Source organism: Rattus rattus, chromosome 1 (genome assembly GCF_011064425.1).
Source record: "Rattus rattus isolate New Zealand chromosome 1, Rrattus_CSIRO_v1, whole genome shotgun sequence".
NCBI classification, from domain to species: Eukaryota; Metazoa; Chordata; class Mammalia; order Rodentia; family Muridae; genus Rattus; species Rattus rattus.
Window position 1 is genome coordinate 157,565,662 of NC_046154.1, and position 65,624 is coordinate 157,631,285.

At 41.4% G+C, this 65,624-nt stretch overlaps 2 protein-coding genes and 1 pseudogene across 2 annotated transcripts; 1 reads left to right on the plus strand and 2 right to left on the minus strand.

The window, feature by feature from the left end:
- Positions 1-2,663: 2,663 nt before the first annotated feature.
- Positions 2,664-7,511, minus strand: LOC116907739 (zinc finger protein 14-like). Its single transcript, XM_032910911.1, has 2 exons — positions 7,426-7,511; positions 2,664-4,970 (listed from the first exon to the last, which is right to left on the minus strand). The coding sequence occupies exons 1-2, from the start codon at positions 7,509-7,511 to the stop codon at positions 3,383-3,385; spliced, it is 1,674 nt and encodes a 557-aa protein (XP_032766802.1). The 3' UTR covers positions 2,664-3,382.
- A 22,868-nt stretch (positions 7,512-30,379) lies between these two features.
- On the minus strand, positions 30,380-33,859 carry LOC116906676 (histone lysine demethylase PHF8-like). Its single transcript, XM_032909466.1, has one exon. The coding sequence runs from the start codon at positions 33,636-33,638 to the stop codon at positions 30,921-30,923; it is 2,718 nt and encodes a 905-aa protein (XP_032765357.1). The 5' UTR covers positions 33,639-33,859; the 3' UTR covers positions 30,380-30,920.
- Positions 33,860-47,326: 13,467 nt separating this feature from the next.
- LOC116890377 lies at positions 47,327-47,421 on the plus strand (annotated as a pseudogene).
- Positions 47,422-65,624: the final 18,203 nt, after the last annotated feature.

Below are 65,624 nucleotides of genomic sequence, written 5' to 3' on the forward strand. Positions count from 1 at the left end.
CACATCTTGTGTCTGCAATTGGTGGAATGTTTGTCTTTATTGTTACATCTATACTTACAGCTGTATGAATATTACTATCCCCCCATATTATTCTTCTAACCTGGGTGTATAGTTTTAGAGTAGACTATTCTGCATTGAATAACTAATTACAGAACTCATGCCTGGAAGGTGGTACTTCTCCCTCTCTAATTAGTAACCTATAATTCTTCATCTAGGAGGGGTTCCCCCTTCCCTGTCTGTCGTTATTGGCAATATTCTTGATTGCCTGCTATGCTGTTGAGGTATTCTAGGTGTAACTTCGCTGTCATTTCTAAGAGATAATCTCACGCAAAGCATCATGGTAGCCTGGCTCTTAACAACTTGCCACTCCTTTGAAAATGGTCCCTGAGCCTCAGGTGCAGTAGCTGCAGAGTAGTGGGCCTGGGAGTCCGACGATCACATTATAAACTATTGTGGTTTTCCATTTGCTTTATAAAGAGTTGACTTAAGAAACGTATGAGCCACCCTCTGTGAGTATAAGGATATGTCTTAAAACTTAGGGATTTTGTTAGCTTAGCAAAGTGGCAGAAGAAGGTTCTCTAAAATGCATTCCCTTGCTATCCTGGTTGGTTGACTAGGTTTCTCGTATGAGGCGTCGTTTCCTTCCTGTTGAGCAGGCCATTGTACAGTAGCTGGTTACCAACACCATACAGACACCACAGCTCCACCTCTATTGGTATCTTGCCAGACTGATCACTGTTTCGGTTCATTTGGTTCTTAATTTCCTATTGCAGTGAAGAGACATCACAGCCAAAACAACTTATGAAAAAGATTTATTGGCACTCATGGTTCCAGAGGTTAGAGCCCATGATTATCATGGCGGGCAAGAATAGCAATGAGCAGTAGCCAAGAATTTACATAGTGGTATGAAAGTTAGAGTGAGAAAGAGCTAACCTGGAACAGGGTGAACTTTGAAACCTGTGACACACCCTCTCCAACTAGGTCACATCTTCTACTCCTCCCCAACAGTTCCACTAACTGGTAACCAAGCATTCAATAGAGGAGTCTACAGGGGCTACTCTCATTCAAACCAAACGAAATCATAGCGGCCAGAGATACTGACTGCTTCCCTCCCTGGGCAGCTTGCACTGTATCTATCTCTTACTGTGAAAGTTAGATTAAATGAAGGTGACGCTGGTGTGAGATTCAGCTCAACCCTTCCAAGTCCTGCATCCAAAGTCTGCAGTGGTTCTGGCAAACAGGCCTTACCTTCAACCTCTACGGATGATCAAAGGGAAGAGTAATAGCTTGGATTACTCTGTGACTTGGATTACTTGGACTATCTGCAACAATTCAGGGATTTCCCATGCCTGATACTGGGGTTTTTATTAGTGTAGAGTTCTTGGGACAGGCACTGTCAAGCCAAGGGTCATAACATCATTTAATATACATACATACATGTGTGTGTATCTCTGTGTGGGAACATACATCATGTATCTATACATTTATATATTGTATATAATTTTAGGTATGTACAGGATAACAACTTCTTGAGGAATATCAAACATCTGTATTTTTTTTTCTTTTTTTCGGAGCTGGGGACCGAACCCAGGTCCTTGCGCTTGCTAGGCAAGCGCTCTGCCACTGAGCTAAATCCCCAACCCCAAAAATCTGTATTTTTTTTCTTCCTCTCTCTCTTTATTGATTTTTCTCATGCCCAATTAAAAATCTTCCCCTCCACACTTTGGCCATTTTACCCTTGAGCCATTCACCTTCAGCAATTCCCCTCGCTAGGAAATTATTCTTTCCCCAATTATCAATGAAGTACTATTCAGAAAGAAAGAAATCTTGAATCAGAAAATGCCTTGGCAGATGGAATCAACTAGAAAACAAGTATGTTAACCCAGACTCAGAAAGACAAACCTCTTCTTCTCGGCCGTCCCAGCCTCAACTCTTCAGATGTGAAAAGGTCAGCTGGAGTCACCACAGAAATCTCATATTGCCTTCCTAATAAACAATCCATGAAACTCCTGGGTAGGACTGGGCCAAAGATAAAAATGCTCCAATTTGAGTGCACTTCTTTCACCTGATCATTTTCCAAACATTCTAGACTAACTTCTGCAACATATTTATTTCTTATATGAGCTTTAAGTACACGAAAAAGTTTCACGACTTTTATCTCATTTAAAATGACACCCAGCAGTTTCATAGTTCTGCAATAAAAATTTCATTTGGTTCTTTGTACCAAAAGCACCAAGCTTTTTTTTTCTTTTTTTTTTTAAATAGCTGTGACAAGTCACGAATACTGAAGTAACTTTTAAATGGAAGGATTATATTGGGCTGACAGTGACAGAGGGTTAGAGGCTGTAATGATGGAGCAAACTATGGTGGCAGAACAGCCAAGAACTCACGTGAGCAGAGAGAGAGCACAGGACAGGGTAACCTAAATGATCACGTTTTGCACAAGAACCGTTATTAGCTGCCAGAGCTCATGGTCCAAACACATTCTTCCTTCAAACTCACAACAGGGGCAAGTTGTCAAATGCAGTGTCACACAATTTACTACTGGTACAAGTTCTCCCTGCTGCATTTCTTTGCACTGTGAGATAGTATAGGTTCTTGAAGGGACAAGAAACACAGACATGCTTGCATGGACGGTGCTTCTAAACACTGAATTATTTTCCACATTTGTTCCAAGGATCAAGTTCCCCACCACTGTGAAATTACTTTATGAGTGCAATAGGAACTATGGCTGCTCAAGGCTTTTCCCCACAGTTACGCCTTCAAGGCTTGCCTTCAGGCTGAATTTCTTTCATGACTTTTACAGCAGCTGCAACTGCTGAGAGCTTTTGCACGGTGCTTACATGCACAAGGCTTCTATCTAGTGTGAGTTGTTCCATGAATGTCACAGACACTTGAAGTCGTGAAGGTTTTTCCCGCAGTGGTAACATTCCTCTCCAATGTGAGATGTTATACTTGGTTGAATGATGAGAACAACGAAACAGTTTCCCACATGGTAATCGACAGTTTCTCGACAGTGTGAATCCTTTCCTGATTCCTGTGGCCATGGAACTTGCGAGGGCCTTCCCACATGTTTGCATTCATTAGCCTACTGTCTCGTATGAAGTCTTTCATGAGTGTCACGCCAACTGGAAGTGGCAAAAGTTTTCCCACAATGCTTACATGTGTAGTAAGGCTTCTCTCCAGTGTGACACCTTTCATGAATGTCATGGTAACTGGCTGAGGTGAAGGCTTTCCCACAATGCTTACACGCATACGGCTTCTTTTCAGAGTGAGTTTTTTCATGCCTATTAAGACGAAAAGAACTACTGAAGGCTTTTCCACAGTGCTGACATGTGCTAGGTTTCTTTCCAGAGTGAATTCTTTCATGAATGTTAGCATACTAAGAAGTAGAGAAGGTTTTTGCACAATGCTCACACGCATAAGGCTTCTCTCCGGTGTGAATTTTTTCGTGCCTGTTACGATAAAGGGAGCGGGTGAAGGCTTTGCCACAGTGCTTACACGAGTAAGGCTTCTCTCCGGTGTGGATTCTTTGATGAATATTACGATAATAAGAACTGGTGAAGGTTTTCTCACAATGCATACATGCATAAACCTTCTCTCTAGTGTGTGTGTTTTCATGAATTTTACAGCGCTTGGAAGTGTTGAAAGACTTCCCACAATGCTTACAGGCATAAGACTTCTTTACCTTGTGAATTATTTCATGAATGTTACGCAGACTAGGTACGGTAAAAGTTTTCCCGCAGTGCCTACATGCAAGGGGCTTCTTCATATTGTGTGCCCTTTCATGAGTGTTACGCCAACTGCAACTTGTGAAGGCTTTCCCACAATGCTCACAAGCATAAGGCTTCTCTCCAGTGTGAGTTCTTTCATGCATGATAAGATGGTGTGCGAGAAGGAACGTTTTCCCACATGTTTTACAAGCAAAGGGTTTCACTCCAGAGTGACTTCTTTCATGAGAGTTGCAAGAACCAGAGCTGAAGAAGGTTTTTTCACAGTGCTTGCATGCATAAGGCTTCTGTCCCGTGTGACCCTTCTCATGAGCGTTACGCCAGCTGGCACTGGAGAAGGTTCTTTCACAGTGCTTACACGAGTACGGCTTCTCTCCAGTGTGAGTTCGTTCATGAGTGTTACGAGAGCTCGGAACGGCAAAGGTTTTGCCACAATACCTACACACATACGGCTTCTCTCCAGTGTGAATTCTTTCATGAATGGTACAAGAACTGGAAGTGGTGAAGGTTTTCCCACAATGATTACATGCATAGGACTTGTCTGCAGAGTGGCTGCTCTCATGAACGTTACGATTACCGGAGCGGGTGAAGGCTTTCCCACAATGCTTACATGCATAAGGCTTCATTTCTGCGTGAGTTACTTTATGTTTCTCAAAACTCTTTGCATACTTGAAGGTTTTTCCACACTGCTTACAAATGTAAGTCTTCTCTCCGATATGACATTTTCCATGGTTGATGAGGCTACTGGAGTCGAGGAAGGCTTCTTCACAGTGCTTATGCTCATATGGTTTCAATTCTGTATGGAGTCCATCATCTTTCTGGCCATATGTGCATCTCCTTAGCATGGTCCAGTTGAGTTCCTCTCTGCCTCCTGTGCTCTCATGAGACTGACAGGAAGCAAGACTGCTACCTGCTCCCTCATACTGTTGCCACTTATAAGGTTTCTCCCTAGACGTTTGAAGTACCTGAAGTGGTTCAGGACTATTTTCCAGATCTTTCTGATGTATACAAGACTTTGCCACAGTTTCCTGACACTGAGAGTCTTTCCCTCTAGCTTTGTCTCTGACATACACTTGTGAGGGCGAATGTCCAATTAGGTTGCCTACATGCGATCTGCTGTCATTTGCTGTTTTTGCAGGAGTCGTGTCTTTATTAACCATATTCTCTGGAACAGGTTCCCGGTTTCCATGACACTGATTACCACATTCATATTCATGGCCTTTCTCAACCACTTGGCTTCTGCAAAAAATGAGAAAGCATTACTGTAGAGAAAAGTCTAAGGCTGGCTTGGGTGGATTACTGTAACTATACTATCCCAGGGCACCAGCAGAATGTCTCCCATGTTAGGAACAACATACACCACACGTAAAGACCCTATCATGTGTAAAGAAGTAGGGTGTTAACTTTACTTTTTCAAGAACTATAAAGGAGCTGTAACACAGGCTTGGAGGTGACAAACATTTCTTGCTCTTCAAGCTGACCATAGTTTGATGACCAGCATCTATGTGGAGGGTTCACAAATTCCTGTTACTCTTGAGCTGAAGTATTTCTGGCAACCACAAATACTTTTCACACACGTGGTGCACACAAGCAAACATAAGCACACACATAAATAATTAAAGGACATAAAAGAAGTGAACATTTAGGCAAAAGGCATGGTGTTGGTGGACAATAACAACAATCACACAAAATTGAATAACACTGTGACATTTTAACATTTGTAACACTCAGCCTGTGTTGGCTAGGTTTGTTTGTTTGTTTTCCCAACTCCAAACGACCGATGCTCCTCTGAGAATATGAACCCTTAATTGAGAAAATGGCTCAATCAGATTGGCTTGTCCAGGTCTCAGGCTGGCTGAGATTATGATAATTTAGAAGATTTTTTTCCCCCAGGCAATACTGATTTTGGCATTCTGACAGCTGCTGGATTGAAGGAGTCCTGGGTCTAAACTAAGGCCTAACACCAGAAAAGGCCAGGAGAGGCCATTATTGAAGCTGCAGGTTGAGTTGGGAACACCAGGATAGAAAAGGTTTTGAAGAAGCTGATGATGGGTTGGGGATTTAGCTCAGTGGTAGAGCGCTTGCCTAGGAAGCGCAAGGCCCTGGGTTCGGTCCCCAGCTCCGCAAAAAAAAAAAAAAGAAGCTGATGAGTGGTCCCAAGTGGGAGGGCTGGAGTTCCTAAAAAGATGCCATTGGTGAAGGTACAATGTGGGGAGCCTCTGGCACATTAGACAGTCCCAGGGGAGGATTGCCAAAGCCTGCAGCAGGTGTGCAGTGGAGCGGCTGTGAGACTATCAGTCACGTTATGTGTTTGGGCATGGAAGAAGCAAAAGGGTGCAAGGGGGGGGAAGAAGAAGAAGAAGAAGGAGGAGAGGAGAGTCGAGTCGAGTTGGGGAAAATCTATTTATTATATATGAGTACATTGTAGCTGTACTTCAGACACACCAGAAGAGAATATCAGATCTCATTACAGATGGTTGTGAGCCACCATGTGGTTGCTGGGATTTGAACTCAGGACCTCTGGAAGAGCAGTCAGTGCTCTTAACCACTGAGCCATCTCTCCAGCCCTGGTTCTTCTTTGAAAGGAGAAGCACAAACTTGGTTAAGATTTTTCAGGAGCTCACAGTGGAGACCTTTAGGGCTTTTAAATGGACACTGAGATTTTACAGAGACTGATCGTTTAAATTGTCAGAGCTCTTTAACAACAAGGGGATTTCTAATGTCATCTTATGCTTTATATTGTGATACTATGGGTATTTGGGGACAAAAAAAGACATGAAAAGCTATGGGTTAATAGTGATATATTTGTGTGCCACATTGCAAATGGAGAGTGGCATTTCATAAAACAAAGACACACACTTAAGAGGGAAGGAACATCAATAGGGAAAATGGCTCTGCCAGACTGACTTGTAGGTATATCTGAGGAGTCATTTTCATATTAATGACTGATGGAGGGACCCCAGCCCACTGTGGGCAGCATGCCACTAGAGGTGACCTGGGTTGCATAAGGCAGGTAGCTAAGTAAGGGACGAGGAGCGGCACACCAGAGAAAAGCGTTTCTTCATCATCTCTGCTCTACCTTCCTGTTAGGCTGGAGTTTCTGCCCTGGCTTCCATTTATGGTGGGACTGTGACAAATGGGAATAATCCAAAGTGAGCTGCACACAAGGGTTGTTTATGTCACAGCAAACACAACAGGACGATTATATTCAAAGCCTTAGAAGAATTTGTAGAGATATATTAAGTACTTGTAGGTATGAAGGGAAGTCTTCATGTATAACGCACTGGAAAAGCTTAATCAGGGCTTAGTGTGCACCGCAGGTTGGTGACATCCACAGATGACACAGATGAGATATTCAAATATCTATTGACACAATTCAGTGCTGTTTGCAGAAATTCGTATAGAATCAATTTGCAGGGAGAGATATTTGGATATTTGGTAGGTTTGAGGCTGGCCTCAAACTAAGCCTACCACTCTTAAATGTTTGATGTAAATTGCTTTCTCTTTTTGTCTGTTTGTTTTTCTTTTTTGAGACAGAGTTTCTCTGTATAGGTCTGGCTGTCCCGGAACTCAGTCTGTAGACCAAACTGGCCTCAAACTCAGAAATCTGCCTGCCTCTGCCTCTTTAGTGCTGGAATTAAATGTAGGAGCCACCACCACCTGGCTATAAATTGCCTTCTACTGAATACATTACCCTGGATTTCTGCTGAGTTCGATGTGGTCATCATCTTCACTACTTTCTTCTAGTGTATTTTCTAGAAATAAACCCAAAGAATCCATTATGACATATTCAACAATAAAAAAAAAAATTGGAATCTAGCTCTTATGACATGGACATACACACTAATTCAGCATATGGTTCCTTCAGGACTTCAAATCACACCACTACACACATAAGCAGGAAACAGTTGTACTCTGACTGAGTGTGCAACGGAGGCATGGCATCGTGTTGGTTTTTTGTTTTTGCTCTTTACCTACAGAGATCAGGTTCAGAAATGTTTCCTTCATCACATTTCTGTAGAGCTTCTTCTGACTGGTATCCAACATAGTCCACTCTCCTGAGGTGAAGTTCACAGTCACATCCTCAAAGGTCACTGGCTCCTAAAACAGGAAGATGGTTGGTTTTAACTGCCAGGTTGATGGGATACATCTAGGACAGAAGCTACTGAAGCCACCTCTAAGCAGTTAGGGAGCTAAGGGTAAACCCCAGCCATCAAGTCTTTTCACAGTAGCAGAATAGTAACTAAGAGTGTGCATCTGCTTTTCTTATAAATAAAAGCTAATGCTGGCATCCCACAAGTATTCTTGGGTTACAATTTTTTTCTTCAAAATAACTGGACTGCATATGTTTAAAATCAGATGACTGTGGGGAATGTTCTGTGCAGTTAGCAAGGCGTATCAAATGTAGTCATGTCAGTCAAAACACAGATCCTCTGTGTATGTTGTGTCTCTTAGCAATGAATCAGTTTCTTTCAAACTTCCCCAAGGTAACTGATACCCGTAAGTGCCCACACTCATGTGACCTGCTGACACCTTTCACTGTTGTGTTTCTGTCTTGCACTATGCCTTTGCTTTGAATAAAGTTACCCTTCTCTAAACTGAAATAACCTGCCCAGATGCCAACAACCATTTGAGTTCCTGGCAAAGGGAACTAGATAGAGGAAAGTAAACCAATTCTCTCATTACTTAAAAAAAAAAAAAAAAAAAAAAAATCAGCATTTTATACACCTTTTTTCATTGTGCTATCTATGGCTAATCTAACTAAATCAGTTTTGCAAAAGAGAATTGTAAACCGAGGCTTCCATGTCCTACCACACAGGTGAGAGAAGGATGTCGTTCACCAGGCATGGACGAGAAATTGTACTGGTTGGTATTATGTCAACCTAACACAAGCTAGAGTCATCAGAAAGGAAGAATTCTCAAATGAAAAAAAAATGCCTCTACAAGAGTTAGGTATTAGGCATTTTCTTAATTAGTGATCAATGAGAAAGACCCAGTCTATTGTGGGTGGTGCCATTTCTGGGCTAGTGGTCCTGGGTTCTAGGAGAAAGCAAGATGAGTAAGTCGTGTAGCTCAAACCAGCAAATGGCATTCCTCCATGGCCTCTGCATTCACTCCTGCCTGCAGGTTCTTTCCCTATGTGAGTTTCCTGTCCTGACTTCCTTTGCTGATGAACTACAATGTGGAAGTGTAAGCTGAATAAACCCTTTCAACAACTTTCAAAACTTTCGTTTTGTTTGGGTGACAGGGTCTCTCTGCGTGGCCCCGAAACTTGCCATGTTACCGAGGCTAGCCTTGGACTCCTAACTCGACCCTCTTCTGCCATGTGTGTTCTGGCATGAAAGGCTTGCACTATCGCTTGTGTACCAGCAGGCTGGCCTGGAAATCCCTGGGCAGCTCAGGATAAACCTGAACCTTGACACTCCAGACTCCTCTCTTGGCTTTTACATCCTTGTCTTGTCCTTTTTAGTCCTAGTGTATTCACCGCTTATATTAGTCACAGTTCTCTAGAGTCACAGAACTTATAAACGCACAGCGTATTGAAGTAAAAAAGAAAAGTTTGCTCCAGTAGGTAGAAAGTACACTTGTTTTTCTTTCATATCAACTTTCTGAAGCATTTCCAATGGTCAGAAATTAAACAATCTACAAAAACCACCTATCTAAAGGCTAAAGGAAGGAGTTCCCAAAGGCTGTAATCTTGAAAATCCACACTCCCAATCCTCTGTTTAAGTCAGCGTACAGAGAAACAAGGAACAGCAACAGAATTCATTCTACTTCCATGAAGCTCTTCACCCAACTGTCAGCCTTTTTCATATTTATCCAAGCTTGGAAATCTTCAAAAAATTTCTAATTTTAATATCAAAAAAGATCACTGCAGGCCATTCCTCCCAGGGCAACAAGTAGGAGGTGGGCTGACCCACACATCTCTTGCCCTTCCAACCTAATCCCGAGTCTCACACCCAGACCTGCAGCAGAAAACCTTCCCTCCCAGACCTCATCCCAGCAGACCACAAATACCTTCTCCCCGGCCATTCTTTCCAAAACTCATCTCATTATCCTAGCTGCCAACACCAGCAGACCTTGCCTGCGAACATGTCAGCTGAGCAGGCCAGGAAAACAGGCAACCTAACTGAATTCTTCACTACTCTGTCCTCAACTCCAGATCCAATTCCCTGGTCTCATCCCTATCTCTGCAATAGAACGCTTGCTGCAGCCTTCCTTCCCTTCTGACAAATACCCTGGGGTTCCCATAGCCATTCCTCTCCTAACTTCCCGCTTGCTGCTTTATTCCAACCCCAACTCCAGCAGACATTCTCTGCTAACCCAAAGAACACTCCTGTTTGGAAAGCAAACAGGATCTTCCCCTCTTCTTCAGTTCCTCTAGATCTAACCCTCAAGTCTCCCTCTGCTAAGGCAGAGCCTCTGGGGTGACTTTTCTTCACTGTCCCCCTCATTCTAAGGAGGTTAAACAAGATCCTGTTTGAATACTCTGCTCTCCTCCTTCCTGTAAACACCTTTAACGCCCTAGCTTATCTTCACCTAAGTATCAGTTACCAATACCCAGAAACACATTTTACCTGGAATCCACAGTGGCCACAACTATCAGGCCCAAAGAAAACTTCCTACCAGGCAACACACACACACACACACACACACACACACACACACACACACACACACACACACGCCCCAGACTCTGAAAATCTGGAACCAGAAACTAAGAGAAAAACACCCATCCAACCAAGAGAAATCCAGAAATGAGCACTTAGATGTATAATTCATCCCAAATCAGATGCTTACACTTTATCATAAAAGCACAATCAATAACAGTGTGGGTAATATATCTCCACTAAAATCCAACTATCCTAATCATAGGATATTTATGATTTTTTATTTATTTATTTATTTTTTATTTATGAACATTTAATCCAACATAGCTAGAGCACAAGGAAAAGACCATAAAACTAACTATATGAAGATGATAGATGTTCTTTTTTTTTTTTTTTTTTCTTTTTTGGAGCTGGTGACTGAACCCAGGGCCTTGCGCTTCCTAGGTAAGCACTCTACCACTGAGCTAAATCCCCAACCCCGATGATAGATGTTCTTAAGATGAAAATAAATTCTCTAAAGATGGCCAAGAAAACATACAGAAACAGTGGAAATTAATAAATAAAACTGTTCAAGACCTGGAAGTGAAAATAAAAGCAATAAAGAAAACACAGACGGAATTCTAGAAATAAAAATTAAGGAATTCAAACAGGAACTATAGAGGCAAACATCATCAACAGAATACAAGAGAATGCCAGGTATTAAAGATACAATAGACGAAATGAATACCTTGGTCAAAGAAAATATTAAATCTAAAAAAGACCTGACACAAAACATCCAGGAAACCTGGGATACTTTGAAAAGTTCCAACCTAAGAATAATAAAGATAGAGGAAGAAAAAGGATCTCACCTCACAGACCCAGAAAATATTTTCAACAAAATCATCAAAGAAAAATTTTCCTAATATAAAGAAGGACATGCCTATAGACATAGAGAACACCAAATAGATTAGACCAGAAAGCAAAGTCCCCTCACCACATAATAATCAAAACACTAAACGTAGAGAACAACAACAACAACAACAACAACAACAACAACAACAACAAGAATATTGAAAGCTGCAAGGGAAAATGACCAATTATAATATAAAGGTAGACCTATTAGAATTATACCTGACTTCTCGGTGGAGATTCCAAAAGCCAAAAGAGCCTGGATAGAAGGAAAACTCCAACTTACAAAGATTAATTTACCTATGAAAACACAGGGAATAATTAATTTCAGACCAGCAAAATCAAAAGAAGGGAAACACACACTGTCTCTCCTTCTTACTACCACAACCAAAATAACAAGCATCAACAATAATTGGTCATCGATATCTCTAAATAGCAATCATTTCGATCCCCCAATAAAAAGAGACAGACTAACAAAATGAATGCAAAAGCAGGATCCACCATCTGCTGGTATGTATGGTGTAGCCATTTTAATTTCTAACAAAATAGACTTCAAACCTAAAGTAATCTGAAGAGATAGAGAAGGACAATTCAAAGTCCTCGAAGGAAAAATCCACGAAGATGACATTTTGATTCTTAAAATCTATGTACTAAACACAAGGATACCAAAGTTTATAAAAGAAATACTAGTTCAGCTTAACACACATATTGACCTTTACACACTGATAATGGAAGACTTCAACTCCCACTCTCACCAACAGACAAGTCATCCAGGCAAAGAGTAAATAGAAAAATAAATACTGGATCTAACAGACTTTATAAACCAAATGGACCTAACAGATATTTACAGAACTTTTCATCTAAACACAGAAGAATGAATCTTCTCTGCACCTCATACAACTTTTTCCAAAACTAAATACTTGGACACAAAGCAAGTCTCTACAGATACAAGAAACCTGAGACAACTTTCTGCACTCTTCAGACCACCATGGATTAAAGATGGATATCAACAACAACAGACTCATGGAAACTACAACTCATGGGAATTGAACAACTCGAACAGAAAATGGGTCAAGACAAAAATTAAGAAAAGAAATTAAAATGGGTTGGGGTTGGCTCAGTGGTAGAGCGCTTGCCTAGGGAAGGCAAGGCCCTGGGTTTGGTCCCCAACTCCGGAAAAAAAAAAAAAAAAAAAAAAAAAAGAAATGAAAGATTTTCTAGAATTCAATGAAAATGAAAGAACAGTATACCCAAACTTATGGGACACAATGAAAACACTTATAAGAGGCAAGTTCATAGCACTGAGTGCCCACATTTAAACATAATAACTGGAGAGATCTCCTACTACCAACTTACCAGCCCACATGAAATCTCTAGAACAAAAAGAATTAATCACACCAAGAGTAGAAGGCAAGAAATAATCAACTCAGGGCTATGATCAATAAAATAGAAACAAAAAGAACAATAATGATTTAATGAAACAAAGAGTTGGTTCTTTGAGAAAATCAGCAAGATAGACAAACCCATAGGCAGACTTATTAACAGGCAGAGATAGAATATATAAATCAGGGAAATAAGAAATGACAAGGGGTACATACCAACAGACACCAAGGAAATCCAGACTTATAAGAGCATACTTTAAAAACCTGTACTCCACAAAATTGTAAAATCTAAAAGAAATGGGTAATTTTTTTTATTCATTTATTATATATAAGTACACTGTAGCTGTCTTCAGATACACCAGAAGAGGGCATCGGATCTCTTTACAGATGGTTGTGAGCCACCATGTGGTTGCTGGGAATTGAACTCAGGACCTCTGGAAGAGTAGTCGGGTGCTCTTAACCGCTGAGCCATCTCACCAGCCCGGGTAATTTTTTAATAGGTAGCACTCACCAAAGTTAAACCAAGACCAGACAAACAATTTAAATAGACGTATAAGTCCTAATGAAATAGACGTAGTCATTAAAAGTCTTGCAACCAAAAGAGGCCCTGGGCCAAATAGTTTTTGTATAGAATTCTACTTGACTTTCAAAGAAGAGTTAATGCCAATACTCCAAAACTATTCCACAAAATGGAAACAGAAATGTTGGGGTTAGTCTTGTGTGTGTATTCAGAGGCTGAGTTCCTTACCCATGTCCAAACTGAACCTGTCTTGGGGCATTGTATTAACCAATGTATTGTAAAAAACGTTCCTCAAGGATCCTTGATGGGATCCTTGGCTGGACCCTATGACTGGGCAAAGAGGATAGGAAGGCAGAATTTAGGATCAAGTGAGGGGCCTCAGTAGAGGCCACAAAGGAGAAGAAGGAAGAAGAGAGAGGTAGAAGGAAGTCACCATTAGATGGGATGGACCAGGATCAAGAGGTCACCATTCAACAGGATGGACCAGGGGGGGGGGGGTGGTGGTGGAGGAGGAGGATGGGGGGATGGGCAACGACAAGAGAAATGTGCCCTGAGGACACACATAGAGCAGAGCAAAAGAACAAGTATTATGGGGCTCATGGCTGGGATGTACATTAGAATAGCTCAGAACCTGCCCAGTACAGTGCCAATAGCTCGTAAATAATACACCAAATTTCTCTGTCTTTTATTTGGGAGCTATATGGGGTAGAGTGGGGTGTAATCCCCTCATAAAATAACTCTAACACAGAAGGACCATTGGCCAATTCATTTTCCACACCACACAAAGACTCAACAAAGAAAGAAATTACAGACTAGTTTCACTTATGAACGTAAATGCAAAAATACTTAATAAAATACTTGCAAACTGAATCCAAGACCACATCACAAAGATCGTCCATCATATCAAGTAGGCTTCATCTCAGAGATGCAGGGATAGTTCAATGTACAAAATAAATGTATCCAACCATTTGAACAAAATGAAGGTAGAAAAATAACAGGGTCATCTCATTAGATGCAGACAATCCCGTTAGCAAAATCCAACACCCCTTCATGGTAAAAGTTCAGTAATGATTAGGATAAAAGGGCCATACTAAAACATAATAAAGGCATTTTACAGCAAGCCTATACCCAACAGAAAATTAAATGAAAAGAAACTCAAAGCAATTCCACTCAAGTTAGGGTCGGGAACAAGTCACCCCCTATCCAATATAGGACTTGAAGTCTTAGAGCAATAAGAGAGCTGTCTTACTGAAGGAGATTAAGGGAATACAAACGGGAAAGAAAGAAGTGAAAGTATCATAATTTGCAGATGACGGAATGGTATACATAAGTTACCGTCAGCACTCCGCTGGAGAATTCCTACAGCTGATAGACACTTTCAGCACAGTGGCTGGATACAAGATTAAATAAATAAATAAATAAATAAATAAATAAATAAATAAATAAGTAGGGCTGGAGAGATGGCTCAGCGGTTAGGAGCACTGACTGCTCTTCCAGAGGTCCTGAGTTCAAATCCCAGTAACCACATGGTGGCTCACAACCATCTGTAATGGGATCCGATGCCCTCTTCTGGTGTGTCTGAAGACAGCTACAGTGTGCTCACATTAAAATAAATAAATCTTAAATAAAATAAAATATATAAATAAATGAACAAATAAATACCTCTCTCATATACAAATGATAAATGGACTGAGAAAAAAAATCAGGGAAGCAACATCTTTGACAATATACTCAAATAAAATTAAAAAAAAAAAATAGCCCTTGCTTCGGGTGACTAACCAAGCAAGTAAAAGACTTGTATGATAAAAACTTCCAGCCTTTGAAGAAAGAAATTGAAGAAGACCTCAGAAGACAGAAAGATCTTCCAAGTCCATGGATCAGTAAGATTAACACAGTAAAAACGGCCATCCTACCAACTACCAACAGCAATCTACAGATTCAATGCAATCTCCATCAAGATGTCAACACATTTCTGCAGGAACTTTGAAAGGACAAATTCTCAACTTCATATGGAATAACAAAACAGAACAGAACAGAACAAAACAAAAACCCTAGGATAGCTAAAACAAGACTGAGCATTAAAATCCCTGCTGCTGGTCTCAGTATTCCTGATTTCAAGTTATACTACGAGGGTATAGTAGTACAAACGCCATGGAATGAACATAAAATCAGACACACCGATCAACGGAATCAAATTGTACACCAAAACATAAATCTATACACATAACTGATAATCTACACACTGGAAAAAAGAGCAGCATCTTCAATAAATGGTGCCGGTCAGACTGGAGGTCAGTGTGTAGAAGAACGCAAACAGAACCATACTCATCACCCCGCACAAAACGCTAGCCCAGGTGGATCGAAGAGCTCAACACAAAACAAGATACACTGGCCCCGATAGAAGAGAAGGCGAGGAACAGCCTTGAACACGTTGGCACAGGAGACAACTTCCTGAACAGAACACCAACAGCACAGGCACTAAGACCAACAGTTAATAAACGGGACCCTATCTATAAACGTTAAAAACTTCTGTAAGGCGAAGTACACGGTCATTCACACAAATCAGCAGCCTACAGAATGGGAAATGACTTTTCCCAACTCCACATCCCATAGAGGACCATTATCCAAATAAACAAAGAACTCAAGAAACTAGATATCAACAAACACACAAACAAAACAATCAAATAATTCTATGTAAAAATGGGATACAGATCTAAAGGGAATTGTCAACAGAGGAAAATCAAACGGCCAAGACACAATTTTCAAAATGTTCAACATCCTTAGTCATCAGGGAAATGCAAATCAAAACTACTTTGAGATTCTGTAGACCTAGAGAGGTTAGGTAAAGAGGAGGGGTGGGGGTGGGGCTCACGGATCTCCCTGGGAGGGGTTAATGTAATAGATTTTACAGGCAGACTGGGAATGGGTGGGGACAGGAAGGAGGAGGAAGAGGAGGGGAGATAGGGTTGAAGGAGGAAATTCAGAGACCTATTTGAGGAATGTATGGAAACCCAGTGCCGCGGAAAGTTCCCAAGTGAAAGTAATCCTACTGAGGTCTTCTAATTACCGGGAACTGAGCAGCGCTCAAATGAGTTGTTGGCTGAGGGAAATCCCCAGACCACCCAGGGTGTTGCTAAGACAATGGATTTCTCCCTCAAAACTGACAGCAGGGTTCCACTGCCAAGGACAACCCCCACACAATTCACTGAACACGGGTTCTCTTCAGGCTACCAAAAGAGAAGTAAACAGCAACCAAGCCACAAAAACTTCGACTTTCAGTACGTCCTGCCTGCTAGAGAGGCTAGGGCCATGGCCGCACAGAACTTATGGGTGGGTCCAACTGATGCTGATTTGACTTAAGACCCACTCAATGAGCTGGACCCCACACCTAACACTGCTTGGGTAACCACGAACCAAGATAGCTCAGAGACATAGGGTAAAACTAAACATTACTGGTCGTAAAAAAGTATCAATAAGACGACTGCTAACGATATTCTGCTCTGCTCATAGGTGAGCGTCGTATTCAGCCATCACCAGGGAAGCTTCCTCCTGCAACATTGGGAACAGATGCAGAGACCCTACAGCCAGACATTACCCGGAGAGAAGGTAGAGATGGGAAGGCCCTCTTAATCAACTAAGCAAAGGTTACTGTGAACTCGGAGTGAAGCAGCAGGTACACGGCCTCCGTGGGTTTGGATCAGTACGCTGTGTATTTAGAGCTCTCAGCTTAGTACTTTTATGGGACTCCGGACTGTGGGAACTAGTGGGTCTCTAATCATTATGCCTGCTTTTGGGGCTGTTTTGGGACTGCCTTGTCCAGTCTTGATGTGATTTTTTTTTTATTTATGTTGTTATATTTTATTTTGTCATGTTTGGTTGCTATCTCTTTGAAGTTTGTTCTTTTCTGATGAGATACAGAAAGGATTTGGACCGGGAGGGGAGGGCAGGTGGGAAGAAACTGGGAGGATGAGAGGGAGGGGAAACTATAATCAGGATATGGTCTAGGAAGACAGAAACTATTTTCCAAAAAAGGAGAAACTGAAGAAAAAAAGTAAACCGCTGAAAACAAAGAAAACGCGAAGCAAACTGAATTGTCTCTTCTGACTGATAACTTTGGCAAACAGCGGTCATTCAGGAGAACAAGAAAACATTCTTGCACATATCACTTTGTAAACCAAACCAAACCAAACCCAAAACCCGAAAGCTAAAGGGAAAATGCAAAACGGATGAGGTGTTAAGAGGAAACCCCAGGAACCCCAAGGTGTTAAGAGGAAAGCCGGAAGCCTGGGGAACAATTCTGAGGGACAGCAGATGGGGAGGGGAGGGAAGGAGACAGAAACAAAAGCAAGGCGGGGGGTGGGGGTGGGGATACCTACATCAGCCCAAACAGAAGTAGAAGAGAAGGGAAACTGCACAGAACACTCATGTCTGGATTGCGCAGCACCAACCCGACAGTGCTGCAAGATCTGGGTAGGCGCAGGTTCATGGCAAGGGCTCCCCAAAAGTTCTGGGGACTGCAATGAAGCAGCTATTCCATGATAGAAAAGGGGGAGGAGGGATGCGGGTCTTAAGGCTGCCTTTGGTGTGCACGCTTCAAACATAGGTGGGTAAAAGCATTTCGGGGCCCGACTCCACCTCCACTGGACTGAAGAAAGCCAGGGAAGACTTCAAGTGATGCCGGGCGAACTCCAGAAAAGCTAGTCTCCCAAATCCTGCCACCCCAAATTCCAGGAGCCCAAGACACACTCACCATTCCTTGCTTCTGGTGTGTTTAGGTGTCCTCCCTCAGGGGTGTGCAGCCAGCAGAACACACAGTCGCCCAAACCAGGTCCTTACAGAGATGCGCTCTACTAAAAACAATTTAAAAACCACCTTCCTGACGCGCACTCTGACTCTCTCTGCTCCCCATTGGACAGTTCGGTCCTTAGTAATATTGGCCCTGATTGGTGAACTGTTATCACTCCGCCCCCTCAGCGAAAAGTCTCACAGCATTTTAGGCAAGTTCAGATACAAGCTCCAGACCTCAAGAGGAAGGCAGTCTTCTGTGTATTCACAGCCGTCCAGGGCTACGGGGTGAGACCCTGACTCAAAACAAAACACAGAGACCCAGCTTAGTAGCAGGCATTTTTTGAAAGTCCTTATATATTTTTTTATTCACTTTACATCCCGATCACTACCCCCCACCCCCACTGCTTCTGCCCCACCCCCTCACAATCCTTTCGGACCGTCCGTCCCCCTCACCTTTCTCCTCTGAGAGGGTGGCGGAGGCCCCACCCCCATCCCCGTATCCTCACCTCTTGGCAGGTCAAGTCTCTGCAGAACTAGGCACATCCTCTCTCAATGAGGCCAGACACGGTAACCCAGTTAGGAGAACGTATTTTACAGACAGGTAACAGCTTTAGGGATAGCCACCTCTCCAGTTGTTGGAGGACCGACATGAAGACTGAGCTGTACACCTGCTACATATATATGGGGGCCTAGGTCCAACCGGTGTATATGCTCTTTGGTTGGTTCAGTCTCTGAGAGCCTCCAAGAGTTCAGGTTAGTTGACTCTGTTGTCTCCTGTGGAGTTCTTAGCAACTTTGGGGCTTTAAGTTTTTCCCTCAACTCTTCCAATAAGAGTCCCCGAGCTCCATCCCATGTTTGGCTGTGGGTCTCTGCATCTGTTTTAGTTTGCAGCTGGGTGGAGCCTCTCAGAGGACAATTATGCTAGGCTCTTGTATCATTAATAGTGTCAGGGACTAAGTTACCTCATGAAGGGTGGTTTTCTCAAGTTCCAACCATTTGTCTGCAAAATGTATGATGTCTTTATTTTCAATAGCTGAATAGTATTCCATTGTGTAAATGAACATTCTCAGCATTCATTCTTTAGTTGAGGAACATCTGGGTTGTTTCCAGCTTCTGGCTATTACAAACAAAGCTGCTATGATCATGTGTCCTTGTGCTATGGTGGAGCATCTTTTGGGTATCCAGGAGCAACATAGCTGGGTATAGCAGTATAGCAGTATAGCCAGGCAAAACTATTTCCAATTTTCTGAGCAACCACCAGATTGATTTCCAGAGTGGTTAAACAAATTTGCAATCCTTCCAGCAATGGAGGAATGTTCCCCCTTTTCCATGTCCTTGTCAGAATGTGCTGTCACTTGAGGTTTTGATCTTAGCCATTTTGACTGGTTTAAGGTAGAATCTCAGGGTCATTTTGATTTTCAGGTCCCTGATAACTAGGGATGTCAAATGCTTCTCTAAGTGCTTAACGGTCACCCCATTTTTAAATTGGACTATTTGGTTTGTTGTTGTCTAACTTCTTGAGTTTGTTATATATTTTGGATATTAGCCTTCTGTCAGATGTAGGAATGGGGAAAATCTGAAGGGTGTCGTTTTATCTGATTAACAGTGTCCTTTGCCTTACAGAAGCTTTTCCCTTTCATGAGGTCTCATTTATCAATAGTTGATCTTAGAGCCTGAGCCATTGGTGATCTGTTCAGGGAGTTGTCTCCTGCCCCAATGAATTCAAGGCTATTCCCCACTTTCTGTTGTATTAGATTTACTGTATCCAGTTTTGCATTGTGGTCTTTGATCCGCTAGGACTTGAGTTTTGTGGAGGGTGATAGATATGGATCTATTTGCATTCTTCTAAATGCAGACATCTAGTTAGACCAGCGCCACTTGTTGAAGATGCTTGCTTTTTTCCATTATATGATTTTCCTGTCCTTAGGTAGGTGGGTTTATTTCAGGGACTTTGATTCAATTCCACTGGTCAACATGTCTGTTCCTATACCAAAACCATGCAGTGTTTGTTACCATTACTCTATAGTAGAGTTTGAAGTCAGGGATGATGATACCTGCAGAAGTTCAGAATCGTTTTGGCTATCCTGTTTTGTTGTTGTTGTTGTTGTTGTTGTTGTTGTTGTTTTGGGATTTTTGTTGTTGTTGTTGTTTTCCATACGAAATTGAGAATTGATCTTTCAAGGTTTGTAAAATAACATGTTGAAATTTTGATGGGAATTGCATTGAATTTGTTGATTGTTTTTGGTATGATGGACATTTTCAATCATACTTATCTATGGACTGTCAATCATACTTATCTATGAACATGGGAGATCTTTCCATCTCCTAGTGTCTTCCTCATTTTCTTTCTTCATAGATTTGAAGTTATTGCCATTAGGTCTTTAACTTCCTTAGTTAGAGTTATACCAAGATATTTTTATATTATTTGTAGTTTTTATAAAGGGTGTTGTTAGCCTAATTTCTTTCTTGGCTTATTTACCATTTGTATAAAGGAGGTCTACTGAGTTGTTTTTAGTTAATTTTGTATCTAGCAACTTTGTTGAAGTTGTTTATTGGCTGTAGGAGTTCTCTGGTAGAACTTTTTAGATCACTTTTATATACTATCATATTGCCCCCACACACAATCACTTTGCCTTCTTCCTTTCTAATTTGTATTCACCTTGATCTCCTTTAATTCTCTTATTGATCTGGCTAGAACTTCAAGTACTATATTGAATAGATAGGGAGAGAGTGGGCAGCCTTGTCTTGTTCCTGATCTTTTTAGTAGAAATGCTTTAAGTTTCTTTCCATTTAATTTGATGTTGGCTATGCTGTATATTGCTTTGATTATGTTTAGGTATCTGCCCTGTATCCCTAATTTCTCTAGTACATTTAACATAAAGGGGTTTGTAATTTTATCAAAGGATTTTTTAGTGTCTAATGAGAAGTATTGATATTAACTCTTCTGTGAAAGTCTGGTAGAATTCTGTGCTAAAACCAGCTAGCCCTGGGTTTTTTGGTTGGGGGGACTTTTAATGTCTGTTTCTATTTTCTTAGGGTTTTTTTGGGGGGGCTTTTTGAATAGCTTTATCTGATTTGATTTAACTTTGGTAAGTGCTATCTATCTATCTAGAAAATCAACTATTTCATTTTGATTTTCAATTTTGTGGAGTAGAGGCTTTTGAAGTAAGACCCAGTGATTCCTTGCATTTCCTTATTGTCTGTTTTTATGTTTCCCTTTTATTTCTGATTTTGTTTGTTAGGATACTGTCTCTCTGTCTTATTCGGTTTGGCTAAAGGTTTATCTATCTTGTTGATTTTGTCAAAGAACAAAGTTTTAGTTTCCTTGATTCATTGTATTGTTTTCTTTATTTCTAATTGATTGACTTCAGCCTGATTTTGATTATTTCCTGACTTTTATCCCTCTTTTGTATATTTTCCTCTTCTTGTCCTAGAACGTTCAGATGTAGTTTAAATTGTTGTAATGAGAACTTTCTCAGTGCTATGAACTTTCCTCTTATTACTGTTCTCATTGTGCTCCATTAATGTTGGTATGTTCTACCTTCATCTTCATTGAGTCCTAGAAAAATTTTAATTCCTTCTCTAACCTAGAAATCATTTTATAAAGAGTTGTTCACTTTTCATGAGTGTGTAGGTTTTCCGTTGTTGAAGTCCAACTTTAATCCATGGTGATCTGATAAGATACAAGGTGTTATTTCAGTTTTCTTGTATCTGGTGAGGATTGCTTTGTGACATTATATGGTCATTTTCAGAGAAAGATCCATGAGGTGCTGAGAAAAAGGTATATTCTTTTGTGTTTGGGTGAAATATTTTATAGATGTCTGTTGAGAAATCTATATCTTGATTTGTAAGCTGCTAGGAGAAGATGGTCTCTAGTTAGCTATGAGGGTCTCAAAACTCACACTTGCACTGACACACTTTCTCCAACAAGACCACACCTCCTCCAACAAGGCCATGCCTACCAAGAGTCCACTCCCTGGGTCAAGCACATTCAACCCATCAGACTAAGATTGCTCAAAGCAGTTTGAACATATAAAAAGACCAGATGTTTGGGGGAGAAAAGACCTTCCAACCTTTATTAATACACATGTGGACAAGTAAAGAAACTTAACCTTAATCCTAACCCTAGCCTTAGCCCTACCACCACTGGAAAGATTAGGACAAACTGTTACATAAATGCAAATTCGGTACATTTAGGCCAGAGGGATGCTGCTTTGCCAACTGTACTACACGTGTAGAGTGCACAAATACCGATCTCTTACTGAAACAAAGATGTTCCATTGCCGAGATTATTAAATGTAGCTGGAAAATGTAAAAACACAGGATATATGGGAATAAAGACCTTGCCTTTAATCTTTAAAACACATACATGGAAGTAAAGAAAAATGGCACAACCCTATCCCTAACCCCAACCTTAGCCCTAATCCTAACCTTAGCCCCAACCCTAATGCCTAACCCTAACCCTAACCCTAACCCTAACCCTAACCCTAACCCTAACCCCTAACCCTAACCCTAACCCTAAACCCTAACCCTATCCCTAACCCTAACCCTAACCCTAACCCTAACCCTAACCCTAACCCTAACCCTATCCCTAACCCTAACCCTAACCCTATCCCTAACCCTATCCCTAACCCTAACCCGCTGAAGACATTAGAACTAACAGTTATACATATGTAAGTTCAGTGCAGTTGGGCTGGAGGAAACTTGTATTACCTTCTGTGTAACCCAAATGTAAAAGTACACGGAGATAACAAAGAACAGCATTCCTTTATCTGAACAAACAACATGCTGAGATTATGAAATGCAGTTTGAACATGTATAAACACAGGATATTTTGGGAGAAAAGACCTTGCCTTTCTCCTTTAAAACATATGTAGGCAAGTAAAGAAAACTAATTCTCGCCCTAAGCCGAAAACTAACCCTAACCACAGCCCTAACACAAACACTAACACTAACACCGTTGGAGAGAGTAGCACAAATACTTACACATAGGCAAGTTCAGCAATTTTAGGACAGAGGGAATTTGCATTGTCTTCTGTGAAACACACATGTAAAAGTACATGGAAGTGACAAAGAACATCGTTCTCTTACTAAAACCAACAACATTCATTGCAGAGATTATTAAATGTAGTAGCTCAGTGCATTAGGACAGAGGGAACTTGCATTGCCTTCAGTGAATCACACACATAAAAGTGCATGGAATTAAAAAAAAGAACAGTGTTCTCTTACTAAATCACACACCATCAGTTGCCAAATGTCTTAGTTTGGGTTGTTAGGGAAAACAAAAAACACAGGACGCCCAAAACAATTCTGAACAATAAAAGAACTTCTAGAGGAATCACCATCCCTGATCTCAGGCTGTTGTACAGAGCAATAGTGATAAAAACTGTAGGCACTGGTAAAGAAACAGACAGACTGACCAAAGGGATAGGATGGAAGACCCAGAATAAACCCACATGTCTATGGACGCTTGATTTTGACAAAGAAGCCAACACTAAACAATGGAAATGAGAGATGATCATCAACAAATGGTGCTGGTCTCACTGGGTGTCTGCACCTACGAGATGCAAATAGATCCATGTCTATCACCCTGCACAGAATTCAAGTCCAAGCGTTATCAAAGATCTCAATTCAAAACTGGACACAGTAAATCTAATAGAGCAGAGAGTGGGGAATAGCCTTGAATTCACTGGGACAGGAGACAACTTCCTGAATAGACCACCAATGGCTCAGGCTCTAAAATCAACTATTGATAAGTGGGACCTCATGAAACAGAAAAGCTTTTTAGAAGGCAAGGGACACTGTCAATAGGACAATATGGCTGCTCACAGATTGGGAAAAAAATCTTCACTAACGCCACATCCAAGAGATGGTTAATATTTAAAATATCTGATGAACTCTAGAAGTTAGACACCAACAACACACATAACCCAACTAAAAATGGGGTGCAGAGCTAAAGAGAATTCTTAACAGAGGACTCTAGAATGGCTGCAAAGCACTTAAAGAAATGTTCAGCAACCTTGGAAATCAGGGAACTGCAAATCAAAGCGACCCTGAGATTCTACTTTACACCAATCAGAATGGTGAGGATCAAAAACTCAGGAGACAGCAGATGCTGGTGAGGATGTGGAGGAAGAGGAACACTCCTCCATTGCTGGTGGGATTGCAGACTGGTACAACCACTCTGGAAATCAATTTCTCAGAAAATTAAAAACAGTCCTGCCTAAAGACTCAGTGATACTGCTCCTGGATATATACCCATAGATGCTCCACCACAGACAGTGACACACGCTCCACTATGTTTGTAGCAGCCTTATCCATAATGGCCAGATATTGGAAACAACCCTCAAGTGAAGAATGGATACAGAAGATGGGATTCATTCACATAATGGAATACTATTCAGCCATTTAAAAAGAAGAACATCATGTATTTTGCAGGCAAATGGATGGAACTACAAAATATCATCCTGACTGAGGTAACTGAGACCCCAAAGGACATGCATGATATATACTCACTGATAAGTGGATTTTAGCCATAAAGTACAGGATACACATGATCTACCCCACAGACCCAAAGACGTTAAAGGAGGAGGAAGAGCCAAGTGAGGATGCTGAAATCCCACTTAGAAGGCAGGACAAAATAGTCATGGGAGGTAGAGAGAGGGAGGGACCTAGGTGGGAAAGGGGAGAGTGGGGGAGCAGGGAGGCAGGATTAGGTGTGGGAAGAGACAGGAGAGAGGTCCAGAGGGCCAGGAGAACAATGGAAATCTGCAGCTGCTGAGGAGGAAGGGTGTGAATCTCTAGGCAGTGCAGGAGACCTGGGATAGGGAGGCTCCTTGGAGTCAATGCAGGTAACTTTAGTGAAGAGGGCTAGCAGTGGGGACGTGGAACTTGAAGAGGCCACCTTCTATAGCCAGGCAGGGCCCCCAGTATAGGGATAAGGACACCAACCCACTCACAAAACTTTCATTCCAAAATTAGTCCTGTTTAAAAGAAATGCAGGCATAAAGACAGAGCAGAGACTGAAGGAGTGGCCAACCACTTACCCACCCAACATGAGCCCCACCCCATGGGCAAGCACCCATCCCTGACACTATTAATGATATTGTTATGCTTGCACACAGGACCCTAGCGTAACTGTCCTGTGAGAAGCTTTACCTAGCAGCAGATTGAAACAGATGCAGATACCCATAGCCAGGCATCGGACAGAGGTGGGGGACTCTTATGGAAAACCTGAAGGATTGAAGACCCTGAAGGTGATAGGAATCCCATAAGATCAACAGTGTCAACTAACCTGGACTCCTGGGAGCTCTCAGAGACTGAGACACCACACTAAGAGCCTAGACAGACTGGACCGGGGCCACTGGCCCGTATGTAGCAGAGGACTGCCTTTTCTGGCCTCAGTTGGAGAAGATGCACCTAACCCTACAGAGACTTGATGTGTCAGAGTGTGATGATAGCCAGGGGGACCCACAATCTCAGAGGGGGAGGGACTCTGTTAGGAACGAACAAGGAGGGGGCCAGCATTTGGGATGTAAATAAATAGATTAGTTAATTAAAAGTTATAGCAACGTTGTAGAATATTTGGTTAATATATCAGACCCCACCATTTTGCTTTGTATAACAATGTCACCAATCCTGCTTGAAATTAAAACATTTAGTAGGATGAAGAGAGGGAGAAAGAAAGGGAGAGGGACTCACACACACACAGAAAGACAGAGACAGAAAATTCAGTTTTAAATATTTAATTAATGTATTTATTAACTTTACTTCCCGATATCAGTTCCCCTCACCCCAGTACCCCTTCATTCAGATCCTCCTCCCACTCCACCCTCCTCATCCCTACACCACTCCCCACCTCCCCACCCCAACTTCCCACCCTCACCTCCTCCAGCCTACCCTACCCACCCACACCCACTGGGAGCACATGAGGTTACTGTAGTGCGAGGCACCCAGTTAGGGGACCATGATCCATGGCAGACAGGTAGGTAACAGATTCAGTGACAGTTTCTGCTCCAATTATTGGGGGATGTGCGTGAAGACCAAGCTGCACATCTGCTACATATGTGCCGAGGGACCTAAGTCCAGTTTATGATCATTCATTGGTTGGTGGTTCAGTCTTTGGGATTCCCAAGGGTCTAGGTTAGTTGACTCTGTTGGCCTTTGTGTGGAGTCCCTGTCCTCTCTGGGTTCCTCAATCCTTTCCCCAACTCTTCCACAAGACTCTCTAAGCTCCATCTAATGTTTGGGTGTGGGCTTCTGCATCTCTTTCCATTGGCTGCTGGGTGGGGCCTCTCAGAGGATAGTTTTGCTAGGCTCCTGTCTGTAAGCATCACAGAGCATCATTAATAATGTCAGGGGTTGGCTCTCTCCCATGGGTTCAGTTTCAATTTGGGGCAGTCATTAGTTGGCCATTCCCTCTCTTCTATCTTTGTCCCTTCATGTCTTGTAGACGGGACACATTTTGGGTTGAAGGTTTAGTGGGTGGGTGGCTGTCCTTATTCCTCCCCTCAGAGTCTTTTCTGGCTACAGGAAGCGGCCAATTCAGGATCCATCTCTCCCGGAGCCCCAGGAGTTTCAGCTACAGTTACTCCCATAGGCCCTCAGGGTCCTCCCTCCTTGCCAGGTCTCTCAAATGTCCTGGGGGTTTCCTACACACACACACACACACACACACACACACACACACACACACACACACCCCGCCCACCACAGCTGATTCCCATTCTTTCTCCCCTGTTCTCCCTACATCATCTTCTCTACCCACCTCACTCCACTCCCCATTCCCTCCCCCACCCTGTTCTGTCCCTCCATCCACCTCTGTTATGTTTCTCTTTCTGAGGAAGATTCATCTATCCTGCCTAGGGCCCTCCTTTTTATTTGGGCTTCTTTGGGTCTATTGATTATAATCTGGTTATCTCATACTTTATGGCTATTATCCACTTAAAATTTAGTACATACCATGCATGTCCTTTTGGGTTTGGGTTCTTTCACTCAGGACAATATTTCTTAGCTCTATCCATTTACCTGCAAAATTCATAATGCCCTCATTTTTAATAGCTGAGTAGTATTTCATTGTGTAAATGAACCACATTTATTTTATCCATTCTTCAAGTTGTGATATTCTTTCCCGCACAGGGCTGCCTTGTCTGGCCTCAGTGGGAGAGGATGTACCTAATCTGGCAAGGACTTGGTGTGCCAGGGTAGGGTGATACCCAGGGGGGCCCCATATTCTCAGAGGACAAGTGGTGGGGAGACAAGGGCTTCGAAGGACTCTGTGAGGTGGGGACCAGAAGTGGAGCAGCATTTGGGGTGTAAATAAATTAATAAATAATTAATTAATAAATTAATAAATAAAATCACTTTCTCATGTAGCAGCAAAAGGGGAAAATGCCCTTCTCAGCACCCATTAGCTGCCATCAGTCACTGGTAGGAGTAACTCCCCTCATAGGCTCCTCTCCCATTCAAAATGAAATAGAAGCAACATCACGTTCTGATCACAGTGGGTTTTTCCTCTCTGGACCCTTTCAGACTGCATATCCATCTTGTGGTGCATGTCAGAACACAGTAGGCTTTCTCACTACCTTGTTTTGGCTGGGTGTGGACCTTGACAAATATTTGTTCTGGGTGTTTTTAGGCTATGTTGAAAGTAAGCTGTTGTGGTGTATTTTTTTCCTTATGTGGGAACTCTAGCCTGTGTTCGTGTGTGTCCATAGTGTATACACAGTGCATCCAGGTAAACACACACAAGTACACTCCAAGGCCAGAGAAGGACCATACACGGAGACCAGAAAAGGCCTCCAAGTGTCCTGGTGGATCACTCTCTCATTCTCTTAAGATGGGGTCTCTTGCTGAGTCTGGAGTAAAGCAGACTCACAGCAAACCGAGACATTCCATCTCTGGGCCCCTTATATCTGTGGCTTCTTATATGGGTGCTGCGGATCTGAGTCCACATAGGTGAAATGCACAAGTGTGCATCAGATGTCCTGACCAACCCACCCATCCCGCCAGCCTCTGAAAAGTCTCTCCCTTAGATCCAAAAACACTGTTGGACAATGACTTTTCCAAGTTTCCTCTTTCCCGTTGGCAGTTACTTCTCTCATTATAATGGCCCGGTGCCTAACCGAAGCAGCTGAGAGGAGGAAAGATGTGTTTTGGTTCAGCTCCAGGGGATGCACTCCTGGACAGTTGGGAAGGTGTGTCAGCAGGAGGCTGCTTATTTACATCACAATGGTGGACCAGGAGTGCTGGAGGCGCCTTTCTCCTTTCACCTCTTGTTTTCAGTCTGAGACTCCAGCCAGGAGGCTGCTGCCGCCCACATTCAGAGCAGGACACACCTGTTTTGTTTCATCAAGTTGACAATCAGAGTCACCAGCTACATTTTAGTATGGAATTCTATGTGTCTAAGGAGGGAATACAGTTTGCTTTCTACTATCAATTTGTCCTTGTATCATACACTAAGCTGCAATTTTTCCATTTGCAGCTTATTTATTTGTATTTATGTGTTTAGGATGTATTTATTTATTTAGAGTGATAAGAGTGGAGGTCAGAAGACAATGTCAGGAATACAATATTGAATTTTACTTATTGAAGCAAAAGCTTGCCTGTTGTTTGTATGGCTGTGCTGTACCTAGCTGGCCTACAAGCTTCTAGCGTATTCTACTGTCTCTATGCCCTGTCTTGCTAGAGGAGTATTGGAATTGCAGGTTTGTACATATATTGCGAAGGCTAGGCTAATTCCATGGCAGACTTCAAATTGGCAGTTAAGGAGACTAGGCCGAAGGACTGGTCAAATCCAGGCAAGTCAATTACTAATGGAAAAATCCCCAGGCTCCAGCCTTCATGCCCCAATAATGGTTCTGGATGCCTAGAGATAGAATAAGATAAAGCTCACCTACCCCAGAATTCCAATGTGCTTTAAGTCGAGCCTTCAAGCTCACTTGGTTTTGTCTCTCTATTCTGGTAATGGGAGACCCTAGCATGCAGAATAAAACAATCTTTGTGTTTACACACTATTTGTGTCTGTGTTATCATTCTTCGGTGAATCATGGACCCTTGCTTTTTTTCTTCTGTGGATTTCAAGAATCAAACGTGTGTCATCAGGCTCGTGCAGAAAGTGCTTTTACTAGCTGAGCCTTTTTCTCTGCCCTGGACTGTCACTTCCGATGGACTCGCTACTGCCTCGTGAACTTACTTTCTGGTTTGTGTACCCCATTAAATTCTGCTTTTATTTTTAATAATATTTTAACCGCTCTGCTAATTCTATCTTAAATAATTGGGTGCATTAATGAGCTGCATATTAATGCTAAAAAAGAACCAAGAAACGAGTCTGGAGAGATGATTCAGTGGTTAAGGGTGCTGGTGCTCTTACACAGGACCTGAGTTCTGTTCATACGACTCTTAGCCAACTTACGACCATCAGTAACTCCAGTTCTAGGATATCAAAAATAGTCTGCATGCACCAGACATGCACGTGGTAAACAGTAGGGAAACACTCATACGAATAAAATAAAATTAAAACATCTTTTAAAAAGTAGCTAAGACTCCTGATGCGGTAACATATATCTTTAAAACCAACACTTGAGAGACCGAGAAAAGGCAGATCTCTGTGAGTTTGAGGCCATGCTGGTCTACAGAGAGAGTTCCAGGACATCCAGGACTATTTAGAGAGAACACATCTCAAAACAAAATAAACAAGCAAACAAAGCATTAAAATAGCTAAGAAAAGCAACTTTATAGTGGATTTAGTGGTTCCAAACGTCTCAGTGCACGGCTGACCGGCTCCATTTCTTTGAGCCAATGATGAAAGGCAGGACATCAGAGCCATGGGACTCAGTTTAGGCTGAAGAATGTGCACTCCTTGGAAGCTGAGAAACAGAGAGCAAAGTGCTAGATACAAAGTATACAATTCAGAGAGCAAAGTGCTAGATACAAAGTATACAATTCAGGGTCATGTCATGCTACTACTACTTCCAAATAAACCCTGCCGCTACACCTCCCGACCACTTTCCTGAGTCAGTCTGCTTATGAAGCTAACAGTGAAGAACTGAAATTATAAAATCAGAGTGATACCCCGAGAGACCCCCTCTAACCTCCAGCACTGGGCACAGCCTTGGGCGTGTGGCTCTTTAGGAGATACGCCACATCCAAACAAAGATGCAGAGGTTTCCCTTCATTCGTGTTAGGCGAGATATTTGCTTTGTTGCAAAGATTTTAATCACTCACCATATATCCCAGATTTCATAAAACAACCTTATGGTTGACTAGTGACGTGTGTGTTTGGGAAATAATAAAATCTTGCAGCATATTCTTGATCAAAACTGTTTGGTAACAACGGGATTGTAATATACTTATTTTGGTGAAGTCTATCCTAGGAGAAATTCCTAGACCCAAGCAAAATTCAAAATAGGATCTGAGGTATCTGTAAGAACATACAGTCCCAAGACAGATATTGGTGGGTCTTTTGTTTATATTTTATTGTTGTGGTCCTTTTGTTTTCTTCATCTTGAGTTTATTTAAAGCAATAAAATTCTTTTTTTAAAAAATATTTATTTATCTAATGAATATGAGCACACTGTTGCTGTCTTCAGACACACCAGAAGAGGGCATCAGATCCCATTACAGATGGCTGTGAGCCACCATGTGGGTGCTGGGAATTGAACTCAGGACCTCTGGAAGAGCAGTCAATGCTCTTAACCACTGAGCCATTTCTCCAGCCCCAATAAAGTTCTTTTATTTCCAAGTTACATGCAGCACTGAGATATAAACAACAGAGGCATAAAAGAGCTTCCTGACCTGCTCGATCTCTTCTGGATCCCAGTAACAACCTACAAGACATTTCTAAGAAATTCCACAACTCTATAGAACTTCCTATTAAAAACATAACCCTATTAAATTCCATTTAAATAGGATATTTTTACTAAAATATATATTCCCTTAAGGATCAAGCAACAGAAAAGCGGAAGTTTGAGGACATGGGTTTAAGTCTGACTGTCTCTGTTTACTGGCTGTTTTTTCCTGGACTAATCAGAGTGAGCTTCATGTTGTTCACTTGCTGTGATAGCTTTGTAGCTGCGGTAGCCAAGCCTATCTCAATGGAGGTAACTCTGGTACCCTCAAGTACAGGATGGTCCTGCTTCAGGAGTGTTTGGATCTCACCTGTCCTAGGAATCCATGGAACGTTATCTGATACCTTCCTTTTCTTTGGTAGAGATCTCAAAACAGAGTCGTCGTCGTCATCGTCATCGTCATCATCATCATCAGATTCCAGGGATAAGTAGATATACTTAACTTGCTTGAAGCATGCTCCTAAGCCGTCCTGCTCATCCACACAGGCATTTTCCTCCTCACTTTCAGTTCTCCAATATGTTAGCCGCTTGATGGGCCATTTCCTCCGTGTCTGCTGAGAAACAGGACTGTTAAACACTGTGCCCAAGCCACTGCTGGAGCTCTCGTAGCCTTGGTCTTGTCCCCCACTCCAAAATGTATGAAGGGTGGAAGGAGCTGGTGAAGGAGATGAGGACTGCAATTCAGCCATGAACACAGTGTCCTGGGTATTCTCCTTATTGCTGGAATAGTCTGGGGCATCAGTGAGGACAACATAGTCAGGTCCTCCCACCTGTTTCCTGGCCTTAAGTAGATCAAGAATTCCATCAGATTCACCTCCATTCTTAAGTTTGCCTTCAACCCCTTCCATCATTCCCTCATCTATTTTATAGTTCTCCACAATGTCAATTTCAGTTTCCCCTGGTTCACAACTTTGGTTTTGGTGAGAGCAAAACTTCACATGGGGCAAATTTGGGGGAATTTTTGACCTTACTACTAGACTATCTTTTACTTTGCCCAATCTTTTTTCAGTCTGCAGCTCATCATTTGTATCCAAGTCAAACTTGTCTCCCATCTTTTTTTCTTCTACCAACTTTGATTTATCTTCCTTCTTTGTGATTTTGGCTCGCCAAGAATTGGACAAGCTCTTCACCCTCTTGGTACTGCCATTAGCCATCAACAAAGGGACCAGGCTCTCATTCCCATCACAGACTTTGTCAAATTTTGAGTCATCATCTGAGTCATTCAAACACGTACTAGCGATGTTACACTCTACATTTTGGGAAAAGCCTACCTTCAGTTCTTGATGATTATTTAGATCCATGAAATTACAGCTATGTTGGTCATTAGGCCCCAAAGTTGGTCTCTCCTTGCTTGTTTGTTCTTCCTTCTTGAAGATGTCTTTATACTTTGGGCTTTTCTTTTCTGAACCACTTTTGGAGGGCAGTGATAATGTAGACGTGGATGCTGAAGTGGAATGAGCTTGCCTATTTAAGGAAGAGGGATTGGTATGGTGTTGCTGAAGCCCAAAGATGGTACTCGTCTTTGGGATGCTCTGTTGGGAGGTATCTTCAACCAGACAGATTTCCCTAGCCAGATCTTCAATGAGCTGTACGGTCTGCACTGTCTTTGGGATCTCATCCTCATGGTCTGGCAGAACTTCTTTCCTTGTCCAAGCTTGAAAGGCCAAATTTAGAGCTTTACCACCACGAACCAAGTAGGGTGCAGGGTATCTCCCATTCTCCCGCAAACCTTCAAAGATGTCCAGCATGTGCTTTCCCACATGCCAACAGATGGTCTCAAAGCTTGGAAACTTGAAGAGGTGTGTTGTACTCAGATGTTTCTCAGCCTCGTAGGCTTTGAGCTGCATTTCAATGTTGAGACTGTGCAAGAAGTTTCCTCCAAATGCCAGGCAGTCGACAGGGGTCAGCACAGCATAGATCCATCCTGTGGGAATGAAAAGTGTCTGTCCTTGCTTCACAGAACACTTGTAACATTTGTCTACCTGGTCACCAAAGAACATTTCTTTTTGGTTAGAAGAGTTGCTCCAACATTTAAAAAGAGTCAGGTTAGCATCTGTTGGGTGGATCAGGTAGAAGATCTTCTCACCCTTAAGTACATGGTACCAGATCGAAGTGCCACCAAATTCAATGTGAAAATCAGTATAGCTATTCTGCACACTCATAAGGCAATACTTCTGTACAGTGGGTCTCTCAAAGCCACACTCTTCTGGCCATAAGTTTTCAACCCAGGAAAGCTTACGAACTATCTTGGGCATCTCTACTGTATTAGAAAGCCTAGTATTAGAGAATTCCAGATTAATAACATTAAATACTTTTTCCCTCCTCCTGCTGTAATAATATTTCACAAAATCACCCAGCATCATCTTGCTGCTAGCCTGACAGGCCACATCAATCACGTCAATCTCTCTGTCAGAACCAACATATTGTTCCACATCTCTGACAGTGAACGATGTTGGGGGAAGGGTCATCCCCAGCCCATTCTTCTTCAAGACAAGGATAGGTATACTGAAGCTACTTTCTTCCAAAAATTCCACTGTCAACTGACTTCCTGTGGGCTTCAAGATCACTTCGTCAGAGCTGTCAAAAGTCTTACCCTGGAGCTGGTGAATAAAGATAGGGCTCCCAGTCTTCACTGGCTCCCTCTTGAGAGCTTCGTGCTCTTTAGACGATGCAGGCCATTTTTTCATAATGGAGGGTCCATATATGACCTCACAGTCTGGGCAGTGGTAGATGTCGATGTCAACAGCTTTTTCTTCTTCAATCCCAACACAACTACCATGAAACCAGTCCTGGCACAGGTCACACTCAATCATGAAGTGGTTCACATTGTAAGGCTGTCTACAAAGACAATACACAGGCACCAAGTCCATCTTCACAGGTTTTAGAGCAGACCAAGGTGGTGGTGTTAAAAGAGCAAGTAGCAGCAAACGCCCTCCCTTGTTGACGATAGATCGCTGGGACCCAGACTTCAGAATTCCTTTCACTGAGAGAAAACAGAGAAATAATTCTGTCCTGCTCTACCTTTGAGCCATTCCCAGGCCACTTTCTTTGGCCCTGAAGTCGGTGGTAACTTTCTGATGTTTCATATAAATACCTGAAACTTCCCAAGAAGTTTCTGTGACCACTCTGTTGCTGGCCTCTTGCTTCTAGAATTCTCCACTCTTGTTATTATGATGCAAACTACAGCATGAAGAATGAAGGAGGGGCTTGGGAAGAGACCCTCTCTCATCCACAACATAGGAGGTACAAGAGATCCAGAAATCTTTACATTTCTGGTCCGGTTATTAGAAAGTTACCTCGAGATCTTAGCTTCCGGTTTGAATTTTTTTTTTTCTACCGGTCTTGTGCTACGGTGGTTTGGGCGGCGAAACGCGAAGGGTAGGGTAGAGTTGAATAGAAGAACAGGGCGGAAACTGCGGCTGGGCTACCACGTGCCTGACTCCGATGCCTAGACATGAGATGGAGCTCGGTTAAGTCCTCAGGCCTCAGAGCCCGAACTCCGCCCTTGGGACTTTGAGTGGGGTGTGGACCGCACGGTGCGTGCAGGGCCAAGACGTGAGAAGCCACTCGGAAGGTTGGCAGCCTCCTTGCCTCTGCAGCTTGGCTCCTGCCCCTGCCCGTGGGGCTGGGAGGAGCTCAGGATTCTTGTCTGCCGTGTTTTAAACTTGTATGGTTCTGTTCCAACAAATAAATGTATCCATACCTTAGGTTAAAAAAGAAAGAAAGAAAGTTACCTCAAAGTCTTTAAGGACAAGGCAAACAAGACTAGGCTCTCAAGTCACAGTCTTGGGGTTGGGGTCAGTAATTAGTATCATTATCCTCAAACCTAAAATAAACCTCAATTTTGTGACTCTCAACATGACAGGGATTTCCTCATACCCCTGATCTCTTTGAAACTGCTATAAGTAAACAAAACAACAGATCCCTCAAAACCCTGAGATTAAGCAAGTTTTTTTTTTTCTCACAGCTCCAAATATCAGGTATTTCTTTAGAGCAGCCACCTCAGACTGCCGAGTACTGTACTGCCATCTGACAAGAGATTTCAGTTCTGAAACTGACAAGCATGTCCTTCTAACTTCCCAAACTTATGAGAGGCTCTTTATGCCTCCTTGACTGAAATGAATCATTTCATACCCCAAACCTCAGAGGAATGTCCTCAACTGCAAACCCTACATGGACCTCCTCAGACTCCAGGCTGCGACTCCTCAACCCTGGGGACTGAGTGATCCCTAGAGACTAACCTATTGAGCAAGGCTTCACAAGGTAGTGGTTAGAAGGGGCTGGCCACATCCCCGGACACCTCACACCTTGAATGTTGGGGTTGTCGAATAAAGCTAGAAACATGGTCCCACTTCTAGAATCACAGGTTGTGTTGCTTTGTGCCTGTAGCCAGCAGGCCTTCAAGATGTAATCAATTACCTAGAATTTTGTGGGAGGAAAGTAGGCACTGTAGACAGGCAAATCAAGGATAACACAAGCTGAAAGACCTGAATTTAATCCCCAACCTCACATAGTGGGGAGAGAGAAAAACCACCACAACTTGTCCTCTGATTTCCACTATACCGAGGGAGGACACTCACACATTAACTAATCAGTTAGTTGCAGAGAGCACAACAGAACATACTGAATTCCTAGTCTTAGATGTCTTTGCCTTAACACAAAACATAGATCCACTCTTGACATCTGTTTCACCAGCTGGTCTGACTCTCTGGCATAAGGATATTTATCTAGTTTTATAAATGTGGGCTTTCCATGTGACCCTCAACAAAGCAGAGACACACCTAAAGGAGACCGTGAAATCAATCACAACTTACCATTCATGGCTGTCTCTGGACATTACAAGCCTCCAGTAGACTCTAAGAGTTCCAAAATGTACATCAGCAGAGTTCTGTATCTAGGTGGGATGATACATTCCTTTGGACTTCTAGTCTGATTTCATCTGTAAACGTTGTTGTACATTGTCCTTTAAGTAATACATTATTTGGATCTCATCTCCACACCTACTCAAGTGTCTTTAACCCTCATTACAGTTAATCATACTGCTTTTTATATGTAACAGTTTTTTTTTAAAAGTCCTTTTTTACTGAAGTTGTAAAAATCAGAGAAGCCCTACTGAAAGGTAGAAGTTTTAAGGTTGCCCCCCTGCCCCTCTAGACAAAGGTTCAGAGTAGAAGAAAAAAACCAGTTAGGCCCTGGGATTGTATGTTCCAGGAAGCTTCTCTTAGGACCATAGAATGGATAATTACATGGGCCGGTTTGACAACTCTCTCCCAGGAACTAGCTGACCATAAAGTTAGATTAAAATCTTAGAGAACAATCTTGAGAAGCAGGAAGCTTCTCCCAGGAACTAGCGGACCATAAAGTTAAACAATCTTGAGAAACAGGAAGCTCCTGCTTGTGATTTCTTACTGGTATTCTCGACATTTTCCAATGACGCTCTCCCTACCCCCTTGGGTTGTGGTTTCTTCCTTTAAATTTCCCTTCTCTTAGCTACTGGTGGTTGAACTCCACTGCCTCTGTGTGGGATATGAGTCTCGACCCCAGTGCACTGGTTCCTATAGATAAACCTCATGTGATTACAGCAAGGATGGTCTTGTGTGAGTTCTTGGGGGGTCGCGTCATCCCGAGACTTGAGTGAGGGTCTCCCTGCTCTGGGGGTCTTTCACAACCAAGGCACAATTGCAAGTGGCCACTTTCCCCTATCACTATGCCTTGCTTGGAGCTTCCCTCTAGATGCTCTGAGCAGTTTCCAGGCATAATTTCCAGCAGGCTGGGGCAAGGATCTAAGGTATTACTAATCTAAGGTTGTGTCTTTCCAGCAGAGCACTCAGGCCTTTACTAAGGTGTCCTACCACAACCTCAGCCTGTTGAGCAGAATTAGGTGGAGAGCCAGGGAGGCCCACTGAACAAGACTGAGGAAGGAGATTGGAAGAGAATCACCAGGAATTCACCCTTTTCTTAAGAGCTGATAGGTAAGAAAATTTTTTTCAAACTGTTGACTGAAAGCAGCATTCAAGGACATCAATAATTAGCCTTGAATTCTGCCTGGTACGTGCTAGGCACTCAGATTTTGGAAAACTTTTAAATTTATATTACACTTTTATTTATTTGTTATCTCTTTATACATACATGTATGTCACAGCGAACATTGCAGGTCAGAGGACAACTTGCAAGATTTAGTTTTCTTCACCATGTAGGTGGTGGGGATCCAAGTAAGGTCATTAGGCTTGGCAGTTGGAATAGTTACACTCGGAGCCATTTCACCTTCCTGGCACTCAGACTGGGGATATGGACAGTGCGAATTGGATTCAGTGGGTTATTAACAAAACGAGGAGATGGGCTTGGAACAGGGAGGAGTTCAGGGAAGTAGTGCGAAGTAAATATGATCAAAGTACTTGTATGAAAATTTCGAAGAATTAATGAAGTCCTATGTATTTAAATCATTAGGGAGTTCCATGAAACTGGGTGAATGAGATGAGTCAAGGGAAGAAAGGAGGCATCATAGTGTGAGAAGAGGAGCAGGAAGTCACTGGGGAGCAGGGAAGCAGTCACAAGGCAGCTGAAAATGACTGAGAAAAAGGAAGGTAATGACAAGAAAAGCAGAAGACCACCAATGGTTGCAACCTTGGCTTCTGGGGTTTGGAAGACACAAACCTCAAGTACGAGTTAAGCCAGGTGACATGGGTTGGGGGAAGCAGTCATAAGCCTTCTTCTGTAGCCCATTGTTTCAGTCAAGAGGGTAGTTCGCACTTAATCCATGGTCACTTTCAGTAATGTGCACAATATGACAGTATTCCTTCCGCTAACCCATGACCACAGGAGCAGTTCCTGTGCTCCTGCATTCACTTTCTAGTCTCAGGGTTTTGAACTGTTCATTGTAGAAGTGTTTTACATCCCTAGATAGTTTTGAAAATACTACAATGTCCTTCTTGTTTCTTCCTTAACAAATTTATTATTGCTATATAGAAATGATACTGATTTTTAGATGGTTACTTTTTCATCTTGGTATCTGTAGAACTTTTTTTTTTCTTTTTAAAAAAATCAGATTCAAGAGCTTTCTCATGGAATCTTTCAATTTCTTTTAGTTCTTTTTTTTTTTGGTTCTTTTTTTTTGGAGCTGGGGACCGAACCCAGGGCCTTGCGCTTCCTAGGCAAGCGCTCTACCACTGAGCTAAATCCCCAACCCTCAATTTCTTTTTAATGAGTATGTTACACTGTCTGCAAACAGATATTAGTCTTCTGTTTTGGGTAGTATCCCTTTTATTTATTTTTTCTTGTTATTCCACTAGTGAAATTTGAGCTCTATATTGAAGAGTAAAGAGAATGGATACTCTTGCTTTGATCCTGGTTTTAGAGAGAATGTCTTCAGTTTTCCCCATTCCGTATAACATTGCATTAGTTTTGTTATATATACTCTTTTTGTATTCTGGTATCTTGCTTTTAGTCCCCTGTTCTTCAGAGATTTTATTATAAAGAGATGCTGACTCAAAATTTAAAATATTTAAAATTTAAGATATTTTAGTTTCTCTCTCTCTCTCTCTCTCTCTCTCTCTCTCTGTGTGTGCGTGTGTGTGCATGTGTGTATGCGTGTGCTACCCAGAGAGGTCAGAAGTGGGACATCAAATCCACTGAAGCTGGATTTACAGGCATTTATGAGCTGCTTGACATGGGTTCTGGAATCAGAACTCTAGTCCTCTGACATTGCAATAAGTATTCTTACCACTGAGCCATCATTTTTCTAGCCTCAGGGACAATGATCTTTGTCAAAATAATTTTACTTCTATTGAGATGATCATGAAATTCCTGTGTTAATGAGGAGGCTGAAGACTGAGTGACAGACTTGGGCTTCATAATTCAGTTTTGACAGAAGTTAACTGTCGTGGAAATATATAACTGGACAGTATAGGCCACCTGATATTCCCTGGATCAGGGCTATATATTTCTACATCTATTCCTAGCTGATATGGTCCTTTTCCTCACTAAAAAGCAGCACTGGCTACTATTGCCCTCCATTGCTCATGTCTCCAGCTCACTGACCTTGCCAATATGTCCATCCTTTCCCAGTTGCTGTGAAAAGGTACCATCACCACCGCAGCTCTTAACAAGAAAGCATTAATTCTGGGTTTGCTTACAGTTTTAGAAGGTAAGTCCATTATCATTACGGCATGAGGCAGACAGGTCTAGTACTGGACTATAGCTGAGAGCTTTACTTCTTGATTTCAGGTAACAGGCACAGAAAAAGACACTGGGCCTGATATAAGCTTTTGAAACGTCAAAGTCTAACTCCAACGACATACTTCCTACGAGGCCACACCTTCTAATCCTTTTCAAGCAGTTTGGATAACCAGTTGGTGTGTCCCTGGAGACAACTATTTCTCTCACTCTTTAATTCTCTGTCTACTTTTTGAGGCCTCATGAGCTTTCTCCCTTCCATGTTAGCTTGTCTAATGGTATTATCATATCTTACACCTTATTTAAACAGTTAAATTGATGAGAATTTGTGGATGTAACTTTTCTGGTATTTCTGGGAAACACAAGTCACAAAAAGAATCTCCTGTTCCTCTTGTTCTTCAAAAGAATGACCCCTAGGCTTTAGGGGCAGGTGTTGTAGATGTATTAGTGTATGCCTGTATCTTAATATGTTTTCCTCTGGAACTTTCAAAAGGTCCGATCTCACATTAAAGTCTGTGTGTGCACATGCATATGGATCTGCACACGAGTCTTGGTACATGAGCATGTGTGTAAAAGCCAGAAGACAACTTCAGGTGTCATCCTAAAATGCACTGTCCACATCTCCTTTGAAACAGTCCCTCTCACTAACTTGCCATTCTCTGATTTAGCTAGGCTGGCTTGCCAATGGACTCCAGAGTCTCACCTATCTTGACAGTTGGCATTACACATGGTCATGAGCAAGGGGGTAGATATGCATAGTTGGTGTAATAAAAGTTATATTTCAATATGCTGAGCGTCTTGACACAAAGATCACACTCTAAATTCCTATACACAGTCCAAAGCCCACCTCTCCAAAACTGTTCTGCTGTGCCATGTATCTTAGCTTGTTAAGTTCAGTTTCTAACAGAAGTCTCTGATTCAAAGGTCAGGATCCTGGGGGAGACTCTTCAGCTGCAGGGCAAATCAAGGCGGTGTCTCTCCATATGTACAAAGCAGAGCATTGCTCTTGGTCTCTACTTACATACAGTCCAGCAGGTATGGTGAGGATCTGGGTCTGTGTCTGTTTATCTCGAGTGAGTCATGTAACCACGTGTCATTGTTTCCTGTCCCCACCAGTGGGGACCCAGTTATTCAGGGTCCCGAAGGAGCGCTACCCTTGGGCCTAAATGGGGGGCGAGAGAAGAAGGAGACCAAGCAAGGTTCTGTTGACAAGGTCTCGTTTATTGAGAAATGTACAGCATTTAAAGCTCTGAGGCAGGAATAGAAGCGGGAACTGAAGCTTAGGGTGAAGGGAGTTTGGGAAGTGCCCAAGGATATAAGGTGAATCACTACACTGCAAGATATCCTCCTATAACAAAGAGGCAACAGTCTTTGCTCCCAGGGTCTTCCTGGGAGAGGCTTTAGTTCAACAATCTCATGTCTGTATGGCAATCATTTCAAGGTTGAACCTCTGTGGCCATGCAGCCCAGAGTCACGTAGCCACCTTGAGCTATGCAGTCACAAAGCGGCCAGGCCCAAATCCAATACGGCTCCCTCCAGTTTCCATGTCAAAAGGGCATGTTTTACTATGTTCATTCACAAGTGCAAGGATGACCTTGCCTAGCTTGTTTTGGTTTTGGTTTCCGATTGGGATTGAACCAGAAACTCACTAAATAGCACTGGTGAGCCTGGACCTCAAACAGATTTGACAACCTGTTGTGGTTTGCCCTGGAGTTATCTGTATTCTAATGCTAATTCCACTGCCCCAAGGGCAGCTGCCTAGTCACCAAAACCTCCCCATTGAATTTGTAAAATACAGGTGAGGGGCAGGTACAAGATAGAAGGAGGCCTGTCTTTGTAGGAGAAGGAAGGATGGGTGGGAGAGAAGCTTGAAGGAGGATATTGGAACGAAAAGGAAGGGAGAGGAGAGGTAGAGAGAAGCTGTGGCAGGACAATGGAGGCTGACATAAAGATTCCGCTCTGTGTACAAGAGATTACAGGTTGTTATTAATGTTCTTAAGGGATGGATGGTACCGGGCTTTGTATGTTTAACTGGGCAATTATATCTTACCAATTGGGTCAAAGATTATTATGTTGTGTGTTCTTTTATGTGATGGTTTGAGTGTAGGAAAGTGTGTGGTGGCAGGAGACACTGGGCCACTGCGGAGTTGGGATGTGTTTCTGCCAAGATATCTAGCAGATATCTTGCAGCACCGCAGTGCTGGACCTAGCGGGGTAAAAGACAACAATACTTTTTTATTTTATATATTTTTACAACAACAACAACAACAACAACCTCTGCCTCCTAAGTACTAGGATTAATGATGTTCCCCAGTCCCCTCACATTAAGGTCTTTTCTACATTATGAGTTGCTTTTTTTGTGCATATCCTGCTTTTTTTTATTTTTTATAGTTTTATGAGGCCAAAGAGTTTTCCCATAAATTCTTTAGGGTCTTAAGTATGTGAGCAAATCATTTGAAATAAGGATATAATTTCTTGTATTATCATCTGTGATCAGAAATTTTTAAGTGTGAAACTGACACAACCTAGGTTCATGGAAGAGTCTTTATTAAGGAATTGTCTAGTTCAGGCATGTGCAGGGAGGGTGTTTTTATTGTTAATTGATACAGGAACACTCAGTAAACACCATTTCCTAGGGGCAGGATCTTGAATTATTTAAGAGAGGAGAAGTCAAGCAAACAAGGAGACAAGCATGCATGCATTCATTTCTCTCTGCTTATGACTGTGGATGTGTGGATGCAGTTTGAAGTTCCTGCCGCCTTGACTTCTTTGCTATCATAGCTGTAATAAACTAAAAGAATTTTCCCCCAAAAGTTGCTTGCTGTATTTTATCACAGCAATAAAAGTGAAACCAGAACCACATCCTTTTTCTTCTGCTTATGTTATCTTACGCATTATATTGATTGAAATTGTAGATAATGGATGTTCCTGTCTCACTACCTACTACAGAGGAAATAATTTTAGTTTTTTTTTTTTTAATTTTATCTGAATGGTGTAGTTCTCAGAACTTTTTTCCCTCCATCTTTATTAAATTGGGTATTTCTTCTTTACATTTCAATTGTTATTCCCTTTCCCAGTTTCCAGGCCAACCTCCCCCTCCCCTTCTTTATGGGTGTTCCCCTCCCCATTCTTCCCCCATTACCACCCTCTGCCCAACAATCAAGTTCACTGGGGGTCCAGCCTTGGCAGGACCAAGGGCTTCCCCTTCCACTGGTGCTCTTACTAGGCTATTCATTGCTACCTATGAGGTCGGAGCCCAGGGTCAGTCCATGTATAGTCTTTGGGTAGTGGCTTAGTCCCTGGAAGCTCTGGTTGCTTGGCATTGTTGTTCATATGAGGTCTCAAGCCCCTTCAGCTCTTTCAGTCCTTTCTCTGATTCCTTCAACGGGGGTCCCGTTCTCAGTTCAGTGGTTTGCTGCTGGCATTCGCCTCTGTATTTGTCATATTCTGGCTGTGTCTCTCAGGAGAGATCTACATCCAGTTCCTGTCAGCCTGCACTTCTTTGCTTCATCCATCTTATCTAGTTTGGTGGCTGTATATTCACATGTGGGGCAGACTCTGAATGTGCATTCCTTCAGCCTCTGTTCTAAACTTTGCCTCCCTACTCCCTCCCAAGGGTTTTCTTGTTCCCCTTTTAAAGAAGGAGTGAAGCATTCACATTTTGGTCATCTGTCTTGAGTTTCATGTGTTCTAGGCATCTAGGGTAATTCAAGCATTTGGGCTAATATCCACTTATCAATGAGTGCATACCATGTGTGTTTTTCTGTGATTGGTTTACCTCACTCAGGATGATATTTTCCAGTTCCATCCATTTACCTATGAATTTCATAAAGTAATATTTTTTAGTTTTGCCTAGCTAGGTACCTTAAATTTTTTTATCTTATGTGTATGAACTCATGCATACACTGCATGTATGTATGTATGTATGTATGTATGTATGTATGCCAAATGTGAAGTTCAGAAGATGGATCAGATCACAAACAACAGCAGTTGGGGATGGCCGTGAGCCAGCAGGGTTTTTACCATGATATGTTGGAGTTTGTCAGAGCTCTTCTACAGTCATTGAAGACTAGTGTCATGTGTTTTTATGGTCCTTGAGTATATTGAATATATTAAGTATATTTGAATGTTTTCATATGCTGACCTATCCTTCTCTCCCTTGAATGAAGCCAACTCGTTTGTAATATACGGTCATAAATTGAAAGCTGTTGTTGGATTCCTCTAGTTGCATTTTCTGTCGTCTCTTCCTCTAGCTCCCATCACATCTGTTTCTTCCATGAACTTAACTTTAGATAACTTGACCTTAGTTTGTTCTTATTTCTCTAACACTTTAAGGTGCAGCATTAGGGTACTTATTTGAAATCTCTACTTTTTTAAACTATTGTTGGAGATGGAATCCAGAGCTCTCCTAGGCTAGGTAACCATTCCACTACTGAGCTTCATGACCCCTTCATGCTTCAAAACCAGTACCACCTGGGTGACTCTTACACATTACCAAGTATGGCTGCAACATGGGGTACAACCTTGGCTGTCTCTGGAACACAGCTTCTTTGTGCTCAGAAAAACTTCCCAGATTTCACCTTAGTGATGCTGCTCTCTTTTTAATCACTGCTGATTTCTAAGCTCCCGCTAGTCAGCATCGATTGTCCCAGTGATCCCTTTATTCTGTACTCTAAAGCCAGAGCCACATGACCAAAGCTGAAGAATTCTGCTGCTTGCTGGGGCTGGAACATGGCCCCCTGGTTCTATTACCTCCTTTACTGCCTAAGCTTAGCTGTCCTGGAACTTGCTCTGTAAAATGACTTTGACCTCAGAGAACTACATGCCTCTGTCTCCTGAGTTCTGGGATTAAAGGTATGTACCGCCATGCCTGGACCTAAGCTTTTCTCTACTTGGCACTTGCTGTGAACCAGGCTGGCCTTGACTCAGAGATCTGTTGCTTCTCTCCTGGATTAACGGCATGTATTACATAACACGCCTGGACCTAAGCTTTTCATGGCCACCATTCCTCAAGATCTGGATCAAAAGCCTGTGTCTTCGAGTCTCAAGATTTGAATCACAGGTGTGCCCTCCATTTCTGAACTGTAGTTCATTTCAGATTAAAAGTCCAAGTAAAGATAATAACCAGTTAATAATAACACCTAACAATATATAACTATCCCTTATTCAACTGCAAACAAGCATAAAACATAAGCTTAGCTGGGTGGGATCTTGCCCCAGGTCCTTCATTCCATTTACTATCCTTGAACACAGGATTTAGCTGTTTCACTTCCTTGTGCTCTTTCACCTTTGAACCATATAATTGTAATTTTCCTTTCTCTCTCTGCTGTGCTTGGTCAAAACCCTTTTCATAAGAGTGAGCCTTGGGGGGGGGAGTCTATGCTAGGCTTTTGTTGAGACCCCCTTCCTCATTACAGCCAATGTGAATCTCTTCACCTTAGCCTCAGGCAGACTGCCCAGGACAGGGCAAAAAGCAGCCACATTGTGCACCAAAACATCAAAAGATAGCTCTCCAGGCAACACTAGAATTCCTCTCCTCTGGAACCACTTGAACCAAGGTCCCAGTGTTCGAACCATCCTCAGCACCAATGTCTTCCATATTCCTGCTAGGATGGTCCATTAAGCCCCATTTAAAGCATTCCAATGCTTTCTAAATCCAAGGTCCCTCAATCCACAATCCTCCAAATAAAAACATAGCAATAGCCCTGTCCTTGGTACCAGCTTTTGTTGAGTTTGGGTTTCATTGCTGTTTAGATACACCATTACCAAGGCAACTCTTATAAAGGACAGCATTTATTTAGAGCTGTCTTACAGTTTCAGGGGTTCAGTCTATTACCACCATGGTGGGAAGGATGGCAGCATGCAGGCAGAGATGGTACTGGAAGAGAGTTCTACATCCTCATCTAAAGGCAGCCAGGAACAGACTACTAACTTCTTCAGGCAACCAGGGGGACAGTCTCTTCCACACATGGGCAGGGCCCAAGTGTAGAATCTCAAAGCCCATCTCCACAGTGATGTACGTCCTCTAAAAAGACCATGTCTACTCCAATAAGGCCACAGTTCCTAAAAGTGCCACTTCCTAGGAGCCAAGCATATGCAAACCACCACACAAACAAAAACCAAAACAGAATTCAAGGCTAGCCTGGGCTATTTGACACCATCTTTCAAATATACTTTTTCTCTTATGTTTGGTGTGCTTGTAATACTTCTCTTCAAAATTTGTCTATGCATATAGCCTGAGACGTATGTTTAGGAGTGTTATCAGAATATAAGCCTAACACCGGAACTATCACTGTTACAGTGAAAATTTATGTCAAATTTTTTTTTATAATTTTGCTACGTTTAATGGCAGCTTAATAGAGTACATTGAAACAATATTGAATACAAATAATAGGGCTTGAGCGGTTTTAGTTCCATGAACAATGTAAGTTCACAAATGATTCTTTCACTTTTGTGAAAGAAGTGTGATTATCAACCAAGATTGAAACCATTTATCTGCCTAAAATAAGATGTATATTCAAAAGTAACTGAGCATGGGGGCCAATTCCTGCAATTCTAGCCACTCAGGAAGCCAGGGATCAGCTGGACCATACAGTAAGCTGCAGTTGAACACAGGCTTTTTAGATCTCTACTTTGTAAAGGAGGGATGGGGAGTGCAGGAACAATTCAAACAAGGCAAAGAGAGACAGGATAGACGCTGAGGTGTGTGTCTATGTTCCCTGTGGAAAGCCAGTGTGTAAGGACACATTCTTTGATCTCCTGATATGTCAGCGTATGTCCATGGAACTGGCATGAATTGCAACCTCAGGAGCAAACTGCAAGTTTTGTGTTTTATGCAAGTTTTAAAATGTGCTATCAGTTGGGATTTAATACCATTTTTCACTTGTGATTGACATAATGTGTGATCATAATATCCTATGATCATAATATGAAAAATCACGCATACTGGAAAGCTGCTTTATGTTGGCGTGCACTTACTGAAATGTGTCACATCTGCTAAGCAGTTAAATACGGGAAGACATGAGAAATACTGCTTGGGACAAATAAACCAGAAAGCATGATTCATTCAGGAAATGCCCTATAATTCATTCTAGCGCTGACAAATTAAAATCCTCTTAAACTTCGATATCTTAGACATTTTCAAGTAATTAATAATTTCAAAATATAAGTTATCATATTCTAGTCTTCAAGGTTTTTTTCTCATATGCATGTATGTGTGCTTACATGAGCTTGTGTGAGAGCTGTGCATACAGGAGCCCACACAGCCCAGAAGAAAGCAGTGCATCCCCTGGTACTAGAGCTGCAGAAGGTGTCCAGTATCTGTGTGGAAATTGAGAAGTGCGCCGGCGTCCTCGCAAGAGCGGTAAGTCCTCCTAACGCCTGAATGCACCTCCCCCCCACACACTGTTTTGTTTTGGGGGGGCATTGTTTTTATGTCTTTGATCTCTATAAAGCATTTTGAATCTTGTATGCTGTTACGTAAGATTACGAGCAAAGACAACACAAAAAGGTTTTGTACACAGTTTTCAAAAACCACAATCTAATTTTAACGCGGGTCAGCCACAGTAAAAAGGAAGCCATTCAGGTGCACATGGAGGAAAACAGTGGCAATTTGTCAGGGCTCAGGTTGCAAAGAGCATTTCTTTTTTATTCTTGCCGTGGAATTCTTTTAGGGCTGGGTTTGAGAAGGGAGCCAGACAAACTCACTTCAAAGACTGAAGCTTCAAAACAAAAGCTTTATTTTCTGAGCACTCAGGGAGGGGGGCAAGTCAGCTCAGGAACTGAACCTCATCCCCTAGAGGGAGCTGCTTTGCAATTTTAAAGGGTGAACCTGCAAAACAAGGTGAGGCTTGTTTAGGGATCATCCAACCTATTTTGAATCATGATTAATTTGTTAGAGAACCGGCCTCTTCCAGGACACCTGGCTTCAAGGCCCTCAACTCATTTCTTTAGTCCAAGGCCCTTAATTTATCCTCCTAGAGGTTTGGTGCAGAGCTCAAGGTGACTAAGGAACGAAGGAGAGTTCACCTGCATACAGTGAGAGCTTGGCAGGAGTTGGTTGCACATTTTTACAACTCAGGAGCCATGGTTAAGATTACAAAAAGTTTTACATTCTTTTACTGATTCAACAGACACTTAGGAGATGATTTCGAGGTCAGTGTAGGAGCAGGTCCCCTAACAGCAAGGAATGTTAACCTGGTTTAACCCTGTTAACGAAATGGGGGAGCAAAATGGGAGAGTTGTTTTTGAATCAGGATGTGTTCTGGTGGTTCTCTTCTTACATTAGTAAGAAGCAATTATAGGACTTAATATTAGTGTTGGAAACAAGAAAACAATACAAAACAAAACAAAAACCCAAAACCAACCAACCAAACAAAAAACAAAAGTTCTCGCTTCAGCAGCACATATACAAAAATTGAAACGATACAGAGGCCCCTGCACAAGGATGACACACAAATTCGTGAAGCGTTCCATATTTAAAAAAAAACCAAACCCAAACTTGTTCTAAGTACTGCCATTTTGTTTTTGTACTCCATTTAATTATAGGGAGAAACTAATACAAGGTCCCAGGCCTGAGGGAGCTGGGGACTTCCCAAGAGCTGAATAGCCTCTGCTGTAAGGAAATAGTTGTCTGAGTCCAGTCCAGCCATTGAAGTGGAAACTTCTGGGTTGGTTTTGTTTTTTTGTTTTTTTTTTGTTTTTATTTTGCAAAGGGCGTTCTGCTAAGGCAGACAGGTGAAGGAATGTTTTGCTAAACCAAACATGTGAAAGGATGCATGATATTAAGAAGGACCCAACAGACGGTGGTTGTGAAGCTGGATGGTATTGGTACGCCTTACCATTGATTATTGGTGATCGCTTGTTAGGACGCCTAACACACCTAGAGAAACACACCAGAAAAACTTCTGGTTACCACCAGAAGCTGGTGGCCTCATGCTACTTCCACAAACTTGGGCCGATTGGCAGAGTGATGTCAGCTGATACAGACTCCTGTGGAGGCAAAACACTTGATGAGGCAAGACTCATGGAGGGCATGCGATATTTGGAGGGAATATAAATAGTGAAACTGTGAGAGGGGCTTACTTGCATAACTAGCTTTGCAATGCTTCTTGGTCTTACGTCTTTGCTAATCTATGCTTTGTGGGGAAAGGCATGGCAAAGAACTGGTATCCCTGGTGGTCCTGGTTTCTCCTGCTGATTTGTGCCAATTCAGCTGAGGCCTGGATGTCTCTGCTAGGTCCTGCCACTGCTGCTGATTCACCTTTGCTATCCCTAATACTACTGAACCAACGGCTGGTATATTTGTGAAATGTTTGTGAGTGGATTGAACTGCAGCTGATGATCTGTGAACTGACCTTCTGATTTCCTGACAATGCAGATGGGATTTGCTCCAAAGAACAATCTCTTTTCTTTTCTAAACATTTTTTTATTAGATTTTTTAAATTTACGTTTCAAATGTTATCCCCTTTCCTGGTTTCCCACCCATAGACCATGTAGTTTTTTTCTTTGAGTTTGTTTACGTAGTTGATTACATTTAAGGATTTCTGTATATTGAACCATCCCTGCATTCCTGGGATGAAGCCTACTTGATCATAATGGATGATCGTTTTGATGTGTTCTTGGATTTGTTTTTCAATAATTTTATTGAGTATTTTTACATTGATATTCGAAAGGGAAATTGGTCTGAAGTTCTCTTTCTTGGTTGGGTCTTTGTGTGTTTTAGGAATAAGTGTAATTGTTTCTCATAGAAGGAGTTGGCTAGTCTTCCTTCTGTTTCTATTTTGTGGAATAGTTTGGACAGTATTGGCATTTGGTCTTCTATGAAGGTCTGATAGAATTCTGTACTAAACCTATTAGATCCTGGGCTTTTTATGGTTGGGTGACTTTTAATAACTGCTTCTATTTCTTTAGGAGTTATGGGACTATGTAGATGGCTTATTTGTTCCTGATTTAACTTTGGTACCTTGTATCTGTCTAGAAAATTGTCCATTTCATCCAGATTTTCCAGTTTTGTTGAGTATAGGCTTTTGTAGTAGGATCTGATGATGTTTTTGAATTTCCTCAGATTCTTTGTTATGTCTCCCTTTTCATTTCTGATTTTGTTAATTTGGATACACTCTCTGTGCTCTCTGATTAGTCTGGCTAAGGGTTTATCTATTTTCTTGATTTTATCAAAGAACCAGCTCCTGGTTTTGTCGATTTTTTGTATAGTTCTTTTTGTTTCTATTTGGTTGATTTCAGCCATGAATTTGATTATTTCTTGCCATCTACTCCTCTTGGGTGTATTTGCTTCTTTTTTTTTTTTTGTAGAGTTTTTAGGAGTGCTGTCAAGGTTCTAGTGTATGCTCTCTCCAGTTTCTTTTTGGAAGCACTCAGAGCTATGAGTTTTCCTCTTAGCACTGCTTTCATTGTGTCCCATACTTTCAGGTATTCTGTGCCTTCATTTTTATTAAATCCTAAAAAAGTCTTTAATTTTTTCTTTATTTGTTCCTTGACCAAGTTATGAGTGAGTAGAGCATTGTTCAGGTTCCATGGATAAGTGGGTTTTCTGTTGTTTTTGTTGTTACTCAAGGCCAGCCTTAGTCTATGGTGATCTGATAGGTGGGGTTATTTCAATATTCTTGTATTTGTCAAGGCCTGTTTTGTGACTGATTATGTGGTCAATTTTGGAGAAGGTACCATGAGGTGCTGAGAAGAAGGTATATTATTTTGTTTTAGGATGTCTGCTAAATCCATATGGTTCATAACTTTTGTTAGTTTCTCAGTTTCTCTGTTTAGTTTCTATTTCCATGATCTGTCCATTGATAAGAGCGGGGTGTTGAAATTTCCTACTATTATTGTGTCAGGTGCAATGTGTGCTTTGAGCTTTAGTAAGGTTTCTTTTATGAATGTAGGTGCCCTTGCATTTGGAGCATAGATGTTCAGCATTGAGAGTTCATCTCGGGATTTTTTTTTTTTTTTTGGTTCTTTTTTTTTTTTCCGGAGCTGGGGACCGAACCCAGGGCCTTGCGCTTCCTAGGTAAGCGCTTATCATTGCTGAGCTAAATCCCCTAGCCCCGGGGGGATTTTTTTGATGAATATGAAATGTCCTTCTTTATGTTTTTTTTGATAACTGTTGGTTGAAAATTGATTTTATTGGATAATAGAATAGCTACTCCAGCTTGTTTCTTGGAACAATTTGCTTGGAAAATTGTTTTCCAGCCTTTTACTCTGAGGTAGTGTCTGTCTTTGTCACTGAGATATGTTTCCTGTGTGCAATCAAAATGCTGAGTCCTCTTTAGATATCCAGTCTGTTAGTCTATGTCTTTTTATTGGGGGAACTGAGTCCATTGATGTTAAGAGATATTAAGGAATAATGATTGTTGTTTCCTGTTATTTTGTTGTTAGAAGTGGAATTATGTTTGTGTGGCTCTCCTCTTTTGGATCTGTTGCAAGAAAATTACTTTCTTGCTTTTTCTACTGTGTAGTTGCCTTCTGTGTGTTGAAGTTCTCCATCTATCATCCTTTGTAGGGCTGGATTTGTCAAAAGATATTGTGTCAATTTGGTTTTCACATGGAATATCTTGTTTCTCTATCTATGTTAATTGAGAGTTTTGCCTGGGCTGGCATTTGTGTTCTCTTAGGGTCTGTATGATGTCTTTCCAGGATTTTCTGGCTTTCATAGTCCCTGGTGACAAGTCTGATGTAATTTGGTAGGTCTGCCTTTATATGTTACTTTACCTTTTTCCCTTACTGCTTTTAATATTCTTTCTTTGTTTTGTGCATTTGATGTTTTGACTATTATGTGATAGGAGGAATTTCTTTTCTGGTCCAATCTATTTGGAATTCTGTAGGCTTCATGTATGCTTATGGGCATCTTTTGTTTTAGGTTAGGGATCTTTTTCTTCTATAATTTTATTGAAGATATTTACTGGACCTTTAAGTTGGGAGTCTTCACTCTCTTCTATACCTATTATCCTTAGATTCAATCTTCTCATTGTGTCCTAGATTTCCTGGGTGTTTTGGGTTAGGAGCTTTTTGCCTTTTACATTTTCTTTGATTGTTGTGTCAATGTTTTCTATGGTATCTTCTACCCCTGATATTCTCTCTTCTATCTCCTTTTTTTTTTAATTTTATTTTTTTCTCTTCTATCTCGTATTCTTTTGGTGATGCTTGTGTCTATGACTTCTGATATCTTTCCAAGGTTTTCTATCTCCAGGGTTGTATCCTTTTGTGATTTCTTTATTGTTTCTATTTCTACTTTTTGATCCTTGATGGTTTTGTTCAATTGCTTCATCTGTTTGGCTGAGTTTTCCCGTAATTCTTTAAGGGATTTTGTTTTTCCTCTTTATGGGCTTCTAGTTGTTTACCTGTATTGTCCTGTATTTCTTTGAGGGAGTTATTTGTGTCCTACTTAAAGTCCTCTATCATCATTATGAGATGTGATTTTAAATCCAAATCTTGCTTTTCTGGTGTGTTGCGCTATCTAGTATTTGCTTTGGTGGGAGAACTGGGTTCTGATAATGCTAAGTAATCTTAGTTCTGTTGCTTAGATTCCTGCACTTGCCTCTTGCCATCTGGTTGTCTCTGTTGTTAGCTGGTCTTGTCTCTGACAGAGGCTTGACCCTCCTGTAAGCCTGTGTGTCAGCACTTCTGGAGACCAGCTTTCTCCCAGTGGTGTCTGGGTACAGAGAGCTGTGGGACCCAGCTCTGGGCACAGGTGGAAACTGGAAGGGAACAATTTCTAATAACCTTTATCCTAATAACCTTTCTTTTTCTCTACTTCTGGTGGGTGGTGGGCTAGAAGGGAGGTCAAAGTGTTTAAGAACCATTATTAAAGGTCGGATGCCATGTGGTATGTATCCTCAGCCCTTCAAACGCTAAAGAAGAAAAGTTTCACATTTCCATGGCAGCAAGACTACATAATTAACCTGTGTCTCAAAATATGTTTTTGTATATGAAATCAAGACAATGATATATTAAACTTAAAATTATGCAGAGAGATATATCTTCAAATGTTCACTCAAAATTTATTGAGACCTGTATTGAGGGAAATTGAGTTGTATTTTTAAAAATTTAAGCAGAGACAGAGCCAACTCAGAAAAACTATTTCCTGTCATTTCACAGTGTATTGGTTGTTCTACATCCCTATGGTCAAAATACTCAACAGTAAACTTCGGATGGGCTAGATTAATTTTACTTTATGATTTCATGGAGTTTTGTCTGTGGCTGTTTGGCTCCATGTGCTTTTGAAAAACTTGATGGTAAAAGAAGCCTGCAGCCAGAGTCTTTCCTTCCCATGTTATTAGATAGAAGTAGAAAGAAGCAGAGTACTAGCCGGTCATGATGGCTGGGAATGAAACCCAGAAGTGAGCGCTTGCCTAAAGTGTATAAGGTACAGGGTTCAAAGCATTTGCTCCACTTTGAATGGATTTTTGTTCAAAGTGGTAAATAGTGTTCTTTTCTCTTTCTTTAGCATATGTGTATCTAGGTTTTCCAGCATTATCTACTAGTGTAGAAGTATCTACACAGTTTCTCTCTTCAATGTCTGGATAACATTTTCATCATACAGACCATTCACTTTCTTGCATAGATTTAATACTACTCATTTCCTAAGATGATCCTTTTCCTGACTTCTTTCTAAGTATGTTCATTACTAATATAGAGCTTTTCTGATTTTTGTACTTGTATTTTGTATCTTCCTACTTTGATTAAAGTGTTTGTAACATTTCAGAATTTTCTGGATGGAGTTTTTGAGCCTTTCTAGCATAGGATTATATTATATGAAAATAGTATTAAATGAAAATTGAGTTCCTTGCTACCTTTTTGTATCTTGTTTTATTTCTTGCTCTTGACTTAGTGACCTGGTTAACTTCCAGCAGTATATTGAAAGATATGGTATAATGGACAAAATAAATACCCTTGTCTAGTTTTAGAAGAAATCCTTTTTCCCCCCCACATTTAGTGTGATATCTACTGAGTTATATTTTCCCTTATGTTGAAATGTGTTCCTTCATCAAAAAGGAATGTTTAATCTTATCAAAAGTTTTGTCCAGCCTAATGAGATGATCTTAGTTTTTAATCTATGATTCTATTAGTGTACCATATTACATTTATTGTTTTTTGTGCCTAGAATTCAACAAAATTTGTCACAATATACACTCTTTTGACCATGTTGTTTCATCACAGCACTCAGAGGTAAATTACTCAGAAGTAATTGTAGAAGTAAAGTCAGGCCTATCTCTGGAAGTTCTAGATCAGCCAGAGCCTGCCTTAAGAGACATAGAAGATCCGGAGGAAGGATTTCAGCCTCTAGGGGATAGGACCACCACAGGAAGACCAATAAAGTCAACTAACTTGGATCCTTGGGGCTTTCAGAGACTGAGCCATCAACCAAATAGCACATACAGGCTGGACATAGGCCTGCATGAACGTATGTAGTAGATGTGCAGGTTGGTCATCATGTGGGTCCTGAATAACTAGAGTGGTGTCTATCATAAAATCTGTTGCCTGTTGGTATATGGTCTTTAGCTGGGCTGCCTTGTCTGGCTTTAGTGGGAGAGGATGTGCCAAGCCTCATAGAGACTTGATGTGCCAGGGGGGAAAAGAGGAGGAGGGAGGATAGGGGACAGGATTATGGGAGGGGGTGACCAGGAGACAGTCATCGGAATGTAAAGTGAATAATAATAATAATAATAATAATAATAATAATAATAATAGAAACCACACAAAGACCCAACAAAGAAAGAGAACTTCAAACCAATTTCCCTTATGAATATCGACGCGAAAATACTCAATAAAATTCTGGCAAACCGAATCTAAGAGTACATCAAAGTGATCATCCATCATGATTAAGTAGGCTTCATCCCAGGGATGCAGAAATGGTTCAATATATAAAAATCTGTCAATGTAATCCACTATATAAACAACTCAAAGAAAAATTATCATCTCAGATGTTGAGAAAGCATTTGACAAAATTCAACACCCCTTCATGGTAAAAATCTTGGAAAGAGCAGGAATTCAAGATCCTAAACATAGTAAAATCCATATACAGCAAACCAGAAGTCAACATCAAACTAAATGGAGAGAAACTTGAAACAATTACACTAAAATCAGGGACTGGACAAGGCTGCCCACTCTCTCCCTACTTATTCAATATAGTGCTCGAAGTCCTAGCCAGAGCAATCAGATAACAAAAGGAGATCAAAGGGATAAAATTGGAAAAGAAGAAGTCAAAACATCACTATTTGCAGATGATATGATACTATACTTAAATGATACCAAAAGTTCCACCAGGCAACTACTAAGCCTGATAAACAACTTCAGCAAAGTGTCGGGGTATAAAATTAATTCAAATCAGTAGCCTTTCTCTACTAAAGGATAAACAGGCTGAGAAAGAAATTAGGGGAAAGATACCCATCACAATAGTCACATATAATATAAAATACCTTGGTGTGACTCTGACCAAGCAAGTGAAAAATCTGTATAACAGTAACTTCAAGTCTCTGAAGAAAGAAATTGAAGAAGATCTCAGAAGATGAAAAGATCTCTCATGCTCATGGATTGGCAGGATTAATATTGTAAAAATGGCCATCTTGCTGAAGGCAATCTACAGATTCAATGCAATTCCCATCAAAATTCCGACCCAATCCTTTACAGAGTTAGAAAGAGCAATTTGCTCATTCATTTGGAATAACAAAAACTGCAGGATTGTGTAAACTGTTCTCAACAATAAAATAACTTCTGGGGGAACCACCATCCGTGACCTCAAGCTATATATTACAGAGCAATAGTGATAAAAACTGTATAGTATTGGTACAGAGATAGGCAGGTAAATCCATGGAATAGAATTGAAGACTCGGAAATGAACCCACACATCCATGATCATTTCATCTTTGACAAAGCTAAAACCATCCAATGGAAAAAAGATAGCACTGTTTGCATGTATGATATGCTTGTTGAGGGGAGAGCATGCACATCATGGCTTGAATGTGGAGACTGAAAGACTGCCTTATAGAGTTCTTCCTCCTATGTGTCAGTTCCAGGGATTGAATTCAGGTCACAAGAGCTATCTGTTGCCTTTGAAAAAGATTTTTACTTTATTTTTATCTGTAAGTATGCATATGTGAGTTTATGCATGCAGGAGCCCAAGGAAGCTAGAAGAGGGGCTGGGGTTGATCTGGAGTTGAACAGTTGTGAGCCACCACTACGAGGATGTTTGGAGTTGAACCTGAGTCTTCTGTAAGTGCAGTTACTGCTGTTTGGTCTGAGCCATCTTCCAGCTCCTACGATAGCGTTTGTGCTGTGCTGAAAAGTTTTACGAGGGTTCTTGGACTCAGAGTCTTCCACAGATGGTGGCAGGTAAAGCTTAACGTGGTTCAAGCTCTATCTCTGCTTGTGGGACTTAGCTTGTTTTGAGTCTTTTTTATCATCTTGATACTATCTTGGATTTTGTGCTTGGGTACATAAATTTCCTTCACAATTTTTTATACACAGTAGAATTTTTTAAAAGGGTAGATTTGATGATGTGGTAATCCAAGTTTAGCAGAAAAGTTTAATAGCTATTAAAATTATTTGTCCTTCCATTGATATATATATATATATATATATGTATATATTACTACATTTTCACTTATTTTTATGTATTTTTCTATATTATGTAATTCTTTCTTGGCTATGGTATGTAATTCTGTTTATATGTTAATTGGAATGATTCTGCTTTGTTTTGGTGTCATGGCAATATGAGACTCATAGTATAAATTAGTAATTGTCACCTCTATTTCTATTTCTTAGAAGGGGCTTGGTCACAACCTCCTTCACAACTATTTCAGTTTTTTTAATAAGGTTTATTTTAAGGCACGTAGGTATCTACTGAGACTAGAAGGTGTATTAGATCTCCTAAAGCTGTAGTTGCAGCTGGTTAAGAGCCAACTGATGTTGTTGCTAGGAACCATACTTGGTGAAATAGCCAATATGCTTGGCTTGTAGGGGGTGGTACTGTTAGGAGGTGTGGCCTTGTTTGGAGGAAGTGAGTCACTGTGGCCGTGGGCTTTGACGCTCTGTCTGATGTGGGGGTGGGGGTGGAGGGGAAGGGGAAGGGGGAGGGGAGCTTGGGAATCCATCTTCTCCTGTTTGCTTTCAGAACAAGATGTAGAACTCTCAGCTTGCTTGCCTGGATGCTACCATGCTTTCTGCCTTGATAATGGACTGAACCTCTGAAACTGTAAGCCAGCCCCGATTAAATGTTGTCCTTTATAAGAATTGCCTTGTTCTTGGTGCCTCTTCACAGCAATGAAACCCAAACTAAGACTCAGGTGCTAAGAACCGAACCACACTTGGGTTCTCTGAAAGAGCAGCAAGCTCGTAACCACTGTGTCATTTCTCCAGCTCCCAGTTTTTTCTTATATATCTTTTTACTTCTTCATGAATTTTTGTTGTGTCCTTTTTTGTGTGTGCGTTTGTTGAAACAGGATCTTGTGTAATTCATGCTGGCCTCGAACTTGCTCTATTGCCCAGGCTACTGAACTCCTGGGCCTCCCGCCTCTCCTGAGGGCTGAGATTACAAGGATGCACCAGCACCACCCTATTTGTTTCTCATTTCCTACCAGGAGTTGTTGATTTCACCATACTTATATATTGTCTTTTGGTTATCTTAGCCCAATAGTCTTAACAGTATTTCTAAGGATTCCCTTAAATCTGTGTGAGTGTTTTGCCTGAATGTATGTATAGGCATTATTCACATACAGAATTTCCATAGAGGCCAAAAGGGTCTTGGATGCCATGTAACTGGAGTTCCAGGTGGTTGTGAGCGGCCATGTTGATGCTAGAAGCTGAACCCAAGTCCTCTGGAAGAGTAGCATTTTCTCTTAACCTGGGTCATCTCTTAGGACCCTTCCCTTTGGCTTTGCTTTGTTTGCTTGTTTGGCTGGTTGCTTTGTGTTTTGTTTTAAGGCAGGGTCTCACTCTGCAGCTCTAGCTGACCTGGTCTGACTCATAGAAATGGCTTCAGAGTCTCTGGCTTCAGAGTGCTGATCATGTTCTGCAAAACTTACCCTTGAGAGATGTGAACAAACATCTGTTCATCTGAGGTGGGGCACCAACAGCACGATGATGGTGATGGTGATGGTGATGGTGATGGTGATGGTGATAATTAAAACCAAAATTACCTTTGTGACCCAGTGAGTTTATTGGGATTACTTAAAGAAATATATAAGTAGGAGAAGCCGTGGCAGGACAAGATGGCAGGTGATGTTAAGATTCTGCTCTGTGTATTTACAGGTTGTTATTAATGTTCTCAAGGGATGGATAGTACCGGGCTTTGTATGTTTAAGTGGGCAATTATATTTTACCAATTAGATCTAAAAAAAAAGAAAGAAATATATAAGTAATATACACTGGGATACATATTTATATAAGTAATACACACACACACACACACACACACACACACACACACACACACACTTATATGTAAGTAAAATATTGGGATTACTTAAAGAAGAGTTTAAGTTGCTAGATCCTGGCAGCTCCATCATGAAAAAGTCCTGTTGAAACATGGGTGACATTCGTGAAAACTGCATCACCGTGGTTCCCTGCTCATCTTGTAAGCAGCTCCAGCACAATGCTCTTCTGCAGCAGCTGTTTACCGCTCAGGTTACCTCAGAGAGGAGCCTCTCGAATGTCATAAAGCTCCTGAGTTTGCTAGGTCATTTCTTATGCGGTTCCTGACTCTCACTCCTCTCCCCTGGAGGGAACGTTTTCAATCCCAGGAAATGACTATATAACACACTATTTCCTGATTTGATTTGGCATTATATTGTTCATTCTCTAACATTCTAAAATGGTTGATCTTTGTGTCAATATCTTCCCTTTTCCTAAATTTATTTATTATTTTCAGCTTGCTTTTTTCTGGATCCCACAAATTTTGGTAATACATTGAATTTCATGTTTTTTTTGGGCATATTTCATTTTCTCTTGCGGTTTCTCTTTTTTGTCTGTTATTTATTAATCTCAGCTTCTTTAGGCTTTTCCAGTTGTTCAAGCCGGTTAAATTTCAGTGTTGAATTAGAGAATACACTTTACAATTTCTTTTTCTTTACTTTTAATGAAGATTATTGTTAATTCCAAATGGTCTGTATAAGGGAAGAGTCCCTGTGATAGTGAGAAAAATGTGTGCTCTGCCCTGGTTGGATGGAGTAGTCTGCATTATCAAAAGATACTAATTAGTTCACAGACAACACTTGATTTCAGCAGGTCTGTTACTAATGTCCTGACCCACTTCTCTCTCAGTTAGCAGGACAGGTGTGTTGAAGTTTCCATATACAGTTGTAGATCTATAGTTTTCCTTGATGTTCTATGTATTTCTGTGTTTTCCACACACACCTGAACTGATGAGGATATGTCCTTACAGAGACTGTGATAGCATACACAGAGGCTGCCCAGGTTCATGCCAGGAGTTCCACTGCTGAGAGGAGAAAGTGGACAGAGCTCCTATCCCTAACAAAGAAGGAATCTCCAATTGATAACCACTTAGTTTTTCTCCAGTGGAGTCTCACTGGATATATAAACCACACTTAAAGGTAGGCCCCATGCTCTGCAACAAATGCACAACACAAAATGGTCTCAATGATGTTTTTCTAAATTTGTTTTATCATATTGCTTTATTTGGGCATTTCAAAAACTTAATTTTAGTTATTTTTCTCTTATATATCACATTCCAGCCACAGTTTCCCCCTCTCTTCTGTCCTCGAGTTCTACCCCCTACCTCTTACCCCCTACCCCCTACCCCCTACTCTCTACCTCCTACCTTCTACCCCCTACCCTCTACCCCCTACCCTCTACCCCCAGCCTCTACTCCCTACCCCTACCCCCATTCTAGTCTTTCTTCCCAGGAATATCAATCAGACATTGCATATCAAGTATCTTTTCCAATTTTGTGTTTTTATGGGTTTTATGTGTGTATGTGTGCTTGCTCTGCTTTTTCTTTGTTGTTTTTTAATCTGGTTTGTTTGTTTATCTTTTTTCATAACATTTTAATATTTAATAGAAGCTATATATAGTAATTTCACTATATCTTACATGGAGGAGCCACCACAGAAATTTATATCAGTTAGAATCAAGAATAATTAAGGAGAGCCCAGACCTGTGAGCTGAGGAGTCACAGTTCACTAGGAAAGGGGGTTTATATTGCTCAGTTATGTGAAGCAGAGAAAAGGCTTCAATACAGGCTTTAGATACAGCCAGCCAGACACTGACTGCCAACAGCTGGAGAGCACCGTTCTTCACAACTCTGTCTAGACATCCATGTGGATTTCTGTCCATGGCTTAGGAAGTCCCATTATAGAAATGTCTCTTTCCCAGGCAGTCTCCAGTATGCATTACATCCCAAAGGCAGGGGCCACCTCATGCTCTTCCTTGCTAAAAAATCCCAAAACTTAAACACTAAATGGCTATTCCACACAAACTTGGATTATGTTTGTCTATAGCACTCTAAAGCCCCAAAGGAAACAATGTGGTCTGAATTGTCTCTGTTTAGTGAGAGATGATCAGAGAGACGCTTGTCTGAAGAGTAGAAAGTTCAAATCCAAAGATGAACAATGCCCAGAATGAACTGTCAGTGGGTTCTGGTTTTCCATTTGCAGTAGCCAATCCATGCTGAGGGAATGGTGCACAGGCTTTCTCTACATTTCGAGGCCCCTGGGATCTGCTATATTTTATTGTTATCTCTTAGAAGCCCCTTCTAATGAGAGAGAGGGAGTAGATCTGGATGGGAGGGGAAACTATGGTAAGGATATATTGTATGGAAAAGAATCTATTTTCAGTAAAAGAAGAAAAAAAGAAAATAATTTTTCCACCCAATATATTCTGGTCACAGTTTTCCCAGCTCCTCCCACCTTCTCATTTACCCAATTCCATACTTCCCTTTCTCTGTATAAAAGAAACAAATAGCCAAATAAAAGAAAACAGTTAGGGGGCTGGAGAGATGGCTCAGTGGTTAGGAGCACTGACTGCTCTTCCAGAGGTCATGAGTTCAATTCCCAGAAATCACATGGTGGCTCACAACCATCTGTAATGAGATCTGGTGCCCTCTTCTGGCCTGCAGTCACATATGCAGGCAGAATGCTGTATATAAAATAAATAAATGAATCTTAAAAAAAAACAACAAAAAAACCCAAAAAACCAATTAATCTAAATGCAGCTTGAAATGGCATTGCATCGTCACCAACTATTCCTGACACACTTTGTACTCTGGAAAGCACGAAGAAAAGACTTCAAGGTACAGACACATCCAGTGAACTTATGTAGCTCAGGAAGTAATAGCATGAATCGACTGTTGGGGTTATTCGGTACTGGAAACATAGGCCAAAGTAGAGAGAGTGTCTACAGAATGACAGGAAAGTTTGCCAGCTGTCTCACAGAGAATCAATGTTTAGAAATATATAAAGAACTGTAAAAGACAAAATAGGCAAACAGGGGCACAATGGTATGAATCTATAGTCCCAGCACTGAGGAGGTAGAAATAGACACATCTCTGAGGGTAGGAGGAAGCTTACTTCCCAGCTAACTGAAAATTGTTGAGCTCTAAATACACTGATGAACCCTGTCTCAAAAAGAAAAAAAAATAGAGTCACAACTTCAGCAAAGTGGCTGGGTATAAAATTAACTCAAATAAATCAGTAGCCTTCCTCTACACAAAAAAGAAAACAAGCCGAGAAAGAAATTAGGGAAACGACACCTTCATAATAGACCCAAATAATATAAAAGTACCTCGTGTGACTTTAACCAAGCAAGTAAAAGATCTGTACAATAAGAACTTCAAGACACTGAAGAAAGAAATTGAAGAAGACCTCAGAAGGTGGAAAGATCTCCCATGCTCATGGATTGGCAGGATTAATATAGTAAAAATGGCCATTTTTACCAAAAGCGATCTACAGATTCAATGCAATCCCCATCAAAATACCAATCCAATTCTTCAAAGAGTTAGACAGAACAATTTGCAAATTCATCTGGAATAACAAAAACCCAGGATAGCTAAAACTATCCTCAACAATAAAAAAAGGACTTCAGGGGAATCACTATCCCTGAACTCAAGCAGTATTACAGAGCAATAGTGATAAAAACTGCATGGTATTGGTACAGAGACAGACAGATAGACCAATGGAACAGAATTGAAGACCCAGAAATGAACCCACACACCTATGGTCCTTGATTTTTGACAAAGGAGCCAAAACCATCCAATGGAAAAAAAAGATAGCATTTTCAGCAAATGGTGCTGGTTCAACTGGAGGTCAACATGTAGAAGAATGCAGATCGATCCATGCTTATCACCCTGTACAAAGCTTAAGTCCAAGTGGATCAAAGACCTCCACATCAAACCAGACACACTCAAACTAATAGAAGAAAAACTAGGGAAGCATCTGGAACACATGGGCACTGGAAAAAATTTCCTGAACAAAACACCAATGGCTTATGCTCTAAGATCAAGAATCGACAAATGGGATCTCATAAAACTGCAAAGCTTCTGTAAGGCAAAGGACACTGTGGTTAGGACAAAACGGCAACCAACAGATTGGGAAAAGATCTTTACCAATCCTACAACAGATAGAGGCCTTATATCTAAAATATACAAAGAACTCAAAAAGTTAGACCGCAGGGGAGACAAATAACCCTATTAAAAAATGGGGTTCAGAGCTAAACAAAGAAATTCACAGCTGAGGAATGCGAATGGCTGAGAAACACCCTAAAGAAATGTTCAACATCTTTAGTCATCAGGGAAATGCAAATCAAAACAACCCTGAGATTTCACCTCACACCAGTGAGAATGGCTAAGATCAAAAACTCAGGTGACAGCAAATGCTGGCGAGGATGTGGAGAAAGAGGAACACTCCTCCATTGTTGGTGGGGTTGCAGACTGGTACAACCATTCACAAATCAGTCTGGGTTCCTCAGAAAATTGGACATTGAACTGCCTGAGGATCCAGCTATACCTCTCTTGGGCATATACCCAAAAGATGCCCCAACATATAAAAAAAGACACGTGCTCCACTATGTTCATCGCAGCCTTATTTATAATAGCCAGAAGCTGGAAAGAACCCAGATGCCCTTCAACAGAGGAATGGATACAGAAAATGTGGTACATCTACACAATGGAATATTACTCAGCTATCAAAAAACAAATCTACTTTTATGAAATTAAGGGCAAATGGTTGAACTGGAAAATATCATCCTGAGTGAGCTAACCCAATCACAGAAAGACATACATGGTATGCACTCATTGATAAGTGGCTATTAGCCCAAATGCTTGAATTACCCTAGATGCCTAGAACAAATGAAACTCAAGACGGATGATCAAAAAAATGTGAATGCTTCACTCCTTCTTTAAAGGGGAACAAGAATACCCTTGGCAGGGAAGAGAGAAAAGATTAAAACAGAGACTGAAGGGACACCCATTCAGAGCCTGCCCCACATGTGGCCCATATATATACAGCCACCCAATTAGACAAGATGGATGAAGCAAAGAAGTGCAGAAGTGTAGATCGCTCCTGAGAGACACAGCCAGAATACAGCAAATACAGAGGCGAATGCCAGCAGCAAACCACTGAACTGAGAATAGGACCCCCCTTGAAGGAATCTTAGAAAAGAACTGGAAGAGCTTGAAGGGGCTCGAGACCCCATATGTACAACAATGCCAAGCAACCAGAGCTTCCAGGGACTAAGCCACTACCTAAAGACTATACATGGACTGACCCTGGACTCTGACCTCATAGGTAGCAATGAATATCCTAGTAAGAGCACCAGTGGAAGGGGAAGCCCTGGGTCCTGCTAAGACTGAACCCCAGTGAACTAGACTGTTGGGGGGAGGGCGGCAATGGGGAGGGGTGGGGAGGGAACACCCATAAGGAAGGGGGGGGGAGGGGATGTTTGCCGGAAACCGGAAAGGAATAACACTTTCCAAATGTATATAAGAAATATTAAAGTTAATAAAAAAAAAAAGAAAAAGAAAAAATGTTAATCATTCTATGAAAAGAAGAATGTGTTAAAAATGTTAAAACAGCCTTAATATTTCAAACAGATATTTATTGGAATAGTTTATTTTGTTTAGTTTTGACTTTTGGGTGTTTCGTTTACTTGCTTTAGCTAAATGCCTTATTTTGGGAGATAATTCAGAAGTTATCTTGTTAATGTTGTCCTTAAGTCAATTTTTATAATTTTTAGGTATTACCTTGTTGCTTGGATAATCATTTTTAAAACATGTTTTCCTTTGATATTTGCTTCTTAAAAGACAAATTTTAGAAAGAACATTAAAATGGACCACTAATAGAAAAAAAAATAGAGTCAGTGTGTGGTGTCTTATGCCTTTAATTCATGCACTTGGGAGGCAAAGGCAGGCAGAGCTAGATCTCAGAGGCTAGCCTCATCTACATAGTATAGATGGATAGATGGATGAATGGATGGATGGATGGATGGATGGATAGATGGATGGACAGACAGATAGGGAGTGATTGAGTAATAAACTTTATGTCAAACTTGTATCTTCATGGGTGTACACACAATGTAGGCTGTGCACCCAAATGTACATATGTGCACGCGTAGATATATACACACACAGAGTACTTGAAAGAGAAAGCTACTTATGCATAAACTAGACCTTAGCAACAAAAACCATACGATTCATTCCCGGTTCTAGAAATAACACAGAAAGATAATTTTAGATGTTTAAAGCAGGCATGAGAATCTCTGCATAGTCAACACATGTGTTCTGAAGCTTAGCAAGGCAATGAAGCAATAGGAAAGGGATGGGTTCACCTTGATTAATTGTCTTATCTGATGATTGATGTAAAAATGGCAGTGTGCTGCCATTTCTGTCTTCTTGGGTTTGCCAAGTTTTGAATCCTTATAGAGTATCTCAATATTTCCCTTTTATTTTACACAAATACAGGAAGCACCAGAGTTTCTGCAGGCTCCTTATGCAAATATTATGATTAAAATTGTCTGTCTGTGAATTCATCTATATTATCAGGAGAGCCACTACTAGTGAAGGAAAGGACCAAGGCCAGAGTCCTTCATCTAGACCCCCATCTTGACCCTGTTAAAGAGCGGTGCTTCCTGGGCAGATGTTCTGCCTGAGTGTGGCACCAGTCCTCAATAATTGCAACAGAACTGTTGTCAGTGAAAAGCTGCCACACACTGGAACCACCGAGACGAGTGAAGTGGGAAATTTAGCTGTATCACACTTTGGCTCCTTGCGGGCCAGTAATTGGTCTGCTGTCCTGTCCTGTATAGTGTGACTTTTTCCTCAGACTAGTGACCTCTACAGAAGCTCTGGCCTACTGTCCTTCGCTCTCAGGATGTGCAGTGATCTAGCAGTATCAGAAGGAGGCTGTGCGGGGTTCTTGAAGAGAAGAGCTGTGGTGGTTGAGTACTGATCCTTCCTTTCTCCTGAGAGCGGATCTAATTGCCCTAATTGGGTTTTATTTATGTGGGAAATAGACTCTTGTTTGTTTTCTTATCTTTTCCTGTCTCGATCTATTTCTTGCTTGAAGTTTCTAGTTCTAGATAAGGACAGCTGTCTGCTATGGCCTTTGGCACCATGTTCTCTGTCGGGGGCATTGAAGGTCTAGACCCTTCAGGATTAAGGCTAGGATCCAGCAGCCTGTGATATCTGAGCTCTGAGAAGCCTCCAGATTGTTGGGATAGGTCAAGGAGGAGGTTGACTGGTACTTTGAGGCCTTTGCCTGGCCTCAAGTTGAAAATTCCTACAAGGTGTGAGGAACATGCAAACACTTCTGTCCAGGTACTCCTCAATTGGAACCCACCATTGTGAAAGAAGGAGGTTGATTATAGTTTCAAGTTGTTAAATTTTCTTTCAGTTTTCATCAAAGTAGTCATAGTAGAGGGCAGGTTGTACCTTGCCTGTTTTGCTAAACAAAAGGATATTGAACACTGCAAAAGTATTTCATCTCACTGGGCAGTGTTACAGCCATTTAATCCTAGCACTTGGAAGGCAGAGGCAGGAGGATCTTTAAGGTAGAGGCCAGCTTGGCCTACACAGTGAGTTTCAGGACAGCCAGGGCTTCACAGAGAAACCCTATCTTGAAAAACCAGGTAGTCATCTCTGGAAATTTATTTTTTAATGCATACTTAGTCTGTTGTGTGTCAGAACACTGACCCGCACTGACAGCGTGTGCTCTACACTGGTAAGTATACATTGCTTTGCATATTTTTAGGCAGTACCTAGGGATTTGGCAAAATTCCAAACTTAGTAGATTTTTGAACTGTTCCAGGCATATGAGGAGCAACTGAATCACTTTGTTTTATACTTATTAGGAGGGTAGGGATACCTAGTGGTTTGCTCTCCTTTATCCTGATGGTCTCAAGATCACTCTGCCTTAATAAGCCACAATTAGTGTTGATTCTCATGATTTAAGGCAGGACTAATGTTTACCGTTTCCTCCAGTCTCCATGCTTTCAGACACACTTCCAGCTCTTTCATGTGGCAGAACTTATGCAGTAAGGGAGAGGTATCCAGTGATAAATGATAAATGATTGAAACCTCCTCATTCTTGTCTTCCTTTTGAGGGAGTGTGGAGGGAGGAATGGATATGACCAAAATGTCTTCTTTAATTACTAGTTTTAGAATTTCATTCTCTGTGTGTTGATCATGTCCATTCCCTCTGATTCCTGCCAGATACACTACCACCCCT

Coding starts and splice junctions, on each gene's coding strand:
- LOC116907739 (XM_032910911.1), bottom strand. CDS start 7,511: ATGGATTCTTTGGGTTTATTTCTAGAAAATACACTAGAAGAAAGTAGT. Junction 4,971..7,425: donor GAACTCAGCAGAAATCCAGG/GTAATGTATTCA, acceptor CATTTTTTGCAG/AAGCCAAGTGGTTGAGAAAG.
- LOC116906676 (XM_032909466.1), bottom strand. CDS start 33,638: ATGGACTTGGTGCCTGTGTATTGTCTTTGTAGACAGCCTTACAATGTG.